General features: G+C 39.8%; 2 protein-coding genes, 1 non-coding gene and 1 pseudogene across 10 annotated transcripts; 3 read left to right on the top strand and 1 right to left on the bottom strand.

Moving 5' to 3' along the window:
- The first annotated feature begins 7,317 nt into the window (after nt 1-7,317).
- Nucleotides 7,318-27,234, top strand: LOC101432899 (zinc finger protein 234-like). 3 transcript variants are annotated; one of them, XM_058280378.2, is made up of 4 exons: nt 7,318-7,365; nt 12,673-12,764; nt 16,726-16,852; nt 22,184-27,234. In XM_058280378.2, the coding sequence occupies exons 2-4, from the start codon at nt 12,750-12,752 to the stop codon at nt 23,902-23,904; spliced, it is 1,863 nt and encodes a 620-aa protein (XP_058136361.1). In that variant the 5' UTR covers nt 7,318-7,365; nt 12,673-12,749; the 3' UTR covers nt 23,905-27,234. The 3 variants fall into 3 exon arrangements, with proteins under 3 accessions (XP_058136361.1, XP_071065410.1, XP_071065411.1); XM_071209309.1 differs by having other exon boundaries at nt 7,327-7,577; XM_071209310.1 differs by having other exon boundaries at nt 7,327-7,388.
- Nucleotides 10,172-10,246, bottom strand: TRNAG-CCC (transfer RNA glycine (anticodon CCC)). The gene has a single exon. It is a non-coding gene; the product is annotated as a tRNA-Gly (tRNA).
- Nucleotides 27,235-34,733: 7,499 nt separating the features above from the next.
- LOC139436877 (zinc finger protein 226-like) lies at nt 34,734-47,270 on the top strand. Of its 6 annotated transcripts, none has more exons than XM_071209299.1 (8): nt 34,972-35,137; nt 35,306-35,388; nt 36,098-36,191; nt 36,808-36,858; nt 39,511-39,555; nt 41,711-41,837; nt 42,751-42,843; nt 45,064-47,270. In XM_071209299.1, the coding sequence occupies exons 5-8, from the start codon at nt 39,541-39,543 to the stop codon at nt 47,253-47,255; spliced, it is 2,427 nt and encodes an 808-aa protein (XP_071065400.1). In that variant the 5' UTR covers nt 34,972-35,137; nt 35,306-35,388; nt 36,098-36,191; nt 36,808-36,858; nt 39,511-39,540; the 3' UTR covers nt 47,256-47,270. The 6 variants fall into 6 exon arrangements, with proteins under 6 accessions (XP_071065403.1, XP_071065401.1, XP_071065405.1 ...); XM_071209298.1 differs by having other exon boundaries at nt 34,990-35,137; nt 36,015-36,191; XM_071209300.1 differs by lacking the exon at nt 36,098-36,191 and having other exon boundaries at nt 34,738-35,137.
- A 3,630-nt stretch (nt 47,271-50,900) lies between these two features.
- On the top strand, nt 50,901-51,877 carry LOC101436334 (N-acylneuraminate-9-phosphatase-like; annotated as a pseudogene).
- The last annotated feature ends 20,212 nt before the right edge of the window (nt 51,878-72,089 follow it).

The following is a 72,089-nucleotide window of genomic DNA, read 5'->3' on the forward strand; positions in this document are numbered from 1 at the left end:
CCTAACCATTTACATTTATCATTCACAAAATGTAAATATTGGTATAGTTTGATTTAGTTCTTCCATTTTATGATTTGTCTTCTGTTTTTCTCATAAGTTTTTTTTTCTCTGTCTCCTTTTTACCTATGATTTATTGGAATGTTTTTTAGTATTCCATTTTAATTCATCTATTTGCTTATTTTTATTTTTATTTTTTTACTATATATCTCCTTACATTCTTTAGTGATTGCTCAGGAATTAGTAGTTGCCTAGGCTTTCACAATCTACTTAGAGCTAATATTGTACCACTCTAAACAAAATATAGAATCTTGGCCACAATAGATGTCACTTTACCCTTTCCCCATTAATATTTACATTTTAGTTGTTATATGTATTGAAAACCACATCAGACAATGATATCATTTTTGCTTTCTATGGACATGCATTAAATTTTTTTGAAGAAGTTTCAGATTACATAAATGTTACATAAAAAATATAGAGGATTTCCATATAACCCACCCTCTCCCCTTTTCACACTTTCCCACATAAACAACAGCTTTCATTAGTGTGGTACATTTGTTACAATTGATGTAACAAAATGTTCACATTTTGAAGCATTGCTACTAACCATGGATTATAGTTTACATTATAGTTTACACTTTGCCTCACACAATTTTATAGATTTTGACAAAATGTATAATTGCCTGTATCCATCATTGCAATGTCATATCCCAAAAATACCCCATTACACGTATTCTTCCCTTTCCTTCCTCTAAGAACCTCTGGTGGCCACTGCCTTTATATCAGTGATATAAGTTCTTCCATTGCTACAGTGATAATAAATCTATAATAAGATAATAATAAGTCTACTTTAGTCCATTGTTCATTCCCCAGTTTTCAAGATTATGGAACAGTGATGCCACTCTGTTTCTGATCGAGAGGGGGCTTAAATCCCATGGGGCAAATGGATGGAACTGTCTTGCTTGCAGTTGTAGATACTGTTTTTTGGATGAGTGTTATCCACCATCATCCTTTTGTTAGCTGTCCTTGGCAAGTTCAGTGAACTGGAGAGTAGGTGTTGCAACTCTGCTGAGATTCATGACTCAACCAGCATATTAGCCCTGCTATTTTTGACACTGTTTACTGTAGCAGTCAATGAGATCCTGCTGAGACATAAATAAACATAACTCTGGCATGATCCCCCAACTTGCTTTGAAATCTCTTAGCCATAAAAACTCATTTGTATTTAATATTTCCCCCTTTTGGTCAAGGTCTTTTTCTAGATGCATCACTAGTTGGCATTTGGTAATAATTCCTCAGTGCCAGTGAGGCTCATCCCTGGGAATCATGTCCCACACTGGGGGGAAGGTAGTGCACTTACATGCTGAGTTTGGCTTAGAGAGAGTCCACAATTGAGCAACAAGGAGGCTTTTAGGAGGTAACTCTTAAGCAATATATAATAATAGACTAAGTTTCAATTTCACAAGAAAAGGCTCACGAATACAATCATCAATATCAAGGGCCTGGTGTAATGCTCTGTCCTCCTTTGCTAGGCACTGCCCATGTGCTCAGGGAATTCTTGTTACCCTGTTAGAAAATGTAACAGGACTCCCCAGGATGGGAATTCAATATTCTTTCAGTTATTGTGTGCATCTCCACCCACCAAGACAATGCCTGAAGAACACTTGAACATATTCATATGCCTTAGAGTCATGCCCCATGTGCACCCCTCCCCACACATCCCCCCATCACTGACACCATGCACCAGTGGTCCTCTCCTGCCACAGTTGTTACTCTTCTGCATACAAAACCTCCCCCAAAATAAAGCAAAAAAATGACCAAATAAAACAAGAAAAATAAGACAATAAAAAATAACAAATAAAATTCAAAAATTAAAAATTAAAATTAATTTTAAAAAATTTTATTCATTGTGTCTTTCTGCACTGTAAGATCTGTTGTCTTTTATGTACAATGATAATTTCTTCTGTATGTTCCCCTAGTCTTATTTTTTTCACTTTATTTTCAAAGATGCTTTAGGTTACAGAAAAGTCATATAGAAAATATAGGGGATTCCCATATACCTAACACCCTCCCCCTCTCCCACTCTCTCCTATTAATAACATTTTACATATGGATGGTACATTTGTTAAAATTGAGGTTAAAATATTGAAGCATTGATGCTACCATGGTCAATGGTTTACTTTACGTTTTGCACCGTACACTTTTACAGGTTTTGCCAAAATTTAAAAAGGCCTGATCCATCATTGCAAGATCATGCAGAACAATTCCAATGCCCTAAAAATACCCTATGTTTCAGCTATTCTATTTTTCCCTTCCCCTCCCCTTGGAATCTATGGTAAATACTAAGTTTCAGTTTTTGAAGAATAAGGTTAATAGTAACATGCAATAATATTGAATGTTTAACATATTGATCTGTTTTCTTTTATTAGGCACTGCCTATGTTCTCAAGAGATTCTTGACTCTCTAAATGAGAATACAGCAGGATTCCCCAGGATGGGAATTTAATATTTTCTTGTTTATTGTATGGGTCTCCACCCAGTAAGATAACAGACTATGACAAGATGGACACTTTCATATTCCAGAGAAGTATGTCCCAGGTGCGCTCTATCCCACATATGCCCCCAGCCCTGAAGCCCTACACTAGTAACCTTCCCCTGCCATATTTGCCAAAAGAACAGTCCCACCATTGTAGTGTTTTAACCACAGACCTGCAAATCTCCAGAGTTCATGTTTCTTCCTCCAAGCCTCCCTCCAGTTCCATGGATAGTCCAACCCAGCCCGTACCCTACATCCCCCTCACATTCCTTCACCATAGAACCCAATCACATCACTGCACCACTATCACCACCATCCACTGCCCAACTACACCCTTCCACCTTATCATAGATTTTGCTCATACTGCGCATTGACTCACCAACTTCTACTCCCTTTTTGTCTCCTGATTAATCTATCTTCCAGATTCTAGCTCTGTGAGTCTGCTCAATTTGCTTAAGTCATATTAATGAGGTCATGTAATATTTGTCCTTCAGTGACTGGCTTACTTCACTCAACATAAGATCTTCGAGATTCATCCGTGTTATACCATGTGTTAATACTGCATTCTTTCTTACAGCTGGGTAATATTCCATTGTACGTATATACCACAAATTGCTTATCCATTCTTCTGTTGATGGACACTTGGTTTAGGGCATGCATATTTTGAGGAACTTAAAAGAGAATGTAGAGGGAAACGGACTTTGGCCCAGTGGTTAGGGCGTCCGTCTACCACATGGGAGGTCCGCGGTTCAAGCCCCGGGCCTCCTTGACCCGTGTGGAGCTGGCCCATGTGCAGTGCTGATGCGCGCAAGGAGTGCCGTGCTACACAGGGGTGTCCCCCGCGTAGGGGAGCCCCACGCGCAAGGAGTGCACCCATAAGGAGAGCCGCCCAGTGCGAAGGAGGGAGCAGCCTGCCGAGGAATGGCACCGCCCACACTTCCCGTGCCGCTGAGGACAACAGAAGCGGACAAAGAAACAAGACGCAGCAAATAGACACAGAGAACAGACAACCGGGGGAGGGGAATTAAATAAAAATAAAATCTTTAAAAAAAAAAAAAAAAAGAGAATGTAGAGTTTTATATATACACAATTTCTGTTAATTTTCATTCCTGAAAATCCAAGCTTCTCCCTCTGGTATCATTTCCCTTCAGTCTGAAGAACTTGTTCAAGCATTTCTTTTAGATCAGATATGCTGGGGATGACTTCTTTTACTTTTCCTTCCTCTGAGAATGTCTTCATTTTGCATTCACACCTGTAAAATATTTTCACTTGACATATAATTCCAGCTTGACAATTTATTCCATCAGAACTTAAAAGGTGATTTCCCCCTTACTTCTGACTGCCATTGTTTCCAATACAACATTTTCAAATGATCAATTATTGCACCCCTGTATTTATGGTTTTTTCTAACTGCTTTCAAGATTTTTTGTTACATCTTCAGCAGTATGATTATGATGCATTTAGGCTTGGTTGTCTTTAAGTTACTCCTGTTTCTGGTATTTTGACCTTTCTGAATCTGTGAATTTCTGTCTTCCATCAAATTTGTGTCATTTTCAATCATTATTTTTAAAAGTACTTTCCTGTCCCTATTCTTTCTTCTTCTCTATAGTATTCTTTTTGTAAAATATTTATTTATTTATTTATTTCTCTCCCCTCCCCCCTGCTCTCTGTGTCCATTCACTCTGTGTTCTTCTGTGTCCACTTGCATTATCCAGTGGCACTGGAAAACTGCATCTCTTTTTTGTTGTGTCATCTTGTTGCATCAGCTCTTCACGTGTGCAGCGCCACTCCTGGGCAGGCTGCACTTTTTTCATGCAGGTTGGCTCTCCTTGTGGGGCGCACTCCTCGCACATGGGGCACCCTTACATGGGGGCACTCCTGTGTGACACAGCACTCCTTGCGCACGGTGGCACTGTGCATGGGCCAGCTTACCACACAGGTCAGGAGGCCCAGGGTATCAAACCCTAGACCCTCATATGGTAGACAGACACCCTATCAGTTGGGCCACAACTGCTTCCCTCCCTATAGTAGTCTGATGTTAGATGTTTGAGACTGACCCACAGGTCCTGAGGTGCTCTTTATTTTTTCTTGTATTTGTCTGTGTTCTTCAGATTAGATATTTTCCATTGACCTATTTTCTAGTTTACTGTCTGCTTTTACTTTTTTTTTTTTTTTTGCTTTTACTTTTTAGAGTCATCAGTTAGTTACTGTTTTCTTTTTTTTCCCCCAGAGATTTTATTTGTAATCAGATGCAGAAAGAGGCTCTAGTGACTTTCCTCTTCATGTCAGAAAAGGAACTTCTTTTTTTTTTTTTTTTAATTTTTTTATTTTTTATTGACTTTGTAATAATATTACATTAAAAATATATATGTGAGGTCCCATTCAACCCCACCCCCCCACCCCCCCTCTCCCCCCCCCCCAACAACACTCGTTCCCATCATCATGACACATCCATTGGATTTGGTAAGTACATCTTTGGGCACCTCTGCACCTCATATACATTGGTTCACATCATGGCCCATACTCTCCTCTATTCCATCAAGTGGGCCCTGTGAGGATTTACAATGTCCGGTGATTACCTCTGAAGCACCATCCAGGGCAGCTCCATGTCCCGAAGACGCCTCCACCTCTCATCTCTTCCTGCCTTTCCCCATACCCTTTGTCCATTATGTCCACTTTTCCCAATCCAATGCCACCTCTTCTATGTGGACATTGGATTGGTTGTGTCCATTGCACCTCTATGTCAAGAGGAGGGTCAGATTCCACCTGGATGCTGGATGCAATCCTCCCATAGAAAAGGAACTTCTAACGACATTCTTAATCATGAAAAATTATTTCTGCAGGGTCAGTGGAAATGTCCCCCCTCTCATTTCTGATTTTATTTGCATCTTTTTTTTTTCATTGTCAGTCCAGCTAAGGATTTGTTGATTTTGTTGATCTCAAAGAACCAACTTTTGGTTTTGTTGATTCTATTTTTTGTTGGTGGTGTCAATTTCATTTATTTTTGCTCTGATCTTTATTATTTCTTTCCTTTGGCTTGATCTGGGATTAGTTTGCTGTTCTTTTTCTAGTTCCTCCAGGTGTGCAGTTAGGTCTTTGATTTTAGTGCTTTTTAAAAATTTTATTTTTATTTATCCCTCCCCCCCCCCATTGTGTTTTTGTGTTCACCGTGCACTCTCTGTGTCTGCTTGTCTTGTCTTCTCTTTTTTCTCTTTAGGAGGCACTAGGAATTGATCCTAGGACCTTTGATGTGGGAGAGAGGCACTCAATCTCTTGAGCCACCTCAGCTCCCTGGCTTGCTGTGACTCTCATTGTCCTTCCTCTATGTCTCTCTTTTTTTAAAAGATTTATTTTTTTATTTATCCCTCCTCCCCATTGTCTGCTCTCTTGTGTCCATTCGCTGTGTGTTCTTCTGTGGCTGCTTGCATTCTTGTCAGGCAGCACAGGAATCTGTCTTTTTTGTTGCATCATCTTGCTGTGTCAGTTCTCCATGTGTGTGACACCACTCCTGGGCAGACGGCACTTTTTGCACAGGGTTGCATTCCTTGGAGGGTGCACTCCTTGCACATAGGGCCCTCCTATGCAGGGGACACCCCTGTGTGGCATTGCACTCCCTGTGTGCGGGAGCACTGCGTGTGGGCCAGCTCACACATGGACCAGAAGGCCCTGGGTTTGAACCCTGAACCTCCTATATGGTAGGCAGATGCTCTATCATTTGAGCCACATCCACTACCCTCTTGTTTTGTCATCTTCTTGTGCCAGCTCTCCATATGGGCCAGATTGCTTTCACCAGGAGACCCCAGGAATTGAACACAGGACCTCCCAGATGGTAGATGGGAGCCCAATCACTTGAGCCACATCTGCTTCCCTCTTCTTTTTTTTTAAGGTAAGTATTGAGGGCTATAAATTTCCCTCAGCACTGCCTTTCCTCTATCCCAAAGGTTTTGATATGTGGGGTTCTCATTTTCATTTGTCTCAAGATATCTACTGATTTCTCTTGCAATGTATTCTCTTATTGATTATATAAGAATGTATAGTTTAATTAGTCATATTTTCCTTCAATTCCTTGAATTAAGAGATTTGCACAGTTATTATTATTGTCTTAAACTCAGTGTCATCAGGATTTTTGGCTTTGGCTGGGCCATCTCTTCCTGTTTTAGTACAGTTTCTAATTTTTTCCTGATGTCTAGGCATCTGATTGGTTGCTTTTCCTTCCAAGCCACTGGGTCCTGGTTTCTTGCTCCTTATTACTCCAGCCAAACCATTCTACCTTGCCCATTCTTTAAATTCCAAAATTTATTCTGATATCATCAGATTATACAAGCCATTCCCATCCTTTTTCTTGTCATCTAGTGCCCCCTAAAACTGTTATTCCCAATTGAGTCTATGAATATTGTGTCTTCTAGCAATGGTCGGATCATAATTTTGGCTTCCAGAAGTCATGCCTAAGGAATATTTTCCACTCAACAATTCAGGGAAAGGTACTGCAACGCCCCCCTCAGTGGAGCAATCCAACCAAGAGGTCGAGACTGTGCACGTTGTTTCCCTTGGACATTACATCCAAGAGCTCCAGATGGTCGCAAGCACTTAAACCTCAGTAGAAAGAAGCTGAGAACTTTATTCCCTTTCCGCCTTCTAGGAAACGTAGAGCAGGAGCTCGATAGGTGCGCGAACGCTTCCGTCTAAACGTCCAACATCGGGAATTCTGGGAATCGTAGTCCAAAAGTTCCGTGGAGCAGCGGCACTTCCGCTCAGACAGGCAGGGCAGGGAATTCTGGGACCTGTGGTCAAGAGCTCGTAATACAAGTACTTCCGCTCCAGGAGGGCGAAGTGAGTGCCCGTCTTTTCCGGGGGTGTGTGAGTCTTTTCCACGTCGCTCACCCTTCCCGAACTTCTTGGCTCTGCTCTTAGGGCCCGCGAGTAACCAGCGGTTGACTTAGGAGAGAAGTCGCGGCGGAGAGCGGCGGTTTGAGGGCGAGTGCCGGGCTTTGCGTTACCGTATGCGCAACCTCGTCACGTTTGGGGCGATTTGCGCCTTTCAGGTTTGGAGAAGGGCTGGAGTCGAACATCGCCGGGTTGAAGGGTCTGCAAGGTTCTCCGCCACTCCATCCCGCCCACCCGAATCCCCCACCTCTTTTTCCAAACGCTCTGCCAAGTGCTCGCGGTATAGCATTGGGCTAGTTACTTATCACTGTGCCTCTGGTCGCTGTTGTGTAAAATACCTTCCTGATAGGGTAAATTAGAACAGGGAGACAGCGTATAAACAAAGTCTTAAAACAGATCCTGTCAAGTGGTGAACGGCAGTTTCTTGTTACTAGTACTGGTTATCTTCCCGAAGAGCACTCGACCTGAAAGCGCTGGACCCGCCTGGGATCAGAACGCCCAGCTGCAGTGGTGCTGGACCCTTTCTTTGATCCCTGCAGAAAGCTGGATCTTCCCTGACTCCTGAACTCTTATGGAAGGAGACGGTTGCCTCCACCTCGTCCACGTGAAGGAGGAGATTTAACTGTGGTTTCTCGGGGACGGTTATACAGTCGCGGTATTTATTTCGCAGCCTCTTTAGTCCCCCAACCCTGACTTCTCAAAGAGGGCTTGCACGGAGTGCCTCCCTGGCTCCCGGCAGCAAAGCCTTATCTAAGTAAGACTTAGCATTCTTCTTTCACGTATATGTTCAAATATGTGGGAGAATGTGTGGGACTTGGCCTCAGGCATGCGTAATGATAATAATTAAACCTTAGTTGTTAAATTCCATTCTGAGGGCTTTAAACAAATTAAGACATTTACACCACACCGCGACTCTGAAGTGGTACTGATATTTTGCCGTATTTTAAAGATGAAGAGCCTGAGAAACATGTAACAAAAATTATTTGCCAGCAATTGCTCAACTAGTAAGGAGCAGAGCTGGACTTGGAACCTAGGCAGTCTGAGTCCGGAGCCCGAGTTCCTCATCTCTTTGTTCTCCCCAGGCCACGGGGATCTGGCTGGTATCAGAAAAAGCAGGTTAGGGCTTTATTGTGGCAGACCTTGAAAACAAGGCTAAAGGGCTTGGACTTTTCTGAGTTTTAAAAACGCTCTGAACTATTATTACGAATAATATTTTGTATTCCCAACAGTATCACTGTGGAGAATTTGAAAAATACAGAAAATATGTAGAAAAAAACTACTCGTTTCCAGGATGTAAGCAACTATTAAGCTTACACTGCATTACTGTTTAGTGGTGCTTTGTGTATATTTTTTATAAACATTTTATAAAATTGGCGTTATACTTTTCATGTTTCCCCTTTATCTTTTTAAACTATGGACATTTCCAAACACCACCAAGAAAGAATAGTCTAGTGAACTGTCATATGATTTTATTGTCGTCCTCATTATCTTTATCATTACTACTGTTATTGCTGTAACTTGTTTCCTGATTTTTTAACTTTCTATTTTCATATAATTTCAAACCTATAGAAAAGTTGCAAAAATAGTAGAAGGAAACCTCATACTATCTTTACCTTGATTCACCAATTGTTTACATTTTGCCTGTTTGCTTTGATTACACTCCTAATCACAGACAAGTTATTTTAGCCTGCTGCAGCAAGAAAGCTGAACCCCACTGAGAATCAGGGGGTGTCTTGGTAGGCGGCGTTCAGGAGGGGCTGGTTAGAGAGTTTTAGCATAGCATTCTGGATAATATTAAATATTATACTAATTAACAGTGGTTAATAGTGTTATTTACTAGATGATAATGATAACATTAGTCCATAATCCATATTTAAACTTGTTCTTTTGCACCAGTAGAGTCCTTTATAATTTTGTCCCTTATTTGTAACAGTTCAGGGTCCAATTTTATGCATTACCTATAGTTATTCTGTTTCTGTAGATTGCCTTAATCTGGAACAATTTCATAGCCTTTCTTTGTGTGTGTGTGTGTATGGTTGTTCTTGTTGGTTCTGAATATAGACAAGTTATTATAGAGAGAGACCTTCATTTGAGGTTTATCATTTTTCATATTTGGATTCAGATTATGCATTATCAGCAAGGGTACCTCAAAAGTAGTGACGTGTCCTGTTTTGTTTTATTTATTTTGAAATAATTGCTGCAAACTTACAGGAAAGTTGCAAAAATAATACAAACCCATACAGAGAACTACAAAGTACCACCATTCCCTTGGATATCCAGATCTACCAGTTTTAACATTTTGCCACCTTTGCTCTGTCATTCCATCTATCTGTTATCTCTCTATTTTCCGAATATTTGAAAGCATTATATTTCTTGAATACATATATTTCCTATGAACAAGAATATTCACTTATGTAATCATCTTAATTGCAGTACTCGAGTTCAAGAAATTTAACGTTGATATAAAACTTACATTCTATACTTCAGTTTTTTTCTTACATCCCAGTCATGTCCTTTTGAGCCCTTTCTCCATTCCAAGATCCCATCTGGTATCATGTATTGCATTTAATTGTCATTATCTCTTTATTTTCTTGTTCTTTTTTAAAATTGTAAAACATTTACTTTTTTTTTTTTAGGAGCTACCAGGGATTGAACCTGGGACCTTGTAAATGGGACAGGTGTTACAACTGCTCCCATTTTTAAAAAATAAGGTGGTTTAACCTCCATTTTATTTTTATTTTTATTTCTTTTTCGGAGGTACTGGGGATTGAACCCAGGATCTCATACATGGGAAGCAGGTGCTCAACCACTGAGCTATACCCACTCCTAGAAACATTTAAACCACATAAACCTTCCCATCCCACCCTCTCCCAAGAACGCCATTCTGTGGGATGAATCACATTCACAGTGTTGCAGTACCCATACCACCATCCATTGCTGTAACTTTCCCATCACCCCAAACAGAAACCATGTACTCACATTACATTAACTCCCCATTACCCCTTCCCCTCCTCCCTGATATTTTGTACTGTATTTCCTGTCTTTATGAGTTGCGTATACTCTGATACTTTCTTTGTGGTTACCATGAGTCTTAAATGTAACATCCTAAATCTGTAACAATCTCATTCACTTTGATAACCAACTTAACCCCAGTAGCATGCATAAACTATGCTCCTATACCTCTGTGTCCCTCCACCTTTATGTAGTTCTTGTCACAAATTACATATTTATGTATTACGAGTCTAAAACCACTGATTTATTATCATTTGCCTTTTAGATTCAATGAGAAGTAAAGTGGCATTACAAATAAATAATTCAACACTACTGCTATTTATATTTATCCATATCATTATCTCTGCCAGGGATCTTTATTTCTTTATGTGGCTTTAGTCAATTGTCTAGTGTCCTTTCCTTTCAACCTGCAGAACTCTCTTGAGCATTTGTTTGTGAGGCTGATCTAATGGTGATGAAATCCCTCAACTCTTGTTTACCTGGGAATGTCTTAATTCCTCCCTCATTTTTGAAAGACAGTTTTGCTGGGCACAGAATTCAGTAGGTCATCCCACTGTCTTCTTGCATCCATGGTTTCCAACAGATCTAGGCACTTAATCTTTTTGAGGCTCCCTTAACAAGGCACCTTGCTTCTCTTATGCAGTTTTTAGAACTGTCTTAATTTGTGGCATTTGACAGTTTGATTATAAAATGATGTTATGAGGGTCTATTTGGGTTTATCTTGTTTGGAGTTCATTGAGCATCTATAATGTATATATTCGTGTCTTTTGTTAAATTGGGGACATTTTCAGTCACTTTCTTTGAATATTCTCTTTGCTCCTTTCTTTCTCTTTCCTTCTCCTGGGACTCCTCAAATCCATATATTGGTATGTTTGATGGTTTCCCATAGGTTGCTTCTTTCTACTCCTCAGACTTGATGATAATTGTCTTCATGTTCACTGATTCTTTCTTCTGCTGTCTTCAGTCTGCTCTTGACCCTCTAGGGAATTGCTCATTTCTGTTACTGTGGTCTTCAGCTTTGTTTGGTTCCTTTTCATAATTTCCATTTCTCTGGTGATATTTTCTTTGTGTTCATTTGTCATTTTCCTAATTTCCTTCAGGTCTTTCCCCATGTTTTCCTTTAGATATTTGAACATATTTAGAACCTTTTTTTTGAGTCCTCATGAATGGCTTCTAATCCCTTAATCTTCTCTTTTTCCTGGGTCGTCATTTCCTGTTTCATTGTATGCTTTGCCATCTTTTGTTGAAACCTGGACATTTTGATATTTTAGTTGTGTTATCAGTGGAATTTAGACTCTGAGTTTTCTGTTCCTTAGGTTTATATCCAGCTAGTGTTATGATAGAGCTTTCCTTGAATCCCAGGAGCTAAGAAAAGAAAAGGAAGAAAATAAAACTTTCTCAGTCTTTGTAGATTGACCTGTGCAAGTGTGCTCCTTCAGGACTTGTCCATACAAGGCATTTGAAGAATAGCTCCAGACCACAGAGTAGGGGCCTCCCTGATCCTTTCTGTACATGTGGCCCTAGGAATTCCCCCATTTACAGGGAAATGAATATTCCCTCTTGCCCAATGACTGTCCGGGGCACTGCACTATATGTCCTACAGCCTGCAGTCCTTTGCCCTTGGCAACATAACTTTACTCCTTTCCCACAGCATTCTGTAGGAGAGCTCAATGAACTGCCTTCTACAAACACTCGGCAAGTTCTGGTACAGCAGATAGACTGGGCCAGAAAAGGCCCACTTGAACACAGTATTGTCTCCTGGTGCCCTGTTGGTTCTTCCTTCTTTCCCTCACGAGGTTAGCACTGAGAAGCCCATGCCCCCAGTACAGATCCCAGGTCCCAGTTCCAGTGGGAGCAGACAAACCCTTATGTATATACTGCATACATGTCTGGCCCAATCTTTCTGCTGCTGTCAAAGTGACACAGCTAAGTGAGAAACCATGCCAGGATTTAAATCCAGCCATATGAGCCCAGAGCTGACTCAGTCTGTACGTTATATTGTCTCAACACCCACTCTACCCAGAATCAGAATCGCCACCTTGGGAGCCAGAAGACAACACTGGTGATGGTGCCAGTGTGTGTTTGGGCAGGAATCAAATATCTGTGGTCTACTCTGCCCAGCAAACCATGTGCATTTATATCCTCTCCCAGGAAGGACCCCTTGGCTAATTCACAATAAATGCCCACATAGGTGAGAGACATCCCTGGCCACCCTTTCATGCCCTTTTTCTGCCTTTCAAGGTATTCTACCAGGAACAGTTCTTCCCAAGATTCTGCATATCTCCAGAGTCTGTACATCTCCAGAAGCAAGAAGGAAAATGACCATGTTCAAGGTGAGTAGGGCTTGTCTTTCTTGCTGCTAAAATCCCATTGGACACACATTTTTATCTTTCTTGGGAAGAACTCAAGGAGTGTTACAGGGATTTGAAGATCTGTGCTTCCTTTGTTCCTTTTTGTTCTATTTGGATCTGTTTTGTGTTTTATTTTACTGTTGTTGTTGTTTTTTATTTCAAAAATAAGACTGGAATGAAAGTTCAGTAACTTCTGACACCAACTATAAAGACTACAAAAACTTCTGTGAGCAATTGTAGTGCAATGAAATCCAGTCCACTTCTGACTCTTAACTACCTGTAGTTAAGCCAGTCTCCACAGGTTAAGGGCAATCCTCTATCAGATTGCCCTTCAGGCACCAGCCACAAAGTGTGGAGGCCAGGTCATCTACACATCCAACCAACTGGCTTCCAATTCAGGCATTCCCACCACTCCCCTTAGGCTCAATAATTTGCCAGAACAATTCACAGAACTCACTGAAAATGCTGTACTTTCACTTATAGCTTTATTATAGTAAAAGGATTCTTGAAGAAGCCAAAAGAAGTGACACATAGGGAAAGATCAGGGAGGGTTTCAAACACAAACTTGCATGTTTTTTCCACCTTGAATCAAAAAGCCTCACCTTCTGGGCACAGCAATGTATCTTATCAACCCTAGAAGCTCCCCTGAGCTTGAGTATCCTGAGTTTATGTGGAATTTCATTGTATAGGCATGATTAATGAAATCAGTGCCCACCTGTTGAGCTCAGTCTTCAGTGCCCCCTCCCATCCCAGAGGTTGGGGAGTCCTGCAGTCAGGGCCTGGCTCCCAGCCCACACCTCTATCACATAGTTGGTCTTTAGATGAGGCTGGCCCTGCCCTGTCTTTTGTTAGCATATTAACTGTCAGCCATGGTCCTTGGGCCCCTCATGAATGACAAAAGGCACTACTGTCACAGGAAACTCCAAAGATTCCTATCTCCCCAAGAACCAGGACAAAGGCCAGGTCTCTGTTTGAGGCCAAATTGATTACTATACAGCATTAGGTAATGAATGCATTTATTGAAAGTTGACATCATATTTCCATTGAATTGGTTTACTTTTATAACTACTTCTCCCTCATAGACATTCAGGTAGTTCAGTAATTTTATTGTTTTAAGTAACAGGAGTGGTATTTTTCTACATAAAGCTCCTCCCCTTCCCACCATCAGTTCTGAAACAAATCTGCCAATTTTTTTTGCCCTCAGTGTACCAGGAACTCAATACTAAGAGGGTACATTTGATGTGTGACTTGCTGTCCGTTTTGTAGATAGAATATCCTGTATGGCATGGAGCAACAGGGCCTAACTGCTGCTACACACACATGTTATTGGATATTTTCATGCAGGTAGAGACAGATTCTGTTTTCCGTATGTGTCAGTCATACCCCATGTATGTTTTATTCACTGATCTACCTATCTATACCTATCTATCTATATTTTAGGAGGCACCAGGGATTGAACCCGGGACCTCATATGTGGGAAGCAGATGCTCAACCAACTGAGCTACACCCACTCCCCTGGTCTATTTTTATTCCTTCATGTATTTGTTTTTATCAAAGTAATGCATAACTTTAGTTTAACATGCCCAAGGATACCAGGCACTTGCATTCTGTCACTGTCACTACACTTACTTCTTGGAACAGGTGAGTGAGGAGGTGCTTGGTCCCACCTTCATTCTAAATGTGACATGAGAAACCTGCTCAGGTCACACAGGAAACCATGGGCCAGGGTATTAGGCATTCTCTTGGACGGAAAGAGAAAGACAAGAGGAGAGAGAGGAAGAGTTCTCCATTTAGGGTCCTGCACCCTACTGTGCTGGTGCTTGGAGGTCTTGAGTACCTGCCTCCTTTTTTTTTTCTTTTTTTTTTTTTTTTAATTTTGCCAGTCTGGTAGGTGAGAAATTGTACCTCATTATTATTATAATTTGCCTGCCCCTGATTTCTAGTAAGGTTGAACATCCTTCCATAGTCTGTTGGCCACTTGGGATTTCTTTTCTGTGACCCATCTCTTTTGTGCCCTTTTGAGTGATAATTTCCATGGGTGGTGCTGCTCCTCACCTGGCTCCCTCCTCAGGGAGCTCATCTTCTCTTCCTGATGTCTCACCTTGAAGGCACCGAGATGCTTAGTGCTCCAGCCAGACCAGTACGGTGATTAGCTCAGTCATTGTATAGAACTTTTACATTTCTCCATAGCAAAAGAGACCTTGCAGTGTGTTACAAATAATAACAACAACAACAACTGGGGTGAAAATATTTACACCATACAGCTAGAAAAAGGCATAAAATCCCTAATAGGAATCTTATAGGTCCATAGGCTAAAGACAAAAATCCATAGGGATGTGAGCAAAGGATGTGAACAGGCAACATAAAAGGAGAACTAGAGAGGGCAATATCAGTGCCCATTTATAATAAAAAAGTGAGAATTATAAAAAATTGTTTTTCCTAATCACATTGACAAAACATTGTGAAAACTAATAACCAGATTTGGACCTGAAAGAGATGCTTATACTCCCTTGAAAGATAAGCAAAGCAGGGGGAAAAATTGAGAAGAAAATCTGCCATTATCTGATCAAAACTTTAAGTGTGCTTATTTTTTGATATTTTTATCTTCTTTTTATAGTCTTTTGAATTTTGTCTTAATCAGCCAGGAGAGTAAAATCCACATAAAATGATGTTCTTTGCAGTATTTGTTAAAATGAGAAGATTGTCTAAAATTAAATGCATTATTTAGAACAGGTTAATATATCATAGGTCTTCAATACCCTGGAATACTATTCAGACATAAAATAGGATGAAATAATAATAATGCTATTTTATAATAGGAATAGTTAATGTTTATTAAACACTCAGTCTGTGCTACCCACTGTTCCAAAGCTTTCTATATATATTTTCCCTTGTTTAATCCTTGATAGAACCCAGTAATGCAAAACCATTATACAGGGAGGAAACTAGGTCTTACGTGAACTCGCCCAGGGTCACAGGGCTGGTAGGGGGCAGACCTGGGATGTGCAGTGAGACACGCTGGCTCCAGACCATGACATGAATGCTGTGATTAACATGTGGGTGCCTTGAGAATGAAGGTGACAAACTACATACCCAGCCAATAGGGATTACCAAAAGTTTGTTAGTTAGGCAGACATTAAAGAAAAGGGCTGGGAAGTGGATTTGGCTCAACTGATAAAGTGTCCATCTACCGTATAGGAGGTCCAGGGTTCAAACCCAGGGCCTCCTGACCCATGTGGTGAGCTGGCCCACACACAGTGCTGATGTACGCAAGGAGTGCCATGCCATGCAGGGGTGTCCCCTGTGTAGGGGAGCCCCACACGCAAGAAGTGCAACCCTGCAAGGAGAGCTGCCCCACGTGAAAAAAGCACAGCCTGTCCAGGAGTGATGCCATGCACACAAGAGAGCTGACACAGCAAGATGACACAAGCAAAAGAGACACTGATTTCCAGTACCACAGACAAGAATGCAAGCGGACACAGAAGAACGTACAGTAGATGGACACAGAGAGCAGACAGCGGGGGATGGGGGAAGGGGAGAGAAATAAATAAAAAATATATCTTTGAAAAAAAGTCATAATACCCAGGGTTGGTGTGTATGAGAGGAGGAGAGTGGGTGTTGTGAAACATTATTGTGACTGAATTGCTAAACATTCTGGACAATTGGGCAATATTCTGAGTCCTAGAGGATTGCTTATGAGAATCCTCACAGGACACCAAGGAAAATATGAGAACTCTTCATTGCTGCCTGTTAGTGATGGGGAGGAGAATCCATGTAAGTTATTGACAGGATAGAAAAAGCAGGGCTGGGAAATCTACAGGTTGACTTGGGTCCTTCAGAGTCCCAAATTATTTCCCACTCATTTTCTCCAGTTTCTCAGTGCTGCCCCTCTTCAAGTGGATGATGGTGGTAGGCCTGAGTTTATATGTGCTTGACGTTTTAGGAAGCAGTGACCTTCCAGGACGTGGCTGTGGTCTTCACCAAGGAGGAGATGGGCCTGCTGGATTCTGCCCAGAGGAAGCTCTACCGAAATGTGATGGTGGAGAACTTCAGGAACCTGCTGTCCACGGGTGAGCACAGGAGCCCTTTAATATGAAATACCAGCCCTCCTGAGTGTCTTTGTGTTTAAGTCTTTGGGGCTATTGAAATGGTTGCCTGAGTTTGGGGACCAGACTTTCTTATTGACAATTTTTAATGAAGTAAATAGGGTAGAAAATTTTAAAGTTTGTTGGGAAGAATGGAACATGTTGCAGCAAAAATCTGGCCAATTGCATGAGTGATGAGAGAGCCAGCAGGAGGAAATTTAATGAAAATGAGGTTAGATATAGAGCATTCAACCTTTGTTTAGTAATAAATATTCATGGGTATATATATGGGTTTTGAAATAAATGTTATTTCTTTAAGTGGGTCATGGAAAAAAAGGTTTGGAAAATGCTACTTTTGATTCATTGATGAGTATGCAATAATTACCCATTTACCAGTAAATTGTACCAATAGCGTGTTTGTTTAAAATATGTGACTGCATGTTCACTGAGCATCAGCCCTTCAGATATGATACAGACCTCTTAGAAGGGGAAAAAAGTGCTTTGGATAATGATGACAGCAACCTGAAGAGAAGGGAATTCAGGAAATTTCCAGGCAGCTCGGGGGTCCTTGTAAATGTAATGTGTCTCTCTGTCTGACCATCACCCCTGTGGCTATTGCCCTGGTCCACATGACCAATCCACCTTCCTGGATTCATGCAACAGCTTCCAGACTGGTTGCCCTGCTACCACTCTTCCCCTCCTACAGTCTATTTGTGAAGCAGCCATAGTGATCCTTTAGATATGTAACTCAAATTGTTATTCCTCTGCCCCAAAACCCATTATGGAATTTATTTTTCCTAAATTTATAAGCCTCTTAAAGTGGCTCATAGAATCCTTCATTGTCTGTTCTTTATCCCCCACTGCCTCTCTGATAACACCTCCCATTTTTTCCCTCTTGCTCAGTCTTTTCCAGCCACATTATCCTCACTGCTGGTTCTAACTCATGTTAAAGGCACTGTATTGGTTTCCTAATGCTGCTATAACAAATGACCAGGAATTTAGTGGATTAAAACAAAACAGATTGATCTTTTATTTCTATAGGTCAGAAGCCCAACATGGGTTGCACTGGGCTGAAATAAAGCTGTCAGCAGGGCTGTTTCTTTCTAGAGGCTGTGGAGAAGAATCCATTTCCTTAACCGTTTCCAGTTTCTAAAGGCTACCCAAATTCCTTAGCTTATGGTCCCCCTTCCTTATCCAAGCCAGCCTTGTTGCATCTCTCTGACCATTGTCCTGAAATCACATTTACCTCGACTTTTACCTCCCTCTTCCCCTTAAAAAAAATTTTTTTTTAATTTTGAAAGAATTTCAAACTTAGAGAACAGTTGCAAAAATAACAAACCCCATTTAGAGGACTCCAACAACCCCCCAATTCCCAAGATACCCAGATTCACCAATTCTATCTTCTGAACATTTAAAAGGATTTTGCACACATCATAATCCTTGAACACATAAAACTTCCATGTATGTTTCTTACGAACAAGGATATTCACTTATGCAATCACCTTAAATTATGAAGTTCAAGATATTTACTTGATATAAAGCTTACATTGTATATTGTATATTCCAGTTTTTCTTTATGTCCCTGTCATGTCCGTGTGAGCCTTTTCCCCTCCATTCTTAGATCCCTTCCTGTGTCATGTATTGCATTTAATTGTTATCGCTTTAGTTTCTCTCTCTTTTCTTCCTCTTCTGCTTTTAAGGACCCTTTTAATTATATTGGGCACACCCAGATGATAGAAGATGTTCTTTCTATTTTTTTCTTTTATTCCTTATTTTTACAACAAACACTCCTTCTTTCCCCCCTCCTATTTCCCCTTCCTCAGTAATCTCTAAGCTGCTTTCTTTGTTTTTGTAAAATATTTATTTATCCCCCCCCCAGTTGTTTGTGGTTGATGTATGCTCTCTGTGTCTGTTTTTGTATGCTTTCTGTGTCTCCTTGTCTTTTTTTAGGAGGCACTGGGAACCAAACCTGGGACCTCCCACATGGGAGGGAGGCGCCCAATCACTTGAGCCACCTCCTATATCTGCTTGTTGTGTCTCATTGTATTTCCTCACTGTGTTTCCTCATTGCATCATCTTGTTGCATCGGCTTGCCACACCAGCCTGTTGCATTAGTTCGCTGTCTTGCTTGTCTTCTTTAGGAGGCACTGGGAACCAAATCTGGGATTTCCCATGTGGTAGGTGGGTGCCCAACTGCTTCAGCCACATCCACTTACCTCTAAGGTGCTTTCTATCCCTGCAAATTTGCTATTTCTAGTTGTCTCTTATAAATGATATCATACTATTTTTGCAAAATGTGACTTATTTCACTGAGTATAATGTTTTCAAGTTACTTCCTTGTTGCAGCACTTCTCTTAACTTCCTTTTTCCTCATGGCTGATAATAATCCATTGTATGTATAGCATACTTTGTTTATCCGTTTATTGATGGACATTTCAGTTGTTTCCACATTTTGGCTATTGTGAATAATGCTGCTTTAAACATTGATGTACAGGTGTCTGTTTGTGACCCTGTTTATACTTCATAGCTCCCACACACATTATTTCCTAAGATCTGTGGTAATAACTGGCTTGCAACCTATTTTCCCTTAAAAGATTTGCTCAGCCACAGCCCAATTCTTTCTTCCAAAGTGCACATGCACAGCTGCCTCCCAGGTTTCCCCTTCCCAGGGCTAGAGGGGGACGACTTAGAGTGAAGGTAACACAAATTTCACAGCTGAATGTTGCCTATATTTCTGGGCATTTCTGTTTCAAAATATGATGTACATGTGTGCTTTAAAAACGTGGATTTCACATAGCATTTCCATTGTTTTCTGAAGATCTGGTGTTTTATTTTGAATTTACAAACTATATAAGCTGGAAAGAACCAGGAAACTGCCCACTCAAAATTGATAAATCCTCAGAAAGACTCTCCCCTCTTCAAAAAAACTATTTTAAAGTGATAGTTTATTAATATAACCATAAACTGCAGTCCATGCCAAGAGGGATACATTGCATTACTTTTTTTTTTTCAAAGATTTTTTTTTAATTTATTGCCCCCTCCCTTGTCTGTTCTCTGTGTCCATTTGCTGCGTGTTCTTTGTCCGCTTCTGTTGTTGTCAGCGGCACGGGAAACTGTCTCTTTTTTGTTACGTCATCTTGCTGTGTCAGCTCTCTGTGTGTGCAGCGCCATTCCTGGGTGGGTTGAAATTTCTTTCGCGCTGGGTGGCTCTCCGTACGGGGCGCACTCCTTGCGCGTGGGGCTCCCCTATGCGGGGGGCACCCCTGTGTTGCAGGGCACTCCTTGCGCACATTAGCATCGCACATGGGCCAGCTGCACATGGGTCAAGGAGGCCCGGGGTTTGAACCGCGGACCTCCCATGTGGTAGATGGACACCCTAACCACTGGGCCAAGTCCAAGTCCGCTTCCCTGCATTACTTATTTATATTTTTTCAAGTTTCCACTATGGGACTTATCTTTCCATTTGAGCAATTTGTTTAAGGACTTGGTAACATCCATAACATAATTATTCAAATGTTTTGAACGTGAACCATAATAAGAAACATATCTTTCATTGTAACCAGTGCAAACAGTCCGTTTGTCTGTATAGATTTGTATGTATGACTATAGGAGATATTTCATGTAATGAAGTTTTCCCTTCTTCTCTTCTGTTTTTTCCTAAATACTTATTCAAAATTTTAAATTTATTACACAGCTGCTGTCTTCAATTTGAAAAACTGCTGTGAAAGGCCAATTTATCTACATCCAAAGTTCTTTTCATATTTGTTTTCAAAGCGATATGCAAAAGACTCAGAGGGAATTGGTGCATACATCCTTCATGCTTACTTTTTTTTTTTATATCAGAGTAGGAAACACTTTATTCTTTAAAAGCAATTGTTTTAAGAAAAAGGAATCAAAACTATACTTGTCGGTAATCACACTGGCCATTATCAGAATAGTACATGCCGTTAAGAAAAACAAATTTTTTTTCTAAGATGCTGCTCACAGGATGAGCCGTATCTATTCTATACCATGAGCAACACGTGTTTGAGTGAGCTTGGACTCTGAAACTTGAACCTTGGCTTGCTCTAAATACTTTTTTTTGCTGTAGCAGTTGATTAAAGAATTTGACTATACTTTTTCAAGGCTTAGAAAGGCTAACCAACTAATCGTGCCAGAGAGCAACAGATCAGCATTGATAATCACCAGAAAGCCCTGCACATAATTTTGTCATAGTTTACATGGATAATACATTGTCTCCATATGTATATATGTGTATGTATACACACACACAGACCCATCCATAAGTCAATCTGGGATTTATATGTTCACTCAACATGAGTTTGTTGAGGACTCACTATGTACCAGTCACTGTTCTAGACAGGGGTTATAAAGTAGGAAGCAGTATAAGGTTCTTGTCCTCATTAATATTAAATTGTGGAGAGAATGGCGTACAATAAGGAAAAAATGGCTTAAATAGCATACCAGATGAATAAATACTAGGTAGAACATATACAGAGTCAAGGAGGATGAATGTTGCCAGAGCTGAAATGCTCAAGCACAGGATTTAATGTTTTACACTGTGTGGTAAAGAGGTGATACACTGATATTTGAGCAGAGTCCTAAAAGAAGTGAGGAGCCACATGCACGCACATATCTGGGAAACATTCCAGGTAGAATAGAAGTTCCTTTCTGTGGTTGGCTTTGAGAATTTGTGCTGTGCCATGATCTTTTCCTTCTCCCAGACCCTGCCTATATTGTAAAGGTTAATTTCTATCTTTCTACTTTCCACCAGCATATCTGAATTACTGTTAGGTTTCAGGACAATTTTTGTTATCACTTCAACTTTCTAAGTACACGATATTTAAGAGATGTAATATAAACCCAAATATGCAAAATGTTAATTATGTTATTATTTTTCCTTATAGTTACTGTTAATTAATATTTTATTATCTATATGTTTTTTATTTGTATATAACTTATTAATTATATAGTTCACTTCAACATTCTCCATTGACTTTGAAATTTAATAGAAATAGTGACAGGTTAACTTTTGTGCCATGTGACATTTGAAAACAACAAGAACTATTGTTTCTAACTTGTATCTCACATTGGAGACGTGGTGTGATCTAATGGATCTCATAAATACTTAGCTGATAAGAGCCTCTTTTTGGATTTTATAGGCATATAAATCAGAAGACATGATACACAATGTTAAAGGCAAACTGATCCTTTCCTGGATCATTAAAGTCTCAGGTGCTGTCCTTAGTGTGAAATCTTGAAAACCCTGACCAAAGTTTTCACTTGCCCACATCTCTGAATTCTCTGTCTTTACAGGAGGCAAGAGCCAAAATGAGATGGAGACTGCCCTACCAGCAGGACCAATTGAAAAGCTTTCCTACTGGCAAATATGGAAACAAATTGCAAGTGACTTAACCAAGTGTCAAGACTCCACGATAAAGAGTCCTCAGTCTCCCAAGCAGGATGATTCACTCTGCCAGGTTGGGACAGGACTATCTATAACTCACACAGGACAGCAATTTTACCAATGTAATGAGTGTCAAAAAACCTTCAGTGATCTCTCCAGCTTTAATCTTCATCAGTGGTTGCACTCAGGAGAGAAGTCACATATATGTAACGAGTGTGGCAGAAGCTTCCGTTATACCTCAGCTCTTCATATTCATCAGAGAGTTCACATGGGAGAGATACGCCATAAGTGTGCTGAGTGTGGTAAGGAGTTCAGTCAGAGTTCACACCTGCAAACTCATCAGAAAGTCCACACTGTGGAGAAACCATACAAGTGTGAGGAATGTGGGAAAGGCTTTGTTCGTAATTCAGGACTTAAAGTTCATTACAAAATCCACAAGGGAGAAAGACCTTATCATTGTGAGGAATGTGGGAGGGCCTTCATTCATGCTTCACATCTTCAGGAACATCAGAGAATCCATGCTGGAGAGAAACCATTCAAGTGTAGCATATGTGGTAAGAGCTTCCGTCGTAGATCAGCACTTAATCGTCATTGCATGGTTCACACGGGAGAGAAGCCGTACAAATGTGAGGAGTGTGGGAAGGGCTTCATTTGTAGCTCAAATCTTTCTCTCCATATGAGCATCCACACAGGAGAGAAACCTTATAAGTGTGGTGAATGCGGTAAAAGTTTCATTCAGTCTTCACATTTTCAGGCCCATCAGAGAACCCACACTGGAGAGAAGCCATACATTTGTAAAGTGTGTGGTAAAGGCTTCATTTACAGTTCATATATTCAGGTTCATCAGAGAGTCCACACTGGAGAGAAGCCTTACAAATGTGAGGAGTGTGGAAAGAGCTTCAGGGTGAAAATTCAATATCAAGTTCATCTGGTAGTCCACACAGGAGAGAAACCATACAAATGTGAGGTGTGTGGGAAGGGCTTCCGTCAGAATTCTTATCTTAAAATCCACCAGAAGGCCCACAGTATAGGGAAACCTTTTACGTGTGAGGAGTGTGGGCAAGGCTTCAATCAGAGTTCACGACTTCAAGTTCACCAGTTGATCCATACTGGTGAGAAACGGTACAAATGTGAAGAGTGTGGAAAAGGCTTCAATCGTAGAGCAGATCTTAAAATCCATTGTCGAATCCACACAGGAGAGAAACCTTATAATTGTGAGGCGTGTGGGAAGGGCTTTAGTCGGCCCTCAAACCTTCTGACCCATCTGAGAAGCCACAGTGGAGAAAAACCATTTAAATGTGAAGAGTGTGGGAAACGCTTCAGTCAGAATTCACTGCTCCAAGCTCATCGAAGAGTGCACACTGTAGAAAAACCATACAAATGTGAGGAGTGTGGGAAGAGCTTCAAGTGGAGCGTGAATCTTGACATACACCAGAGAGTCCACACGGGAGAGAAACCGTACAAATGTGATGTTTGTGGTAACGTCTTCAGTCAGTCTGCACAACTTCGGCATCATCTTAGAGTTCACACAGGAGAGGAACCTTACAAATGTGATATATGTGGTAAAGTCTTTAATTGGAAAACAAGTCTTGTAAACCATCACAGAAAGCATCACAAAAAGGCAAATTGATCCTCATGATAAATTTTATGAAAACAGTGAGAGTGCTAAGAACATCAGAGAATCCTTGCAGGAAAGATGCTCTATAAAATGATGTTTTTAAAAACTCATGTGCAAATTGAATACTTGTAATCCTCAGATCTTGTGGGAGGGAAAACACTTGTTAAAAAAAAGACAGTGTTTCCCCCATAGCTCACCACATCCTGGGGGTCAAGAGACCACAGCCGAGAAGAGAAGCCTTGTAAGTGGGGCAGCAAGTAAGGGCTTCAGTTTGAATCTGACATTTATCAGGTATCACTCAGGTTACCTTATATGGATAATAGTTTTCTATCAGGCCTTTTACAAAGCTAAAATGATGAACATGCCAAGATTGACGTCCCAGAGAGTGTGGCCTCCATGAGGGCAAGAACTCTGCTGCACAATCTTGACACTGACAAGCACTTTGTTGGCGCACTCAGTACTTGTTTATTAAATGAATCAAAAGGAGAAAATGGACAATATTTGAAAATGGTATCCAAGAGAGGAAACCTGCAAAATTGAATTGAATTCAGAAACAAACATCAGCTGCAGAAAACTGTTTGGTATTGGCAGTCTGCAATATTAATACAGTATGTTACCCTATTGCTGTTGGCTCCTGTCCTTCCCCAGCCTCTGTTATCAAGTTGTGTCATATTATTTGGGGCCCTGTCTAGTGTTCCATCTTTTGTAGTTAACCAAAGACAAAAATTTTCTTGGTCAACTTAGGATCGAGCTTTGATTTCAGATCTGCATTTTCCTCCGGAATTTGACATGATTGCCCTCTAATTGCTGTAGCTTTTTGTTATCAAAACTTCTCAGGTATAGAGACTCTGCCATATTTGAAGGACATTAATATTGCATAGTTCCTTGCCCCCTTTACTTCCCCTGACTAATAACAGGAAAGTTCACTGGCATTTGACAGTTTTACCAGATGTGTTTATTATTGGGTCAGGGCTGACATTTACCTGCTTTTCCCTATTGGTGGTTCTAAAAGCATGGCTTTTGGAAAGGAGACTACCAGGATGTATGCTGTACATCTCTTCAATCTGGAAATCAGATCATAGGAATTTATGGTTTTGGGATTAAAACATCAACAAGATGAATTGCCACATCAGTGATATCACTGAATTTTTAAGCATCAAAATAAGTTTATCTGTAAGAATTAGGGTTTTGATATATTCCTATAATGACATGAATCCATTAAAAATGATGGCATATAGCTGTAATGACAGAAAAACATACTGTGGGATTTATTGAATCAGAGTATAGCCTTCATAATGTAATCAAACTCAAGTGTGTGTGTGAGACGGTGTGCGTATGTACATGTGCATGTACAAGGCCATGTGTAAACGAACACCCTTAGTGACTTTCTTTGGAAATGAGCATTTTGTGGGTTTTTCTGTTTCTCTTATCCTCACAGGATGTGGAATCAGTAAGGACAAAGAGGAGGTTTGGAAGCCATTCCTTACATACACCACAGTGATATTTTTTAGTGTGTTTTGTTAAATGCCTTTTGTTAGCCAAGTATATCTAATGGGAGAGACAGGTTTCAACAGTTGATTTCCTGGACCATGTCTTCATAGGACGTTAGATACTGATTAAGGCCCATGGTGTCTCAGGTGTCCCCAAAGCCACCCCTAGGTTCTGGATTTGCTAGCAATACTCACAAGGCATAGTATGTGGTTTTACTCACGACTATGCTTTATTACAATGAAATGATGCATAGTAAAATGAACAAAGGGAAAAGGCACATAGGTTGAAGTCTGTAAGAAACCAAGCACAAGCTTTCAATAGTCCTTTTCCTACGTGCTAAATTTTTACCTCAGCATCGAATTATTACATGTACGATTACCAAGCAAGCTCAATACTCAAGATTTTTACTGGGGGGTGGTCACATAGGCACTTTGCTCAGCGCTTATAAGAAGTCCAGACACCCAAAAGGAAAGCAGGTGTTTAACATAGACATTGTTTTTAATAGTTTAGACACATTGGGCCCCTCTTATCAATCAGGAAATGGTGGGAACTTTCCCAAAATTCCAAGTTCCCAGACACAGTCAAGGGCTAACCTTGCAAGCAGGCCTTTCTAAGGATAGCAGTCTTGGCCTGTTAAGTCTTAACTGTATACATAGCATCAGAATCTAGGGCCTTAAGTTTTTTCCCCCGTGTTAAGCCAGATGACAAATTTAGTCATCTTCTCTCAAAATTATTTGTAACCGAAAAAACTCATTAGATTAAACCAAGATGTTTTGCCTCCCAGAACTGTTCAGACCACAGGTAGGGCTTGTTTCCGCCATCTCCGGTGACCTGAATCTTCAAGATAGTTACAAAATAGTGGTAACAATTGGAGCCTACCTGTTTTGGGAGGAGGTTTGGGTTGGTTATTTCTATTTTGTTGTTATTGTTCACAGCCAAGGGAAGAAAGCTGTCTTATTCGATGTGCTGGGTAATTCACGTCTTCAAACTGCAAGATAAAATCCCTAGCTCTATATCTAGTTTTCCCTCTCTTTGAGAGGCCAGTTTTGTTTTGTTTTGTTTTATTTTTTTGTACTGGGGGTTAAACTCAGGACCTCATGCATGGGAAGCAGGCGCTCAACCTCTTGAGCTGCATCTCCTCCCTGCCATTGTTTTAGTTCCCATTTGTCCCCATGGACTTCTCTGTACAATTCTGGCCCTGTGTGTTAGCCCATTTTAGCTCTAAGCCTAGCTACAGTGTAAAGCTTTGGGGGCATAGTTATATGTTATCATTCTTCTATGCATGAAAAAGGAATGAGCCTTCCCAATGGGATTAAGTGATAACGGTATTGATTGGATATCCATTTAAGGATTAAGTTCACTACCACAAATATCTCCTGTGTGTTTCACACACTGATGTTCAGTATAATCATTCTCCGAACCTCCCTTAATTATCTAGAGACTGGGTGCTTTATTACATATTATATTTATGTGCTTTATTGCATATTATATTTAAATATAAATTCTTGTGTCTTTGGTTTGCCATATTATCCATGTGTGAATGTACTGGAGCCTTTTTTTTTTTTTATTTCAAAGTAAAAGTAACTTTCATATTCTTGTACATACAAAAATAATGCCTGAACATTGAAAATAAGCATGTTAGTACAGAAAATACCAAAGAAGAAAGTAGAGGGCAGTAGGAACTCACCAGTAAGAATATTTTGGTGAACCTGCTTCAGGGTATCTGCATACAGGTAATAGTTGTGTAGAATTTTATTAAATTAGAAACATATATACTATTTTCTAACTTGATTGTTTTCTTATTGAAACAATTGAAGATATTTTTTGTGCTAATAAAATGTACCTCCAACATTTTTAATGCCTGCAAAATATTCATTGTACTGATTATTATATTTTTCTTAACCAGTTTTTGCTGATGAATTTCTATGTGGTGGTCTTTTTTCTTTTTTTTTTTTAATTAGAGCAGTTGCGAATTTATGGAAAAGTAATGCAAAAGCACAAAGTTCCCATGTAACACCCCTTCCCCTCTTACACACTCAGTTTTTCCGGTACCATTTTACATTCATGGTACCTTTGTTAACAATTCATGAAACACTATTATTTTAATTATATTAACTATAGTGCATGGTTTACATTATAATTCACTTTGTGTTGTACACTTCTGTGGTGTTTTTGTTTTTCTTCTGGTAACATATATACAACCTAAAATTCCCTACTTTAACCAATTTCAGATAGTTCCAGGCCCAAGAGTAGGGGCCTCCCTGATCTTTTTGTGCATACCTCTTGTCCTGTGCATCTGCTTGTTGCCCTAGGAATTGCCTCATTTACACAGATATGAATGTTCCCCTTCCCTGGGAAACAGTTTTATCCTGTCCTGAGCATTGCATTGTATATCCTACAGGCAGCATTCCCTTGCCCCCAGTAGAACAACCTGACCTCTATAACATTCCATAGGAGAGCTCGGTGAGCCACCTTCTGTATATAGGACAAGTTCTTGGACATCAAGTCCTTCATGCTCCCAATATGTCCGTGAGGTTTACTTTACTCCCACTGGAACCAAGACCAGATATCCTCAGTGGGAGTGCAATCTGGCTTTGCACCAACGCGATGAGGAGATGGAGAAGGGGCCATGCAGGGCACCATGAGATCCTACTTCTAAGTGGCATTTTCTTGATTTGCCACTCACCCTTACTACTCACCCTCTCCCTCCTCCTCATCCTCCTTGTCCTTCCTACCTTCTTCCAGTTTAATTTGTATGTTTTTAGGAATTTACCCATTTTATATAGGTTATCTAATTTGTTGGCATGCAGTTGATAGTGTCCACTTATAATTCTTTTTATTTCTGTGGTTTTGGTAGTAATGTGCTCCCTTTTATTTATTATTTTAGTTAATGGCATCCTCTCTTTTGTCAGTCTAGCTAAAGGTTTGTTGATTTTACTGATCTTTTCAAGTAAAGGTTTTGTTGATTCCCTCTATTTTTTCTTTCTATAGTTTATTTTTCTCCACTCTAATCTTTGTTATATCCTTCCTCTGCTCACTTTGAATTTAGTTTGCTTTTCTTTTTCAATGTCCTTCAGATGTGACGTTAGATCTGTGATTTAAGATCTTTCCTCTTTTTTAAAATTTCCCTCAGTACTTGTTATGATCAGTTTTTTTGTATCAGTTTGGCTAGGGTGCTGTCCTCAGTTATTCAAACACTACCTTCCCATGAAGGTAATTTTTAGATGTGAGTAAAGTCCATAATCAATTGACTTTTAGTAAGGGAGATTATCCTAGATAATATCTGTATGCCTAATTCAATCAATTTAAAGACTTTGAGAGCAGACCTGCGACATACTTGAAGATAAAGTTCTGCCTGAGGAGAGCAGCTTCAGTTCATGCCTCGGAATTCCAATTTGCCCTTCCTGGTGGCCTACCTATGGATTTTTGGCTTGCCTAGCCAGTCTCCATAATCATGCAAGAAATCTTTTAATATATATCTCCTACTGGTTCTGTTTCTGGTTGAACCTAACTAATAGAGATTTTGATACTGAAAGTGGTTCTAGAGCAATAGAATCTTAGGGGTGAATTTTCTATAGTGGTTCTGGTTTTCCTGGAATTGGTTATCTGATCTTCTTAGATCTAAGTAAAGATGTGACAATAGAGTTATTCAGAATAATGCCATTGGATACTCCTGATCAAATATGTATAAAAAGCAAAGTTCTTGGTAACCATATGTTTGCTACCATAGAATATTTTAGTCAAACCAAGGAGTACAATAGTATTGACCAGTTGCTTATAACTACCCTAGAGAAGGTGGTGAAAGAAAGATGGGTTCATAGTCTTAAATACCAAGCTCAATCAAAATGACCTGAAGCCTTCTATATCTGTCCTAAAACACATCCTGTAGCTGCAAAGCTAAGATGTCTGAAAACCAAACCCAGAGTCTTATTCTGTGACTGTCTGAATTATAAATTGAATTCCCAACCTCATAAGAGTGTTTTCTGTTGAGGACATGGCTTTGGAAGGAGTGTTGGGATGGGACTATGGGCATACCCCAATGAAGCTGAAGCTGGGGGCATCAAACCCTTAATTTTACCAAGTCTTTTTTTGCCAATAGAAGCAGCCCTTCCACTCCTGCTTGAGGAAATTAAACCTCCCTTTTCTGAAGAATCCGTAATGACCTCTGAGATAGTTAGCTGACTGCAAGGCATAGCTGATTCTCCTCAGTACCTCCTCCTACCTGCTGTGTGCTTCTAGACCTATAACTAGAAACAAGACCCAGCAGTTCCCAAAGCTGAGACACAACTGTGATCAAGATGAGGTGAACTATACACCAAAAGAACTGCATGATATTTCCAACTTACACAGACAAATATGGGAGGATAACGTGGAGAAATGTATCTTAAGGGTATGAAATCATGTTGGAAGTAATATAAAATTAGATTGGTCTTGATTTATTGATATGGGTTCACTAAGCAGGGGTTCTGGATTCAGTGTTTTAGCTCAAGGATTTAGAAAGGGCTCTAATACTCCAGTTGGTTGCAATATGGATCCAAAAGTGGCCTACAGTAAATGAAGTTGAAGTGCCAGAGTTGCCTTGGTATATTGTAGACTAAGGTATCCCAAGGCTTAGCAAGATTAGATCTATTATTTTGGATTATCATGTTAGACCTGCTCACCCTTGCTGCAGGGTCAGAGGACATACTTTTCACTATGATTGTAAGAAATTAATTTGTGAGAGGAACCCCAACATCCTTCAAATTCTCAGTAGTGTTCTCTATGGGTCATAAGCTTTCTGAGAACTACTGTTGACCTGGGTTCCTAAATGCAATGGGAATAAAATGATACCAAGGTAGCAGGAGGCAAGTGGTAGCATGTAATTGCCAAAGACAAGATGGGCATATTTACCGTAATGGACAGCAGAGCCAATATAGAAATTAGAATAGTCTGATATATGGCATTCTTTAGTTGATCTTGGTGTCCCTAGAAAATAGACGTGAAATCTGTTAATTTCTTCTTTGATCCATGAAATGAAATAGTTCTATGTCAACTGAACAGAGTTTGACTTGAATTGCCAAAACAAAGAATCAGCCCATCAATCAATTCTCAGACTTGAGTCAGTTTACAGACCCAAAATCTCTTGAATGAAGGGAATCCAGATTCCCTTGAGGATGGACCATGCCATGCTGCCAAAATTTTGCACCATTAATCTTTCTCCCAGACCTTCCCCAAAGGGACCTACAGCCATTTTCCTCTGTGCAATGTGTAAAGAGAAGTAATTAAACTTTAAATTCTATTAGTCAGAACTTAATTACTTGGCCACTGTTTATATATGGGGATCTGGGGAGTGGAGTCTTCAGTGAGATAGACATGTGCTGGTTTGGCTAAACCTTGGCAGTTCTATTGCTAAAGGAAAAAGGAAACAATAGCATTGTTTTGTTTGTTTTAGCAAAATACAGCTGAAGATAATCTAAGGAATAGAAATTTCAGTGACCATACTCAACAAGGAATATAATCTTTTTAAAATTAGTTTGAAATAATCACTAAACAGTCTGCTACAACCTTTTTCATTTGAGCAAAACAAACCCTAGAGATGAAGACTCTGATTTCCACAGTTAGTTCCACAGTTAGCATATGATAATATTCAAATATCCAGATTTCACTGAAACATCACAAAGCATACAAAGAAACAGGATCAAAGACATCACAATCCAATGACATCACAAGAAAAGGAAATTATATGGATCAAAATCCCTTATAAATACAGATGCTAAACATCTCCAAAAATAAAAATAAAACAAATCCAACAGCATATTAAAGTGATTGTAGGGCAGCGGACTTGGCCCAATGGTTAGGGCGTCCGTCTACCACATGGGAGGTCCGCAGTTCAAACCCTGGGCCTCCTTGACCCGTGTGCAGCTGGCCCATGCACAGTGCTGATGTGCGTAAGGAATGCCAGGGGTGCCCCCCGTGGAGGGAAGCCCCACGCACAAGGACTGTACCCTGTAAGGAGAGCCACCCAGCGTGAAAGAAAGTGCAGCCTGCCCAGGAATGGTGCCGCACACACACACAGCCGACACAACAAGTTGACGCGACGAAAAGAAACACAGATTCCTGTGCCGCTGACAACAGAAGTGAACAAAGAAGATGCAGCAAATAGACACAGAGAACAGACAACTGGGGGGGGGGGGGAGAGAAATAAATAAATAAATCTTTAAAAACAAAATAAAGTGATTGTACACCTGGATCAGTGGCATTTGTTCTAGGCATACAAGGCTGGTTCAACATACAAAAGCAATCAATGTATTATTCCACATTAATTGACTGAAGAACAGAAACCTGCATGATCATTGCAATTAATGCAGAAAAGGCCTTTGACAAAATCCAATGCCTTTTCTGTTAAAAAAAAAAAAAAGGCACTCATAAAGCTAGGAATAGAAGATAACCTCCTCAACACGAGAAGGGGCATTTAGGGAAAACACAGCTAACATTATATTCAGTAGCAGATCCTCAAATTTATGTGGAATTTCATGACATCCAGAATAGCCAAAACAATTTTGAAAAACAACAAAGTAGAACAACGTAGAACTCTCATTTTCCAATTTCAGAACTTACTACAGAGTTACACCAAAGTTGAGACTCAGTGATACTGGCGTAAAAATAGACATATAGAACAAATGAACAGAATTAAGGATCCAGAAAAAAATAGCATTCATCTACAGCCATTTTATTTTTAAAAATTTCTTTTGTTTTTCATTTTTAAATTTTTAAAATATTTTAAAATTTTATATGTTTTATTTTGCTGTTTATTTATATTTACAGTCAATTGAGTTTTTTTATAAGGGTGCCAAGTACAAGCAATGGGGTGAAAGAATAGTTTCCTTAACAAATGGTACTGGGACAACTAGATTTCCTCATGCAAAAGAATGAATTTGGATCTCTTCCTACATCAAAAAAAAAAAAAAGGCTCAAAATGGATCAAGGAACTAAATAAAAGAACTAAAACTATACAACTTCTAGAGGAAAACATAAATATTTATGACTCTAGACTTGGCAATGGATTAATAGATATAACACCAAAAGTATAAAGTTTTTTGTATGTGTGGGTTTTTTTTCTTTATCTAAATTAAAAACTTGATTGCATCAGAAGACATTACCAAGAAAATGGAAAGATAACCCACATATTGGGAGAAAATATTTGTAAACCATATAAGTTTAATATCTAAAACTTAGCAACAAAAAGACAAACCACCCAATTAAAAAATGAACAAAGGACTTAATATTTCTCCAAAGAATATATACAAATGCCCAATGAACACATGAAAATATGCTCCCCATCATTAATCATTAGGGAAATGCAAATCAAAACCACAATGTGATACCAGTTCATACCCAGGAGGATGGCTATTATTAAACAAAATAGCAAATATTGGTGAGGAGGTAGAGAAACCCCTCACACACTGCTGGTGGGTGTGTATAATATTTTTGACTTATGAGTTTCAAAAGCACATAAATTAAGAAAAAATTTATTAATTTTGTTACCTCATAATTAAGGATTTCCATTCAATGAAAGGCATAATGGACAAATTTTGAAAACGTCAATTTAGGAAAGGATATTTGCAGTATTTAAACTGATAAGATTTAGAGTAATATTAAGTATTATGTAGTAATAATCAGATTATAAAATGCAAATGAGGAAGAAAGACTTAGCATTCATAACAGAAAGAAGGACAAAGGTATAAAAAGACATTTATATCCATGTTCACTAAGCATTTGAAAAAATGATTAAACTTACAGAAATCAGAGAAATTTAATCAAAACAATAAGATATACATTTAATAGACAGTAATTCTTAGGATAATGAATCATCCAAATGATGGTGAGGGGGGAGTTATTCAAGAAACCTTATGTATACCTCTTAGGTATGCAGTCTGGTGTAGCCATTCTGGAGGGCAATCTGGCTGATGTTAAACTTAAGTGCACTCATATACTATGAAGCAATTTCACTCTTGGGTGTGTATTTCAAAGAAATTGTCATGCAGAAGTATTAACAGACATGTATGAAGATTTTCATTTCATTGGTGTTGGCAATGGGAAGAGCAGTAAGTGAAATGTGGGTGCAGAAAATGGAGTTCCATGAAATATATTAGAGTGATGGATGAATATTAGTATATGGCTGCATGAGGAAAATAAAATCAGAATGAATTTTATGACACAGTATCATTTATATAAATTAAAAACATGTACATAACATCACATTCATTTTACACAAGAATAAACACACAAAGAAACCCATCAAACAAATTAGAGGTATTTGAGGGAGTGGAGGATGCAATGGGAAAAATAAAGTGGATTAATAAATTTTTAAATTTATGTTGTAATATTTTATCCTGATTTATCAAGGATGTCCGTTTACTTATACTGGAAAGAAATTCTGTGTCTGCTCTGTGTGACATGTTGTCTCAAGCCAGGCATACCATAGTTCTTGGAGGATGTTTTCCAGAAAGAGCTTAGAATACGAAAACATAAAAAAGACTCAAAAGTCCTTTCAATTATTGCTCCATTTACTTACAGTTTCCAATGTTGCAGAAAAATGACATGATTTTCATGAAATCAATGACATAAAAAAGGGGACAAGAGCACTTTTATAGAACTAAAGATATTTAATAGTCATAAACCAACAAATTAGATGTACGCATCTTTTTGGATCTGTATCCAAAAATTTTTTATTCTAAGTATCTTTAAAACAATTGGGAAATTATATTAGGAATTGGGTATTAGTTTTTAAGAAAGAAATATTTTTACTTTCTTAGATGGATAAATACATGTTATGATTAGGTTTTTTTAAAAAGTGGCCCTATCGGTAAAAGAGGCATACTAAATTTTTTTCATGTGAGATACCGTATCTGGTACTTGTTTTAAAATGTTCCAGACATTTCATTAATTTCCTGAGATGTATTTTTTTCTAGATTTTTCAGTGTCCCTATTTTAATATACACATTTAAGACTTAACATTTCCTTCTATGTGTGTGTTATATCTCCCTTTCCAATTATGTGTTTGTGTCTTTCTTTTTGTGGTTTGTCACTTTTTGCTCTACAAAATATGAAGCCAAATTATTAGTTTATGATAACTTGAAATTTTAATCATTATGTGTCCCTGTGTATGTCAAGGAATGCTTTTATCCTTAAAATCCACCTTGTCGAATATTAATATTACAATATTTAAAATTATAGAAATAATTTAAGGTCTAGGGTTATAGTGCCTTTCTCCAGAGGGGATTTTCTTTTGGTTCCGGGAAGTGAAACCAGCACGCAGGTAACGGCACTTCCGTCTCAGTGGGCGCGGTTTCTCTGTTTGCCTCTTGGACATCCGGGGAAGTGTAGTCCAAGAGGGCGGTACGGTGCTGTGTTTCCCCGGCTGGCCTTGTGTAACACGCAGTGCCGGGTTCCGTGAAGTCTCACATACTTCCGCTACAATAAGGCGCAGGTGTACACGTTTTCCTCGCAGACGTTCTGAGATGTTTAGGTCTACGAGCTCGTTGAAGCCGCAGGCACTTTCGTTCAAGGGGCATTCTGGGAAGTGTAGTGCAGGAGTTCTGGTGGGCACTTCCGGTGGGCCCAGGAGGACGAAGTAGCAGCCATCTTTTTGCTAGTGATGGTGATTCAGGTCCAGTCCGCGCCACCCTTTCGGACTTCCCGAAGCTGTGCTTCGGCCCATCATCTATCCAGCCTTTCTTTTGGAGAGAAAGAGGAAGAGCAGCTGACCGCGGAGGTTTGAGGGACGAGGGTGGCTGTTTGCGCTCCCCTGGGTGGCGATTGGGATGTTTCCGGGTTAGGGTGGACACCGGTGGTGCATCGCGGGTTTGAAGGTCTATGATCTCTCGGCGTTCCCTAGCAAGTTACTCAACCTCTCTGCCTTCGTTTGCTGTTCTCTAAAAAGGGAGACCCGTGGACCGCTGGTTAAGAACCCCTGCTCTAAAAGCAGTGCATGGAGCAGGAGGGCCACTGGCAGCAGGGCCCCACGTGAGTAGGACTTGACATTTTTCTGCAGAGATATTCACTTAATTTGGAGAACGTATGGGAGATGTTCTTGGGCATGGGTAATGGTAATTATTCTTTAGTTGCTGAATTCCATCAATAAACACATTTCAGCCATACAGGGGCTCTGTAAAGAGGGTAGGTAGTGCTCTTTTGACCTATAATTTTACGTATGAGGAGATCGAGACACAAGTCCGAGAAGTTACTGGACCATGGCCACCCACCCAGTTAGTAAGCGGTGGAGATGGAATTGGAACATCGGCAGTCTGAACCCAGATAATGCGTTCATAACCTCTTATGATATATTCCCCTTGAGCCCGAGGGAACTGGCTGGAATCAGGTCACCAAAGTAGGCTGGGACTTTGAAAGCAATGTTAATGTGTTAGGACAATTCCATGAGGGATTTGAAAAAATATATTCTCAACTGATTCATTTTATTTCAAGTAATATACTTATTATGAAAGCAACATAAAACCATTGTGGAGAATTCAGAAAACACAGAAATGTATAAACCAAAATATTAAACTATTCTTACCCTGAAGATGTAATGATAGCATTTGTTAAAATTTTAATGCATTTTTGTTTAGTTATTTTTGTATATTTTTGTTTAGTGACTGTTTACTTTGGGACTAGTGGAATGCTGCAATGCTACTCAAACTGTGTTTTACAAACCAATGGCTTTGACATCACCTAGGTATAATGCCGGTCCTTCAGTCCCACCCAAGACTTACTGATTTAGAATTTCTGGAGATATGACCTGGAAATCTACATTTTAACAAGATCCGGAGGTGATTTCTGTGCACATTAAAGTTTGAGAAGCTCAGGAAGGGATTTTGCCTAGAAACTCAGGCCAAGAAAACTGATCCAGCTGGTTGTCTCAGATAAAACTGAACTGGATATATCCAGTCCCTTCCTTGGCCACTGAATATTTTCCCACTGAATATCATGAACTGTCAGGTCTCCTTGCAAATTCCTGATATGAGCAAAAGTTACCTGGCAAGTGTATTGTCAAATGGCAGGAATTTTAACGTGTGAGGGAATATTTCTCCCAGGCTATGGGAAGTAGATTCATTGCCCTCTTTTTGTATTGAAGGATTATAGCCAGAAGTGGGAGGATCAAGTAGTAGTTGGCTGATATTCAGTGTTAGATTCTGTTCCATTGTCATTATTGTTATTACTCTTACTAATAACATGATTCTTTCCAGATTTCTTAACTTTTAATTATAACTTGGAACTTACAGAAAAGTTGCAAAAAATAGAATAAGGAATTTTCATATTCCCTTGACCAGGACTTACTAATTTTTTACATTTTGCCTATTTGCTCTGTTGATAACCATTAGCCAGATACCACCAGGAATATATGTGTAATCTAAGATGGGTTTTGTTTTTGTTTTTGTTTTTTAGCTTGCTGCAGCAAGGAAGCTCACACAGCACAGGGAATTATGGGATGTTTCGGTAAGAGGCAATTAGGAGAGGCTGGTTATTGGGTTTTGGCTTGTGTTAGCTTGGTTGGGGAAAGTTTTAGATAGTGGTGGTTTGTTCTGGTTTCTATGATGTCAAGCAGAAACAATTCATGACTGGATATAGTAATTTTTATCTAGGAGGTAGGAGAAACAAAGTTATACTGGAGTTGTCATTGGTAAGGAAACAGTTTCTGGTGTTTGCTGGGTGAGACAGTCAATTTGGTTATTTTTGTCATTGTAGAAAGTCTTTGTTATATAATGATGGAGTGGGCTTGCTTTTCCTTATTCTCCATGAGCACTGAGTGACCCTGTCTCATTCTGGTTGATCAGTTGAAAACACCAAGTTCTAACTGCTGTCACTATTAGCTGTCAGAGCTAGGATTTTTTCTTTCCCAACTTTATCATACCCATATCTTTTTTTTTTCTGAACCATTTGAGGGTAGGCTGGAGACATGGTACCCCTTTGTCCTTAAATACTTAAGTGTATGTATTCTCAGAACAAGAACATTCTTTTACATAATCACAGTACAGTGATCAAATAAAAGCAATTACATGGATAATATACTGTTGGTTTACTCCATAGTCCGTATTTTTGTTTATTCAACTTTTCCCAATAAAATCTTAATACAATTTTTCTTGCAGTCCAGTTATATGCTGTGCACTTAAATTTTCATGTTTCTTTAGTTCAGTTTAATTAGAATGACTCCTCAGCCTTTATTTTTCTTTTTTGCTTTGACATTTTTGAAAGCAAATTATTTTGTAGAATGTTTAACTTTTTTTTGGGTTATCTGATGTTTGTTCATGAATATATTCAGGTTATCAACAGGGATACCATACACATTTATAAGGCATCCTTTGCTGTGCTTCATATGAGGCTAATGATGTTGGTCTGTCCCAACATTGATGATTGAAACTTTGTTCTCTTAGTTAAGATGATGTCAGCCAGATATACCACCTATTCTTCCTTTCGTAATTGTTAAGTATCTTGTGGGGAAATACTTTGAGACTATGTGGTATCTTTTTCTCTATCAACCTTTCACTAGTTTTTAGCATTGTTTGCTGATTTCCTAGCTTCCATTCTACTTCTATTAGTTTGCATTCTAATGTTGGGGGAGCTTTCTTGTCTCACCCAATTACTGATTTATAAAAATACGAACTCAGTATTCTGCTTTGTTTATTCAACTTAGGTATATTGACTATAAAACTTTGTTTTTAATTGCAGAACCTTAGGTTTTATTGATTTTTCTTTACTTTATTCATGTGTGTCAAAAGGGGCCTTCCTGTTTAAAAAAAAAAGTAGCTTCATGCATTTTTATATCTTTTATAAAAAGTTGTTTGTGTCAATTGAAATTTTGTTGAGGTAGCAAATTGTTAGGGAAGGTAGCCCGCTGAATGTATACAGGGAAGGTGGCTTCTTCCAGCCAGGCCAGGGGGTGGCTACGTATGTTTGAAGGACACAGGCTGTGGAATTTGTGGCTTGGGAAAGCTGTATGTTTTCTTTGAGCTGTCCTCTCCAGTCTTTGTCAAAGGGAGAGTGACTATGGCCCAGCCCTGTAGTTCACCAGGCCTGCGTAGATCTCAGTCCATTTACCATCAGAGGGAAGGCCTTTCCTAGGAAATAGCCAGAACATACTTCTGGATCCTGAGCAGCTCTCACTTGTCTTTGCCTCCTTTACCTTGTGATATCACCATTCCCAATTGAAATCATGGCAGGTCCAGAAACTGATGCCCAGTTCCAGTTCACTGATATTAAAAAATACTCCAGCTCTTATACTCTTACAAGTAGCATCAATTGTGTACTGGTATATATGAAGGTATTGCTTTGATTGTCCTATACTTGAAGTTAAGATTTAAAGATGTTCCAGGTATGAAAACAACCTAAATCGATTCTAAACTGTGTGTACTTCATCCATTAAGTTCTCATGTCTGGAAAAGCTAATGTCAACTCATCATCTGATATTCAGTTTGTGCAATAAATCATGAACCTGGAAAAAAGTTATTAAAGACAGCAACCAGAGATTTTTCAGAAATTGTAAGAGATTTTCACACAACAGAGCAACAGCCTCTGAATGCTAGATATCTTACAATATTCTGGTAGAAATCACATTTTTAAATATAATTTCAAACTACAGAAAATCATTGTTCTCCTGCAGTTGCAAAGAAATAAGAAAGCCTCTCAATGTTCTAAGAGCTTCTACCTTGCAACTGTCCTTTTATTCTCTCCCCCTATGCTAATAATAGGATGAAGGCACAGAGATGTTAATCATTTGTTCAAGATGACAAAGCTAGTAAGTAGCCTTGTCAGGATTTTAGCCTACATATATTGATTCCAGAGGCTACTCAGAATTATATCATCTCAATACACACTATACCTAGAATAAGAGTTACTACCTTGGGAGTTAAAAGGTACACTGGTGATTAGGCACTGTGTGTGGTTAGGCAGGTTGTTCACAGAAACACTTCTGAAAGGGATTAAGGAGTATCTGGTGCTTATGCCATGCTCTGCTCAATCAAGCCAGTTGTAGCTGCAGGCACTGAGGAAGGGGCACCTTTGCTAATTCATAAGGAGTGGCCACATGGGTTAGCGACATACTTGACTAGTTTCCATTGACTTCTTTCTCCTTTTTCATTTCTGCCTTCCTAGGACCCGGTTCCCTAGAAGGAGGAAGAAAAAATGACGACATTCAAGGTGATGAGGGCTTGCCTTTCTTTCTGTTTAAGTGCTCTTTTGGTACTTAGAATTTGAACACAAGTTTTTCTCTTTCTTTCTTTTTTTTTTTTTTTAAAGATTGATTGATTGATTGATTTCTCTCCCCTCCCACCCCGGTTGTCTGTTCTCTGTGTCTATTTGTGCATCTTCTTTGTCTGCTTCTGTTGTCGTCAGCGGCACGGGAATCTGTGTTGTTTCTTTTCGTTTTGTCATCTAGTTGTGTCAGCTCTCCATATGGGTGGTGCCATTCCTGGACAGGCTGCACTTTCTTTTGCGCTGGGTGGCTCTCCTTACAGGGCGCACTCCTTGAGTGTGGTGCTCCCCTATGTGGGGGACACCCCTGCGTGGCAGCGCCCTCCTTGCACACATCAGCATTGCGCATGGGCAGCTCCACACTGGTCAAGGAGGCCTGGGGTTTGAACCGTGGACCTCTGTGTGGTAGACGGACTCCCTAACCACTGGGCCAAGTCCGCTGCCAAGTTTTTCTCTTTCAAGGAGGGTCAAAGAATTTAAGGATCTGTTGAGTTTGCCAGGTCCTCAGTTTAACTGATTTGGGTTTTAGTTTTATTTCATTTTTTTCCCACAGCTAAAAGTAGAAAATTATTAAAAATAAAGAACTTACACTTTACTACTTCCCACCTTATACATTTACTGCTTTTTTTCCTGTAATCTGAACATATATATTTGTATTCATAATATAGATGTGACTTTAAATTGTGCTTTTTTCACTTAATACTAAATAGCATTCACTTTTAATTGCTATATTATATTCCCAACAAGTATATGTACCAGTTTTCTAAATTATTCTTTCTTCACAAACATTTCGTTAGAAGTTGTCACACTAAAAGAGCTAGCTAGGTTCTCTCTCCCCCATGCCTGATTCATACCCTGTGTATTTCATTTACTGGTCTGTTTTTTTCCTTCATGATTTTTTGTTAGTTTTTAAAAAATTAATGTAATTGATGACTTTAGTTGAAAAAAGTCTAGTGGCACTGTAGAGGACCTGCCAGGGACTTGCAATCTGTCACTGCATTTACTCCTCAGAGCAGCCGTGTGATGAGGTTGAATTGAAAGGTTCTTTATATAGATAGGTTTGGCAGGGACAAGTGACACCAGAGATGTATGGAAAAAAAGGTTATGAGTGATAACAGTCCTAGAACAGGAGTGGTACATCTCACAGGGCCACACAGGGAAACATGGCAGGAGCGTGGCCTTAATCAAGCAGGCAGGGACCAAAAAGTGCCCAGTGGGGTTGGGGGCTATAGCAATTGATCGAGCATGCATGGGGATTGGAAGCTTGTATTTACATTTTCGGGCACACAAACTCAGGTAGCATGTGGGGAGGAGAGGGAGAAGCTGTTTATCTTGCATCAGCAGGTGTTAAGGGTAGTCACTGAGGGATCTGCCCACTGGGTCTAAGATGCTGAGGTACCATGACAATGCAAAGCCCCTTCCTTATGTTATTGCTAACCTTCGAGATGCCAAGCCTACATGACGGTATGAAAAAGCCCCTGTATTATTTGGATTCACTGTGGAGGTTCTTGGTGTCATCTTCATTTGAAACATAAAGAGAAGTGCTTGTTAAATATGAGAAACCTGCTCATGTTAACTCAGAAGATCAGGGGTCTGGAGTCATAGTATTATATTTGAGAGAAAGGAGGAAAGGTGAGTTTTTCATTCAGAGACCTGGTGTGCCCTTTTGGTTTCTTTCCACATATAGCACTACTCTTCATCCGATTCTTCCCCACATTGGGAAGGGAGGTGCTAGCAAACATTGGGATTAAAGTGCTAACCATTTCTGCTAAATGTTTCTGGGGCAACTGGCCATAAAAATTAAAAAGTAAAACATTGTCATTCTGAATGCAATAATTAGAGTTCTAGAGGGTTTACTTAAAGAATACTCACCAAGGGTACCAAGTAAATATACAAAGCTTTCTTTTTCATAGCAGCCTTTTTGGTGAGACTGAGGAAATTTAGTTTATGGTATTGGCAGAATAGAAAGAGAAATCTACAAATTTACTCCTGACCTGAAGAATCCAGAGAAACTTCCCACACATGTTCTCCACCTTCTCGTTGCTGTCCCTCTTCCAGTGGATATGGTTTATAAGACTGAGGTTGTATGTGTTTGTTGTAGGAAGCGGTAACATTCAAGGATGTGGCTGTGGCCTTCACTGAGGAGGAGCTGGGGCTGCTGGACTCTGCCCAGAGGAAGCTGTACCGAGATGTGATGGTGGAGAACTTCAGGAACGTGCTCTCAGTGGGTGAGGACAGCCTCCTTCTGGAGTGTCTTTGTGTCCTTGGGGTTTTAAGACTTTGGGGTTCTTTCAGTGGTTCTCTTGATTTTTGGGACTTGACTCTAATTCTTAGGAGATGAAGAGACAGAATATTTCTCTTCTTTCTCAATGGACAATTCATAATTTGTAAAAGAACTTTAAATGACAGTATACTGCTATACCTTGTCTGTTTTTTTACAGATTCCACTCCTGACCCATTAGTACATTATAAAACCAGTTTATTGAGTTCCACCAGCAGTTTTTAATGAGATAAAATAAGGAGAAAATATCAGTGCTCCTTGGGCAGAACAACACAGTGCAATAGAAACTCTGGCTACATTGTGTATGAGTGGGATGTGGTGCCAGTGGGACCATATACATACATACATAACATGTATATATATATATATATATATATATTTTTTTTTTTTTCCTTTCCCTCCCCTTTTGGAGGTACCAGAACTGGGGATTGAACCCAGGACCTTGCACGTAGGAAGCCAGCACTCAACCACTGAACCACATTGGCTTCCCCGCACTGACCCTTCTGCCCATTTGCTTGCATTTGTTTTTTGTTTTTAGGAGCACCAGAAACAGAATCCAGGACCTCCTATGTGGGAAGCAGGTGTTAAACTGCTCAAGCCACATCTGCTCCCCCAGTGGGACAATATTTTAATGAAAATAAACATTGCTTAGAAATAGGTCGTTCAGCCTTTGCTTTAGTAATACATATTTATGCATGGGTATGGGTCTTAAATGGCATTTCTTCAAATAGATTGTGATATAAAGAAATTTTGAAGAGCACTGCTTTTGGTGTCTTAGAGATTATCTAGTTAGAACCCAAATTTCCAGTAAATTTTACCTATAGTGCATTCATTTTAAACATGTCATTGCATATTCCCAGGACATCAACCTTTGAAACAAGATATATTGCATATAGAAAGAGAAGAGAAGCTTTGGATGATGAAGGCAGCAACTCAAACAGGGAGAAATTCAGGTAAGAACCAAGCAGTTGTGAGTTCTCATAGGTATTTGTCCATCTGTTCTGCTTCTCACCACCGCTTTTGCCATGATGTGGTCTAAAATGCCACATCTCTTTCCTGGATTATTCCAACAGCTTTCATACTAGTGGCCCTGCTTGTGTTCTTTCTATAGTCTGTTCTCCAAGTAGCAACCAAAGTGATCCTTTGGAAATGCAAATCAAATTACATTAGTCCTCTGCTCAAAATCATCTTAAAATGGTTTATTTTACTTATAGTAAAAACCTCTTGTCGTGCAGATGTAGCTCAGTAGTTGAGCATGTTTTCATATATACGAGGTTCCGGGTTCAATCCATGGTACCTCCTAAAAAATAAAAAGGTAAAACATTTAAAATGAGTTATAAAGTTCTGTACAGTCTGCTTTTCAACCCACTCTGCCTCCTGGAAGACATCTCCTATCCTTTCCCTCCTGTTTCTTAGACATGTCAAGGATGCTTCTGCCTCAGAGCCCTTTACTTGCTCTTCTCTGGGCCTGGAATATTATAATCCTCCTGGCCTCTCCTGTACTTCATTGAGGTCTCTGTTCAGTTTTTATATAATGAGAGATGTCTCCTCTGAGCACCCTATTTAAAATACCATTCTCCCTTTACCCTCTGCCTTATATTTTATACAAGCTTTGGTCATCACCTCACGTACGTTTGTTTGCTTGTGTATCACCTATCTTTCCTTACATGGAGTGTCATCTCCAGGTCTGGAGGAATTTGTTATTACAGTTTCCTCATTGCTTAAAATAGTTTTGGTATTTGGCAGGGCCTCTGAATATTTGTTGCATAAATGAGTGAGTTAGTTATTGGATAAGGAGATCTCACTCTCTTCCATGGTGATAGCTGATAATCGATGGACAAATCAGAGTGAATAAAGGATATTGCAAAATATTTTTTGTCCTCAGATGAATTCCTAACCTAATTCTAATTTCTTAGGTGCCATGGTATGTGTCTGTATTTGCCTGTCTGCACAAGTCCACCCACATCTCGGTGAACTTGTGGCATTTTAATTGTAACTAAACTGAATAACATGCTTTTCCTATGGCTTTCCTCAAGCCATTAGTAGTAGAGCATACTCAGGGAGGAAATTTTTTAATGAGGATTCTCATATTCACTTCTTTTATTTCCTAAGGTCTCTCTGAGAATAATCAGCTTGTGAGTTAGTCTTTCCCTTGAAAGATTTTTTGAGCCATGTTACATTTGTGTCTCCTGAATAAAAAATAGGTCTTATATCATTACCACATATTTTATGTGTGTGTAGATTTTTATGTATGATTTTATAAAGCATTTCATGTAATAACACCTTTATTTCCTGTAATGATAGATTCTATTCTATATCTTTTAAATATCACAAGCTAATAAATGTATTTCACTGCTCATAATGGGTTGCATTAATCTATTTGGAAAACAGTTTTGTTAAAGATCAGTATATCTACATCCAAAAATTTTCCACACCATTTTTCAGAGACTGCATTCTTCCCTATCTAAATTTTGATTGCTTAAAAACATAAAAATATATTAGAAAATAATATAAAAACCTCAGAAGGAACCACTGCATAGCTTTTCATGCTTTCCTTTCACTCCAAGTGATTCTTAGCACCTTTGATTTTCTTCATTAGCATTAATCTTGGTGTTACCTCTGCTTCTGGTATAGGGTTTCAGCTTCCCAGCAAAACTGCAATTTTCTAGTTCTTTTCCTATTTCAGATAACATGTCAAAGCTTTTTTGCTTCTATGACTTTGCTCAAACTTAAACTAAGATTTAGAATCACAGAGAAACCCAAAATCAAACTGGGATTTATCTGCATATTTATGCTGATCAGCTACTGACCTCTATATTTTAATTACAAATTGCTGAGCACTACAAAATGCTTGTCCTTATTTGTACTGTATTGTGGTAGGAAGGACATAAAAATTTAAAAATTGTTTATATGGTATGTCAGATGGCAGTAATTGTGTTTCTAAATGGATTTCCTAAATGCTTTTTGGTTGGGAGCTTAAAGGACCACCTTTTGGTTTTTATCAGTGTGCAAACTAGAGAACTCCATATATGATAAAAAATAAAAGTAAGGAAAAAAAGATAAACTGAACCATTCTGGAATTCATTCATGGTTCACACTGCCCTGTGAAATCTTGAAATCTGAACAGATCTTTCACTTGTCCACCCACATATCTGGATTCTTTGTCCTTTTAGGAGAGAAGAATCGAATGGAACTGGAAACTGTTCAAGATAGAGGATTGCATGAAGAACTTTCTTACTCGCAAATATGGCAACAAATTGCAAGTGACTTAACCAGATATGAAGACTCCATGATAAATAATTCTCAGCTCCACAAACAAGGTCATTGCTCCTGTGAGGTTAAGGCAGGACTCTCTATTCAAATTTCTGAAGATGAGAACTATATACTACATCATAAAGAGGATAGTCCCAATGATTCTGAAAATCCAAAGTCCCCGACTTCGAGAGCTCAGGATTCTTGGATGAAAACTTACATGACTGAGTCACAGACTCATCAGAGCAGATATCAACAAATTTCCATGACAAGTAAACTGTGTCAGTGTAAACAGGGTGTTGTTGACAGCCTCACTTGGATTTCACATCACCACTATGATCATAGAGTACACAGAAGTAAAAAATCTTCTAGCCACAATAAACATGGAAAGGACAGCATGAAGATTTCAACATTTCATCAGCATAGTATGATTCAGACAGGACAGAAATCTTACCAGTGTAATGAGTGTAAAAAAAGTTTCAGTGATTTCTCCAGCTTTGATCTTCATCAGCGATTACATTCAGGAGAGAAGTCTCATACATGTAGCAAGTGTGGAAAAAGCTTCTGTCATAGCTCAGCTCTTTGTATTCATCAGAGAATTCACCTGGGAGAGAAATGCTCTAAGTGTGATGAGTGTGATAAGGAGTTCAGTCAGAGCTCACATCTGCAAACTCATCAAAAAGTCCACAATGGGGAGAAACCATACAAATGTGATAAATGTGGGAAAGCCTTCAGTCGTAAATCAGCACTTAATGTTCATTGTAAGGTCCACACAGGAGAGAAACCTTATAATTGTGTGGAGTGTGGAAGGGCTTTCAGTCAGGCTTCTCATCTTCAGGACCATCAGAGGGTACACACTGGGGAAAAACCATTCAAGTGTGATGCATGTGGTAAGAGCTTCAGTCGGAATTCACACCTTCAATCCCATCAGAGAGTCCATACTGGGGAAAAACCATACAAATGTGAGGAGTGTGGAAAGGGCTTCATTTGTAGTTCAAATCTTTACATTCATCAGAGAGTCCACACAGGTGAAAAACCCTATAAATGTGAGGAATGTGGTAAAGGTTTCAGTCGACCTTCAAGTCTTCAGGCCCATCAGGGAGTCCATACTGGAGAGAAATCATACATATGTAATGTATGTGGTAAAGGCTTTACTCTGAGTTCAAATCTTCAAGCGCATCAGAGAGTCCACACTGGAGAAAAACCATACAAGTGTGAGAAATGTGGGAAGAGCTTCAGGAGAAATTCTCATTATCAAGTTCACCTGGTAGTCCACACAGGAGCAAAACCATACAAATGTGAGGTGTGTGGGAAGGGTTTTAGTCAAAGTTCATATCTTCAGATCCATCAGAAGGCCCACAATGTAGAGAAACCTTTTAAGTGTGAGGAGTGTGGACAAGGATTCAATCAGAATTCTCGACTTCAAATTCACCAGCTGATCCATACTGGTGAGAAACCATACAAATGTGAAGAGTGTGGAAAGGGCTTTAGTCGTAGAGCAGATCTCAAAATTCATTGTAGAATCCACACAGGAGAGAAACCCTATAATTGTGAGGAATGTGGGAAGGTCTTCAGGCAGGCCTCGAATCTTTTGGCCCATCAGAGAGTCCACAGTGGAGAAAAACCTTTCAAATGTGAAGAGTGTGGAAAGAGTTTTGGTCGTAGTTCTCACCTTCAGGCCCATCAAAGAGTACACACTGGAGAAAAGCCATACAAATGTGAAGAGTGTGGAAAGGGCTTCAAGTGGAGCTTGAATCTTGACATGCATCAGAGAGTCCATACAGGAGAAAAGCCATACAAGTGTGGGGAGTGTGGCAAGTGCTTCAGTCAGGCCTCAAGTCTTCAACTACATCAGAGTATCCACACTGGGGAAAAACCATACAAATGTGATATGTGTGGCAAAGTCTTTAGTCGGTCTTCACAATTGCACTCTCATCAGAGAGTTCACACAGGAGAAAAACCTTATAAATGTGAGATATGTGGTAAGAACTTCAGTTGGAGATCAAATCTTACAATTCATCACAGAATCCACACTGGTGATAAGTCCTATAAAAGTGATAGGAGTGGTAAGGACATCAGAGAGTCCACACAGGGAAAAAGTGATATAAAATGATTTTTTTAAAAGAAACTCGTGTGATGTGAATTCTTCCCATTATTAGGTCTCCTAAGAGAAAATCGTTTGTTTCTGTAAAGTCAGTTTCATCCATAGGTCAACATATCCCAGTAGTCAAGGGCTTAAGTAGATGGGAAGCTTACTGAAGTCCCACTTGATTTGGATACGTGGACAAGGTCCGGATCTGGTGAACATACTAAGTCTGGCTTGAATCAACATTAGAGTTGTGGCCTGTCTCCCAAATGATGACTTGCTATTTTCCATTTCCAGTCTGCCTTGAAGAGGAGACCAGGTCCCAGAATGAAATAACATAAACCATCCTAGCCTAGCCCAGAGTAACCATATTTTATGGTGTCTCTGCATTGGGGAAATGGAAATAACGAAAATATGGGGTGATTACTGGACACTAGAGCTGAATATATAATGGATGTTTTGCTCAGGTCCATATGGTGGTCTGAATGGATCCCTGAACCTATCCTATTGTTATTTCCTAAATTCCACAAAGCATAGATATACTTAACTCCAGAATTCCCACACTGGCTTCCTGACCCATGGAATGTGGGTTATTGGTAAGAATGGACAAGTGAAAATCACTTATTTTGTACCAAAATAGTAAATCAAAGACAACAATCCTGGAGGGGTTGCAGAGATTAGTGCCACTTGGATCCTGAAGGTTGCATGGTCATGATTTTGGTCACATCCCCATTTACTCATTTGACCTGTGCAGAAGACATTAACCTTGGAGATTGTAAACTTAATTTGGAGTTGACTTCAGTTACAGCTTCAGATGTGGTTTCATTGCTGGAGCAAATCTGTTCATTTGCTGGTACCTGATACACAGATTGAATTAATAAGTGCTTTTTTCTTTTTACCTACTAGTAAAGACCATCCAAAGCAGTTTAGTTTCACCAATAAGGATATTAATACATATTTTTTTTATGGTCCCAGTTCAAAGCTATATCAACTGTCCTATATTTCATGATTTAGCCCAGCTATTGGCACTGGCCAAATCTGGCTGCCACCTGTTTTTTGTTTTTTTTTTTAAATGAAGTTTTAATGAAATAGAGCCAGAATCATTCTTTACTATTATCTATGGCTGATTTCATGCTATAGTGACCAAATTGAGTAGCTGTGACAGAGACTGTCTGCAAACCCAGAAATAATTAACTGCCTAGCTCTTTCCAGAAATAATAATCTGACCCTTGATCTATTCTTTAGGAATCTTAATTGCCCCTGCATTCCCAGGATATCACATTGGCCTAATACATTGTTGAAATAATGCTGATGGTACTTTCTAATCAGGAATAAGTGATTACAACTAAACACAGTTGCACATATGCATGAGAGAGGAAAGGTACTAGACAAAAAAATTCAGGGGATGGCCATCATTAAAATTCTAGAGGTCCAGTGGTCAGGGGCATATCACAGTAACCAAGGTAAAGAGCAGATACCTACATCTGGTCCTCCCAATTCATTAGGAAAGAGAGACAATGTCTAGTGGCCTTTGTGGTTTGAAGGGAGCATGTACTTAATTGGGGCATGCTACTCAAAAGCATTAGCTAAATAACCTCAAGTTTACCATTTGGGTGGGACATAGAGCAAGAGATTTTTTTTTTTTTTAATTTTTTATTGATTTTGTAAAAATATTACATTAAAAAAAAAATTATATGAGGTCCCATTCAACCCCACCACTCCCCCCCCAGCAACACTCACTCCCTTCATCATGACACATCCATTGCATTTGGTAAGTACATCTCTGGGCATCTCTGCACCTCATGGTCAATGGTCCGCATCATGGCCCATACTCTCCCACATTCTATCCAGTGGTCCCTGGGAGAATTTACAATGTCCGGCGATTGCCCCTGAAGCAGCATCTAGGGCAACTCCAAGTCCCAAAGGCACCTCCACATCTCATCGCTTCCTGCCATTCCCCATATCCATCAGCCACCATGTCCACTTTTCCCATTCCAATGCCACCTTTTCTCTGTGGGCCTTGGATTGGTTGTGTCTGTTGCACCTCTATGTCAGGAGGAGGCTCAGATTCCACATAGATACTGGATGCAATCCTCCTGCTTTCAATTGTAGGCACTCTAGGCTCCATGGTGTGGTGGTAGTCCTTCAACTCCATCTTAGCTGAGTGAGGTGAGTCCAATAAATCAGATTGTAGGAGCTGGAGTCTGTTGACACTCAGGGCCTGGCTATCCTATTGTCAGTCCAGAGATTCAAATCCCCTAAATATATCTTAAACCCCAACACCAACTACAATTCCAGTAAAGTAGGATGAAAGTCTTATGAAAAGAGATCCCATCTGAGTCCAGTTCCATCACGTAGAAACACCAGCTCCAAAGAAGGGCCATCTGACGTGGCAGTGAACCCCGTCTGCCATGACCATAGAACCCATGGGTCTCTTTAGCCCTCAAAGGAACCAACACCTGGGGATTGCATCCACTCTATCTGTCTCCCAGACTCTGTAGAGCAAGAGATTTTGCAGCCAGGCCAGACTGCTGTGCCAAACCCTCTGCTGCTTGCTCTATATGGCACAGCATACTTCGGAGTAGATGAAGTGTCTGTGACAGGGATGCTACATAGAGTCTTTGGTAGGCCCCAATGGGTGAATCACAAGAGATCTTTAGGAATCTGAAGCAAAGTTACACCATTCTCTACAGATGACATTATTTCTTTTGAGAAACAGTTTCTAGTTTTACTGGGCTCTAGTTAAAACTAAATACCTGGCTATGTGCCAGGAAGTTACCATGCACTCAGGTCATAACTTTGGTCATAACAGCAGAACTTCATTAACAAGTGGAAGTGATATCTGTGAGATTGGGCTCAAACACAAGTCACAAGTAAGTTGCATGGGCAAGTTGCTCAGATTCCCAGAGTTCCAACTCCTGCTGCAGTAACTCCTGTCTCTCAACCCATACCTGTGAACCCCTGGGGAGTTCACTGTGATTAGTTGACCAGGGAGGAAATTTTTTGACCCAGTTTACAGATAGTTTTGTATGATATGCTAACATCACCCAAAATTGAACAACTGAAGCACTACAGCATCATGCTGTGGTGGTCCTGAAGGACCAATGGTGAGAGGAAATCTCATTTGTTTGAATTCTGAGTCTCAGTTCTTTTGCCTAGAATTAACAATGCCAGAGATTTGATAGTTGGTGTGGGTGGTTAGGGGTTTCAAAGTGGTATGACGAGAAATTGGTGACAAGGCAGTTAGGCATTGAGATGTATGAATGGACCACTCAGAATGGGCAGAGTATGAAATTATTTGTGACTCCTGTGAATGGTCAGTAATGTGCAACCTCATCCAAGGAGGATCATAATAATCAGGTGATCAAGATGTGAATGGCCTTCAGGCTCCTTCCCAAGCCAACCTGTCCTTTTCCAATGGACTCATGAACAAAGTGGTCATGATGGAAGAGAAGGAGCTTATAAATGCGTTCAGCATCATGGAATTCCATTCAGTAAGTCCTATCTAGCTGCAGTCCTCTCTGCATGACTAATCTGCCAAAAGCAGAGGCCAGGGATAGGCACCATTCCCCAGAGAATACCAGCCAGACAACTGGTACAAATTTTTTTTCTTAAATTTTTATTTTGAAATAATTTCAAACTTAAAAGACAGTTGCAAACATAATGCAAAACCGGGATGGGGCTGAGCAGGTTGCAAGCCATTTTCTTTGACCTGGGCAACATGCTCATCAACACAACTGGGGAAAGTCGGGAGGGCACGTTGGAGATATCCTAGGAAATGGACAAGAACTTTCTCACAGAAGAATGCAATGCTCATAGATGTGGCCTATTCAAAGTGACATTCCAGTTTTCCTAAATCATTCTGAAGGGAGCATGGAGGAAGGAGAAAACTACTAGCCATTGCCCTGGGCATGGAGAGAAGGTGATAAAGCTTTTACAATCAAAATACTTTACAAAGAAGAGGCTGAAATCATCTGTGATAAAGGTCATGTTAAACTCAGCAATGAATGCTTTGATCCCTCCAAGACATGCATTACTGACCTAAGGACTTAGCATTGGGGAGAAGTGATCCAGGAAACAAAGGATGATGCAGCCAATAGGAATTTGGCTGAAGAATGTTATTTCCTGTGGAAATCTACACACTTAGCAGCAAATGACACTAGCAGAAGATGTCAATGCCATGTGCACTGAACTTCGAAAGGCGGCCCTCGTACTTCTGTTAACGAATGGAGACAGATAGACCCAGAGGAAGAAGACTGAGACTTGTACCTGTCAGTCAGCCCTATGTTGATGCTATTGTAGGTGGAGAGCAGAAAAAGGAGAAACCTGCACCTTCCTTATTTTATTACTGCTGTGGTCTCAGTGTTCAGCCTTGCGACTGTGTAATGGTAGGTGACAGTCTAGAAACTGATCCACAAGGAGGCCTCAATGCAGGGCTGAGAGCAACAGTCTGGATAAATGAAAACAGGATAGTGCCACAGAAGTCATTCCCCATGCCCCACTATTTAGTTTCTTCTGTGTTAGAGTTACCTTCTATCTTACAAAGTATAGACTGCAAAATCAGTATGTCAGCCTAAAGTACCTAAAAGAATTTTGGTACTTCAAATTACAGGATTTGAAATTAGAAAAGTTAGGTTATTCCATATACTGTGGCCCAATTCTGAGAATAATTTTACTTTGTAAAATTGTGATTTGATGGCCATTATTGTGGGGGTCCTCCAAACCCTGCTTTTAAGTTTTGACAACCAACCATTGACTGGTATTTATGTCTGAAAATCCAGACTGCATTAATATAAGTTACTCTTATTAATGTAGTTCAGAAAACTTGAAATATTCTTTGTTTCTCTATGACTTGAGATTTTTAAAATTTAGCATCTTGGCTCCATGAAGATACCAAGTAGGATAGCTTACAGAGGGATGCACAAGTGTAGGCTTTAGTATTCTGTCTTAAAAATAGTTTGTTTTTTTAAATGGATATTCTAAAATACATTTAATAGAGAGTTATCAGAGCAATTGGATCAGTTAATAGGAAGTAAGTCCAAAGGTACATGCAAGTCAATATATTTCATCATTAAATTATTCTGTATATTTTTATAAACCATATTTTTGCCTACTTTGAATGTATTCTTCCATATTGACTCTATTTTTCTGCATGTCCTTTTCATTGTGTGTCTTTTTTTTTTTTCATGGTGAGTACATGACAAATATTATAGATTCCTCTAGTAAAATAAGCTGTTAAAATTAACAACTTATTAATTTTGGAAAACTTAACAGCTTTTCCATGACATTTTGACATCTTTACAGGATAAGCCTCCTGGTAATCTTAACCTCTTAGGGAAGAATTTTACTTTCTTTTCCCAGTTACAGAGTGGGGTTGAAGGAGACTAAACTGTCTTGCTGGCATAAGTACAAGCCACATGACACCAGAAGTCATTTTCCTTCTGTGGGTCCCTAAGAACAGATTTGCCTCAGTACAGCCTAACTGTGCAGCCTCCCAGGCTGTCCTCTGATGAGTGAAGATTTTCACCCATATGATGAAATCTAATAGAAAACTATGAACCATTTCCTGGGTGCCATTTTAATACTTGAGTAGTCTTCTTAGAGTTTCCATTTGAATTAAATCTCATGTTTTTCACATTTTCAGAAATACATCAGTGTTTTACAAATTGCTATATCCAATTCAGGGTTCACTTTGAGCGCAATAATAATGGCTCCATAGCAGGGCATCTTGCAACCAGGAAGTGTTCCTTTCTCTCCAGGCCATTAGGGTAGGCAGTCTCCTGATTCATCAGTGAAGCTTGGAGTAAAGTGGTTAATCAAGGAAAAAAACACTACATAATTTTGGTGTGGGTTTTTTTTTTTTTTTTTGGTAGATTTTTAAAAATATTTGCATAAGAAACCACCAGTATAAGATATTTAACTGTGTGTTGGAATATGTAATAGCTACTACTCCTTCAAGAAAGATACTCAGAGAATGACATTCTAGATTATCCCAATCTGTGAACCGATTTCTTTAGCCAGTCATTTTCTGTCTACTACCCAGACAGGCTTCTCTGACATTATGTGAATGCCTGTTAGGTTTACTTCTCACTCTTGATTTTTTAAAATGTGATTGTGTGCTTACTTATGCCAGGGTACTGTTGTTGTGAAGCTGAACATTTGCACAGGGTACAGGTGCACCCACATGACTTTGATTGTATTTTAGTTATTTAAAAAGTGTCCAGGGGAGTGGATGTGACTCAAGCAATTGGGAGCCCACCTCCCACATGGGAGGTCCCAGCATTTGGTTTTTGGAGCCTCCTGAGGAAGACAAGCAGACAGATGAGGGAGCCCTCTGGGGGCGGGGAGAATAATTTTTTTTTAAGTGTCATTTGGAGGGTTTTGACCAAAAAAAAAATTATGTGCACAGTTTCTCTAATAGATTGATGTTTGATGCTAAGGGATTGACTTTTTAGCAATCCCACAGGATGGGCGTAAGAGACTTCACATTCATTATAATAAGCAGTAAAGTCTTAGATGGACTTAGATCTTGACGGCAAATCTCAACAAAATAGCTCTGGGATATTATGTGAGCAGTTCTTTAGCAAAAGTGACCTAGGGGGAAAAATGAAATAATTGAATTGCCTTGTCATCACAGTTTATATTCTATACAATGCGGTAATACAATTTTACATTCCATTTGTATCCTTTCTTAAGGAAAAGTTTTATGGTTTTCTACCTTCTGAGTGGGATATTACAGAATATAATGGTTTTATTAACATTTATTTTAGAATATTTAAAATTGAAAAAATAATATAGCGATTAAAAAAATACAGAACCCTTACAGAGAATTCCAACATACCCCCCATACAGATACCCAGGTCCACCAATTTAAAAAATTTTGCCACATTTGCTGTAGCATTCTATCAATCTATGTCTGTCTATCTTCTATCATCTATCTTCTGTCTGTGTATGTATTAATTTTCTAAACATTTGAGAGTAGGTTATATCCATCATGCTTCTTTTTTTTTTTTTTAAAGATTTATTTATTTATTTATTTCCCCTTCCCCACCCACCCCGGTTGTCTGTTCTCTGTGTCTATTTGCTGTGTCTTCTTCTTTGTCTGCTTCTGTTGTCAGTGGCACGGGAATCTGTGTTTCTTTTTGTTGCATCATCTTGTGTGTCAGCTCCCCGTGTGTGCAGCACCATTCCTGGGCAGGCTGCACTTTCTTTTGTGCAGGGCGGCTCTCCTTACGGGGTGCACTCCTTGTGCATGGGACTCCCCTACATGGGGACACCCCTGTGTGGCAGGGCATTCCTTGCGCACATCAGCACTGCGCATGGGCCAGCTTCACACAGGTCAAGGAGGCCCGGGGTTTGAACCGCGGACCTCCCATGTGGTAGACGGACGCCCTAACCACTGGCCAAGTCCGCTTCCCCATCATGCTTCTTTAACACATACTTCTTCCATATACATTTCCTAAGAACAAGAATATTCAATTGTATAACCATCTTAAATACAGTTATAACTTCAAGACATTTAACATTGATATGAAGCTTTTGGCCTATATCCAATTTTTTTTTTTATGTCTCAATAATGTCCTTTTGGGCATTTTCTTCTCCATGATTATTAGATCCAGTACAGGATCATGTATTACATTTAAGTATCATTGTTTCTTTGGTTGCTCTTTTTAAAAAAAAATCATGGAAACATCTACGCAACATAAACTTTCCCATCTGAACCACCCTAAAGCATACCATTCAGTGGGATTAATCATATTCATAGTTCATGCTATCTTTGCCACTACCCATCACAAAACTTCCCCATCTTCCCAAACAGAAACCTTACACTCATTGTGCATCAACTCTCCATTTTCCCTTCCCTTCCCTCTGTCCCTTGTAACCTATACTCCACTTTCTGTCTCAAAGCATTTGCATACGTTTAGCTATTTCATATAAGTGAAATCATATAATATCTGTCCCTTCAAGTCTGGCTTATTTCAGTCAGCATGATGCCTTCAAGGTACTGGCATGTATCAGGCCTTCATTCCTGTATGAGTCAGCCAAAGGGGTGCTAATGCAAAATACCAGAAATTGGTTGGTTTCTGTAAAGGGTATTTATTTGGGGCAGGAGCTTACAGATACTAGGCCATAAGCATAAGTTATTTCCCTCACCAAAGTCTATTTTGATATGTTGGAGCAAGATGGCTGCTGACATCTGAGAGGATTCAGGCTTCCTGGGTTTCTCTGGGCTCAGCTTCTCTGTTTTCTCCACAAAGTCAGCTGTAGACTATGAGGCTCTCTAGGCTTTGCCTCTCTCCACAAGGTCAGCTGTAGATTATCAAGTGAAGGGCTCCATCTGTCTCTGTGGGGTTTCTGCCTTGTCTAAGGAGCTGTCTCTATTCCTCTGTGTTCTTCTCCTGGCTCAGGCCCTCTCTTCCTGGGGCTTGCTTCTCTTTCCTCTGTGTACTGACTTCTGGGGCTCCAACTTAAGACTTCAGCATCAAACTCCAACATCAAATCTCCAACATCAGAAACCCTCCAACTCTGTCTTTTGCCATGCCTTTTATCTGCAAGTCGGTGGGTGGGGACTACTGACATGGCCCAATCAAAGCCCTAATCATAACATAATTACACCCAGGTACAGACCAGATTACAAACATAATCTATTATCTATTTTTGGAATTCATAACAATATCAAACTGCTACAACTCCTTTTTAAGGCTAGGTGATATTCCATTGCATGTATGTACTACATTCTATTTATTAATTTATCTGCCAAGGAATATTGGGGTTGCTTCCACCTTTTGGTCCCCAGTCAAGAATTTGAATACACCAGACCACTTCCTTCCTGGAAGAAACAGCACTTTGTTTTCACTGGAAAAGACACTTGGTTTCCTTATGAATTTGTCTTCCCTGTTCCAGTGCTTCTGCTAAAAGCACCATCTGTGGACTTTGCAGAATGCTTTATTCTCTATCATGGTATTCCACCCAGCATTGCTGGATGGAATTTAAAATCTGATTTTAAAATCTGAAGTGTGTCAATTAGGCATTTGCTCACAGTACTCGCTAGGCTTACCATGTTCTCTGACACTCTTTTTTTCCCTAAGTTTTATTTGTTTACACCCCAGTTTATTTTGATGTCTCTCCAAATGAATGAGATTACAGTATCTCAAAGTACACAGAAACTACTTAGATAGTCCCAAAATTAAACACTGATAAAATACCTAACATTATTTAAGGACTTTGACATAATAAACTATTTTTTCCCATCTAAGCCAATATATATTTGACATCTGGGTTACATATGCATATAGAAACAAATCCATTTGTCAAAGTGAGCAAAAGATAAAACAGCATTCAGTATCCTTTCTGGATATAATTAAATTTTCATTGGCAAAGTGTCCAAATGGGAACCAAAAAAGTGACTTACTTATGAAATAGAATAGATAAATATAAAAATTAAGAATAACCAATGATGCTAAAAATTGATTCCATACATCATTCTCTCTTTTCTATCCTTTTAACATACAAGTGTGCACTATGGATGTGTGTGAATTAGAATACTTCCAATCAAGACTGTGAACTCCTATGACTAGGGATATGGAATTCAGTAAAATGCCCTGGGGTAGAGATAGTTTAGGTGAATGGAGGACATCTATCCATCAAGTTATCCCTTTCAACTTACTGCAGAGGTAGATTACTTAAAAGTTTCAGTGGGCTCAGGTATTGTCCTGGACCTTATAGTGATGTTTTATTTCATTATTTATTAAGATCGAAATTAAGCATATTAGAATGCTAGCTATCACTGGATTAGTATCTTAAGGCTAAACACAGGAAAGAAATTACTGTGTTACAGGACACACAAAAAACATTATATTTTGTGGTTATACTATTTGTCCCATTATTTCTGTAATTGGAGCCAAATAAGAGGTCCAACTGGTTTAAAAATGTTTAATGTACCCCATACTGTCTGAATCAAAGATTTTAAAAATAATTCTGCCAAACACAACAGTGATTTCCATCACAATTATTTAAGATGAGAAATATTGTCAATTAAAAAAAAACCCAATTGTAGCCTCAAGCTATGAGTCATTATACTTTAATACCCTGATTGAAAAATTTGGAACATCTTTGTAAAGGTGTTAATTACTGTTGACCTTCATCAACAAATGGATGCTGCTTTACTGTGACTTCTCCAAAAATGCTTTTCAGCCCCTAACACACTGCTGGTACATAGCCCAAAGTTGGAGTCATTCCCATAAAAGGGATCTTCAATAATTAAGATGTTTTTGTGGATCTTATCTTCCAAGTAGTTCGATTTTAGCTTTGCAGTTTTTTACTTGATTACCTTTGTTATTCAGATATCTCAGATTGTCTTCATCCATACATAGTATATAATCAAATGTGGCAAAGTCTTCTGTGGTAACCTGCGGGGCAACATGATTCATAGGAATACCATACTTCTCCATGCAATTTTGCCTTCGATAATCAGGAGGGTTTTCTATCACATACTTGGATGTAGTAGCATTGGCTATCCTCCAATTATCTGAAATATTTTGATCAGTTATAAGTTTTCTGAAAACTCCTTCTGCAGTGGGTGACCTACAAATGTTACCCAGACATACAAACAGCATTGACTTGGATGTCCACTCTGCCATCTTCTCAGGTTCAAGGAATGGCGCAGAGTGAATGGCTGGAATATGAGATTCTCTGACACTCTTTTTTTTTTTTTTTTTTTATTCAACCTCACCCCCCCGCCCCCCCCTTTCCCCCCCCCCAACAACACTCGTTCCCATCATCATGACACATCCATTGGATTTGGTAAGTACATCTTTGGGCACCTCTGCACCTCATAGACAATGGTTCACATCATGGCCCATACTCTCCTCCATTCCATCCAGTGGGCCCTGTGAGGATTTACAATGTCCGGTGATTACCTCTGAAGCACCATCTGACACTCTTAACAGTTCTGTTTCAGTAGCTGAATGTACCTAGATCCCCAGAATCCCTGCAATCTCTGTTTTGTCATTGCATATTTGTGCAAAGACTAGTTCCTAATATTAAATTCCCTTATCTCCAAATTTATATTGAGATTCCTGATTGAATCCTGACTGCCATTGAATCCTTCTTGCTCCTTTGAGTCACTACCCTTTGCTCTCAAATGTAATCATTTTCCTGACTTCTGTCATCGCATACATTTAATCATATAATTTGTATTCATTTGTTTCACTTCTTTTGCTAAAATTTTGTTTGTGAGATTCAACTGTGTTGTTGTTTATAGCAATAATTTACTTATTTTGTCACTGTAGAATAAAGGTAGGCAAACTGCATCTTGTAGGCTAGATGTATATGTTTTGGGGTGTGCGTATGTATTTTTCTGCTTTTCTGGAAGTGGAATTCCTCATAGAGGATGCATATATTTAACTTAAGCAGATCCTATATTAGTCAGCCAAAGGGGTGCTGATGAAAAGTACCAGATATCTGCTGGATTTTATAAATGGAATTTATTTTGGGTAAACGCTTACAGTAAACAAGGCCAGAAAGTGTAAATTACTTCCCTTACCAAAGTCTGTAGCCACATGTTGGTGCAAGATGGCCACTGACATCTGCAAGGGTCCAGTCTTCCTCTTCAGGCTCTGGGTCCTGTCTTCTTCTGGTCTCAGCTGTAAGCTGGTATAAGGCTCATCTCTCTCCCTGGGGCTTGTTTCTTTCCGGGCTCAGCTGCTCTGGTCTCTCCACAAGGTCAGTTGTAGACTATCAGGCTCTCTCTCTTCCTGGGTCCTCTGCTGTGTCTGTGGAGCCATCTCTGTTCTTCTGTGTGTTTACTTCCTGGGGCTCCAGCATCAAAACTCCAGCTGTCTCCTCTACCATGTCATTTTCTCTGTGAGTCCCTGCCCACCTTCACATCTTACAAATGTGGCCCAATCAAAGCTCTAATCATAATTTAATCAAGTAAAAGTGAAACCTCTAAAGTTAATACAGTCTAATACACCCAGAGGAACAGATCAGTTTACAAACAGTAACTATTTTTGGAATTCATAAACAATATCAAATTGCTACACTGGCAAACATTTTCCAAAGTGACTGAATCAATTTATACTCTCACAAGCAAAGTAATAGTTTCATTTGCTCCATATTCTTGTCAACACTTGGCATCATCAGATTTTAAACATTTTAATTACATTTTTAAAATGTACTCATTCTGGTATGTGTGTAGTGGTGTCTCATTGAGGTTTCAATTCAAACTACTCCAATAACTAATGAAGGTGAGCAAATTGAGCCCTTACCCAAAGATTTATTTGTCCATTTGTTCATCCTCCTCTATTGAGTGATTGTTCTAGTGATTTGCACATTTTTTGACTGGGTTGTCTGACTTATTCTTGTATTAGAAGGACCCAGCCACACTTCTTAAAAGACTCTTTCCTCCATTGTACTTCGGTGTCACCTTTGTCGTATATCAAGTGACTAGATGTGTGAATGTTTCTGAATTTTCTATTATCTTCCATTAATCTATTCATAGTTCCTTGCATATTTTTTTTTTAAAGATTTATTTATTTAATTCCCCCCCCCCCCCCGGTTGTCTGTTCTTGGTGTCTATTTGCTGCGTCTTGTTTCTTTGTCCGCTTCTGTTGTCGTCAGCAGCACGGGAAGTGTGGGCGGCGCCATTCCTGGGCAGGCTGCTCTTTCTTTTCACGCTGGGCGGCTTTCCTCATGGGCGCACTCCTTGCGCGTGGGGCTCCCCCACACTGGGGACACCCTTGCGTGGCACGGCACTCCTTGCGCGCATCAGCACTGCGCATGGCCAGCTCCACACGATTCCTTGCATATATATCACATGGTTTTGATTATTGTAAATTCATAAAAATTCTTGAGATAGTATAAATCCACATCTTTCTATTTTCTTTTAGATTGCCTTGGATATTCATGATTGTTACTTTCCTTAAAAACTTTAGAATCAGCTTGTCAGTTTCCCTAAAAAATAATTGCTGCAAATTTTTGTTGGGATTAAAAAAAAAAAAAAAAGATTTATTTATTTATTTATTTATCTCCCTTCCCGCCCCGCCCCGGTTGTCTGTTCTCTGTGTCTGTTTGCTGTGGCTTCTTTGTCCGCTTCTGTTGTTGTCAGCAGCATGGAAATCTGTGTTTCTTTTTGTTGCGTCAACTTGTTGTGTCAGCTCTCCGTATGTGCAGTGCCATTCCTGGGCAGGCTGCACTTTCTTTCGTGCTGGGCAGCTCTCCTTACAGGGCGCACTCCTTGCAGAGCACACTCCTTGTGCATGGGACTCCCCTACACGGGGGACACCCCTGCATGGCACGGCACTCCTTGTGCACGCACCAGCACTGCGCATGGGCCAACTCCACACGGGCCAAGGAGGCCCGGGGTTTGAACCACAGACCTCCCATGTGGTAGGTGGACGCCCTAACCACTGGGCCAAGTCCACTGCCAAGGGATTTTTATTAAATATATAGATTATTCAGGGGAGCATTGATATTTTTAAAATATTGAGTTTTCTAATATATTAACAGTATAGATACATGAAGAAAAATACATGTCATATGTATAGTATGCCATTAATCTTGAACACACTCAAAATTCCAGCATCTAGATCAAGAGATAAAACACACCCAGCGCCTGTGGCAGCCATGAGATGTGGTTCACAATTATCCTAATGTGATTGACCAAAGACTGCAGCTGCTGTCCAGTGCTGTGTTTGTGACAAACTCAAACTTTCTAAAGGACTCTTACCAATGAATGCAGCAAGGATCCTAACATGGGCCCGTTCCTGGGAGACATGGGACTCCTCTGTCAGGAGATTGTCTCTAGGACTCCCCCAAGGGCCTTGCCTAACTTTTCTTAGACTACATGGAAGTCTAGGATGATTACACCCAATCTTCCTTCCTTTGTCCTTCATTCAGTGACAGACTTACACCATGGCCTGTGAGTTCTGCCAGCCTCTCTAGGCCCCTCCCTAATTTCTCTCACAATCCTTTTCCCCTAATAAATTCTTGCCTTTTCCTCTGCTTCTCAGAGGGCCTGCACTAGCACAACACCCTATAAGCTCCCCTCATGCCATATTCCAGTCATGACCCTTCCCCTAAAGTAGCCACTGTCCTGACTTGTAGTAGCATAGATTTACTCTGCCTACTTTTCTTTTAATTTTGTCTTCCTATCTTTACCTGTTTTTATACTTCATGTAAAGGGAAATTATAAAATGTGTATTATTTTGTGTTGGTTTCATTTGCTCAACATCATTTTGGTGGCACTCAGTCATACTGTGGGGATAAATATAATGACAAATTTAACTTTTTATCCATTTGTTGATGGTACTGTGTTGTTTCCTGTTCTCAACTATTGAAAGTAGTGCTGGGAGAGGTGGGGACTGTAGTAAGAGCTATTGCTGAGACCCTGACTATCAGCTGTGTTGGGGAAGCTGCCCCAGAACAAGGAGTGCTCAAATTAAGGCTTTAAAAGTATTTATTGGGAAGTGGATGTGGCTCAGGCAATAGAGCTCCTGCCTACCACATGGGTAGTCCCAGGTTCAGTTCCCAGGGCCTCCTGGGGAAGGTGAGCTGGTGCAATGAGCAGGTGTGGAGAGCTGACACAGCAAGATGACACAGCAAAGAAACACCAAGAGGAAAGACAATGAGAGACACAACAAACCAGGGAGCTGAAGTGACTCAAGCAATTGAGAGTCTCTCACCCACATTGGAGGTCCCAGGATTGTTTTCTGGTGCCCCAAGAAGACAAGCAGACACAGAGAACAGACAGCAGCTGCAAACAATGGGAGGGAGAATAAAAAAATAAATCTTTTTTTTTAAAAAGTATTTATTGAGGACTTCCAGGAAGATGGCAGATTAGAAAGACACAGGATTCTCTCCTCTCCCAGAAAAATAGCTAGAGATCAGGCAGAAATGGTCTGGGAAAAAATGTTTCAGGGTCTAGGACACCAGGGTAGGACTGAACACTGCCCAGAAGAGAGAGGGGCACAGGAAAAGAATCTTGACTGAAAGATAGTGAGTGGAAGCTGCATCTATAGGAACTGGCACTCTAACCCTACCCTATGAGCCAAATATTTTGAATTCTCTGGTCTCGGACCCACAGAAGAGGCTGCAGGGACTCACTCTCCAGGAAAGGGGAGAGAGGGACACAGCCTAGGGCTGACTCAGCTTTTGGTGCACAGATTGGGTCTGCTGTGTGCCTGGGGGAGCTGAGCCATTGTTTGCCCTGGGAGCCAGCAAGGGGCTAAAGAGATCCACCCCTCTAAATTACTCTTTTTATTTTTTATTTTTACTTTATTATTTTATTTTTATTTCCCCCCTTGCAGCTTGCTTGTTGTCTGCTCTCTGTGTCCATTCGCTGCGTGCTCTTCCATGTTTTTTTTACTTGTCTCCCTTTTTTTGTTGTGTCACCTTGCGAGTTGGCTCTCTGCGGTGCTTGTGAGTTGGCACTTGGCAGCGTGCGAGCGAGCCTGCCTTCACAAGGAGGCCTGGGACGCAAACCCAGAGCCTCCCATATGATAGACGGGAGCCCACCTGATTGAGCCACAGCCACTTCCCCTTAAATTACCCTCTTTTGCTGACCAGGTCTGGTTGTTGAGGATGCAGAGGGGAGTGGAATTTTTTCCTACCCAGGAAAAGAGAGTGGGCTGACAGCAAAGGCTGTCCTCTGAAGAAGTTTGAATGGCGAGGCTCTTAGCCTCCAAACGTGATCCTCAGTCCCACTGATCTGGTCTGTGTTGCTGCAAATTCACCCGGCAGGCTTTCAACTGAGAGGGTTGTCAACGAGCGCCATCTGCTGGCCGAATAAGAAAGTGCATGTAAGGAAATTAGAAATAAATGAGCAGAGCAGGTGTAGCTCAGTGGTTGAAAACCTGCTTCATATGTATGAGGCCCCGGGGTCCAATCCTTGGTAACTCCCATAAAGAAAAAGTAAGTAAATAAGAGAAGCTTTTTCAAACCTTTACATCCTCCCTTCTCACGGCCCATGGAAGCGGGTCTGCAAGACATTACTGGGTCCAGGGCCCAGATTTGAGCAACTAACAGGGACAGTCCTAAAGACCTAGAAGAGGTTGAACCAAGAATCAAAGAATGGCAGCAACGCAAACTTCTGCCACCAAATCCCTACAAAAGAGAGAGAAATTGAACATCAGAATAAACTCACCATCCTAATCAGATGCCTAGACATCAGCAAAATATTACAAACCATGCTAAGAAGATGGAAGAAATGGCCCAAGCAAAGGAATATATCAAAGCCTTAAGTGAGACTCAGGATTTGAGACAAGTGATCAATGACATTGATACAAATTCCCAAAAACAAATTAAAAGTTGATCGACAAAGTTGAGTTGAAAGAAAATATGGCCAAAGAGGTAAGGGACATCAAAAAGACACTGAGTGTGCTGGTCAGGGCTGGGGTGAGCAGGCAGGCAGTTGGGGTGTACCATGCAGGCATGGATGCCAGGGCTGGCACCTAGGTAAGTTGTGTGTGGACTGTAGCTGTGTCAGCCTATGATGCTGTCTCGTACCAACCTGGCTACTGGAATCCCCAGTAGTAAAGTGAAAAAACTCAAGGCTCTCCAGCAAAGATGATGGCTACATTGACCTTCAGTTTAAGAAGAGCCCTCCTAAGATTCCTTTTAAGGTCATTGCATTTGCCACCAATGCTGTTGCTATTTTTGTTATTTTCATTTATTTCTCTCCCCTCCCCCTCCATTCTCTGCTCTGTGTCCATTTGCTGTGTGTTCTTCTGTGACTGCTATCTTTATCAGTGGCACCAGGAATCTGTGTTTCTTTTTGTTGCATCATCTTGTTGTGTCAGCTCTCCATGTGTGCAGTGCCATTCTTGGGCAGGCTGCACTTTCTTTTGCACTGGGTGGCTCTCCTTATGGGGTGCACTTCTTGTGCGTGGGGCTCCCCTATGCGGGGGACACCCCTGCGTGGCACAGCACTCCTTGCGCACATCAGCACTGTGCATGGGCCAGCTCCACACAGGTCAAGGAGGCCCAGGGTTTGAACCGTGGACCTCCATGTGGTAGGTGGATGCCCTATCCATTGGGCCAAGTCTGCTTCCCTTTTGCTATTTTTGATTGACGCCTTTCTCATCATCATAGGCTCCTTCCTGCTGGGGGGTGGCAGACCGGGCTGTTCCCATCCTGACCATTGGCATCCTGGTGCTCTTGCCCAGCTTTTACAACTGCATATCACCTACTATGCCTACAAAGGCTACTGGGGTTACTCCTACAATGACATCCCAGACTTTGGTCACTAGCACCCACCTCAGTCCAGAGAAGAGCACACATGGGACTGAGCCCAGCTTTGAGACCTTGGACAGAAACTATGGCTAACCAAGGGCTAAGGAATTCTGCAGTAAGTAGATGTTTAACAAAACTATGCGAGATTTTATGGGTCCATCCCAAAGATGTTCACTGGGCTTCCATTAGCCAATGAGGGCATGCTTTATTTTCTGTCTCCTGGCCCTGGCAATAGCTCCTGACAAGTTTTTCCACTTGAATTGTATCATGGAGGAATAGCAATGTTAATTGTATAGGGAAGCAGGAATCTATTCTGCAATGGAAAGTGTTGCCACCACCACTCTTTTTAGAGTTGAATGTTTCATTTAAGTAGTCCTGTCAAATTGTTCTTGTGACAAATGGAAAAATGCAGTATGTATAATTTCTTATGACTAATGAATTTATTTTGAAAATATCCAAGGATCTTATTATCTCTTACACTTTTTTCTAACTTTGTGTTCTAGGGAAGACCTTGGTAAAATCAAATATTAATGTGGGTGCATCTTCAGTATATTTACTTCCTTTCTTATTGGCAGCAGCTGGGATATTTTAAAACCTCACAGCAGTTTTTAAAAATATAAACACTTTTCCTTCACCATTCCTTGGCTGGCTCTGATACGTTCACTGATAGGGTGGCCAGCATATGATTTGGGTCATTCTGTCCTTTTCTGGATCAGGATGTTCTTTACAACCCATTATTGGCATCTTGTATTATTATGGCATTCTGCTGAAGATGGAAAGGCTGGGCCAAGATCATTAATGGGTTAGACTGGCTTAGTGTGATTCTGTTTCCTTGCTTGGAAAAAAGCGACTTGTATTCTAAAGGAATTAAAATGGCAAAATAAAAAAAACTGAAAAAAGAAAACACTGAGGGAGCAGATGTGGCTCAAGTGGTTGAGTGCCAGCTTCCCACATGGGAGGTCCCAGGTTAGATTCCCAGTACCTCCTAAAAACAAAGACAAACAACAAGCAAACAAAAAGCCAACTCATGGGAGCCAATGTGACTCAGTGGTTAAGTGCCAGCTTTCTACTTATGAGGTCCCAGGCTCTATCCCCAGGCAAGGTACCTCAAAAAAATTTTAAAAATTTAAAAAAAGAAAGAAAGAAAGAGAAAGAAAGAAAGAAAAAGCACACACTGAGTGAGCACAAAGAAGAATTTGAAAACTTGAATAGAAAAATATCAGAGTTCATGGGAATGAAAGATACAATTGATGTGATCAGTAACACATCAGAGGCATACAACAGAAGTTGACTAGAACAGAGAGAGAAGAGAACTGAAAAAATAGAGCAGGTGCTTAGGGAGTTGAGTGATAACATGAAGCGCAATAACATTTATTATGGGCATTCCAGATGGAGAAGAGAAGGGAAAAATGACTCTACAAGTAATACAAATGGTGAAGAAACACATGAAAAAAGGTTCAACATCACTAGTGATTAGGGAAGTACAATTCAAAGCTACAATGAGATATCATTTCACACCTATTAGAATGGCCACTATTAAAAAGACAGAAAACTACAAGTGTTGAAGAGGATGTAGAGAGACAGGAAAGCTTGTTCACTGTTGGTGGGAATGTAGACTTGTATAGCCACGGCCACAATGGAGGACTGTTTGGTAGTTCCTAAAGAAGTTGACGGGATCCAGGAATACCACTGCTGGGTATGTACCCAGAAGAACTGAGAGGAGTGACATGAACAGACATCTGCACACCTATGTTCACAGCAGTGTTATTCACAATTGTCAAAAAATGGAAACAACCTAGGTGTCCGTCAACCAATTAATGGATAAAAGAACTATGATGTGTACACATGATGGAATATTATATAGCTGTAAGAGAAAAGGAAGTAATGAAGCCTATGACAACATGGATGAATCTGGAGGACATTATGTTGAGTGAAGGAAGCCAGACACAAAAGGGTAAATACTTTATGGTTATGAACTAAATATATTATGTAAATTCATGGAGTTAATAACTAGAATGTATGTCACCAGAAAATAGAATGAGGTTAGAGAATAGAAAGCTGAGGGTTACTCTGTGCAGAATTGGTAAAAATGGTATGTGTTAACCTTTGGAAATGAACAGGAATGGTGAAAGCACATCATAGTGTTTATAACTACTAGTGCTATTTATATGGGTATGACAGTGGTTGAAAGAGAAAGTCTAAGGTCAAGTATATAACTAAAAAGAAAGATTAAAAAACATAATAAGGGACTGTATAACATAGTGAAACCTCATGTGAAATATTAATATGGGTAACATTGCATAATAAGACTATTTTTCTTTGGAACTGAAAAAATGCTTTATATATTAATGTTATAAGATGTTATTATCAGGCAAAAAAAAGTGCCCCATGCCATTATTATAAGTGAAAGAAACCAGACACAAAGTACTATATATTGTATGATTCCATTTATATAAAATGTAAATATAAATATATTTATAAATAGATTAATATAAATAATATAAATTATATTAGTGATTATGTAGGGCTGGGGAAGGAATGCTAAAGGGGTGTGGAGTTTTTCTTTTGGGGTATTGAAATTGTTCTAAAACTTTTTCTGGTGATGAATGTACAACATTGTGATTATATTAAAAGCTATTGATTTATACACTTTGGATAGATAGTATGGCATGTGACTATATCTCAATAAAACTGCTTAATAAATTTTAAAAACCTGCAAGAATAGTCAGAAATAGCAGCTATGTATAGCAGGGGAAGCACAGAGAGATTGAGAGGTGAAAAAATTTTTGTTTATTTTTTGTTTATTATTATTATTGAAATAATGAAAATGCTCTAGTAATGATTGAAGTGATGAATACACAACTATGTCATTATACCAAATACCATTGATTATACACTTTGGATGAATTGAATGCTTTATTAATTTCTTTTAAGTAGTCCTCATGTCAAATTGTTCTTGTGACAAATGGATGCAAAAATTAACATCAATTTTATTGATTTGTTTAAAAAAAGATGGAATTAGATTAGTGGTTATGTAGGCCTGGGGAAGGATAGAGGGACTGAGAGGTGCTGCTAAGGGGTGTGGAGTTTTTCTTTTTGGAGTAATGAAATTGTTCTAAGATTTTTTTGTGGTGGTGAATGCACAACACTGTGATTATAGTAAAAACCACTGATTGTATACTTTGGATAGATTGTATGGTATGTGAATATATCTCAATAAAACTGCTTTAAAAAATAGTGCTGGCAAACTCACCGAAGCAGAAAGTAGATTAGAGTTTATAGGAAGTGAATGGTGGGGGAATGAAGAGTCTTGCTTAAATGGTAAAGATCTTCTGTTTTGGGTATTGAAAATTTTTATTAATGGAAGATGTGGTGGTAGCACAACACGTAAAAATAATTAATGCCACTGAATGGTACACTTAAAAATGATTAAAATGGCAATTTTTGTGCTATGCATATGTTCTATAATTTTAGTAATCACCAATAAAAGAAAAAAAAAGAGTAGGGCCAGTATGAAGATAAAAGGACATGTCTTTTACTGAACATATGGATCTATACCTAATGGGAATATATCTAAGTGTGAACCCAAGAGATTATAGGAGCAGATGTAGCTGACGTAGTTGAGCACCTGCTTCCCATGTATGGGGGCTTGGGTTTGATCCCCAGTACCTCCTGAAAACAAGAGGTTATAGGATGTGAATATGTTACACTTTAGTAGTTGTTAAAAAATGGTATACCAAATTGATTGTATCAGATTACACTCTTACTTGCAGGACACAAGAATTTGCATCTTTGCCAAGCTTTTTTTAATTCATTCTTTTTTATTTTAACTTTTCCAGTTGGAATGTAGTGAAATGTCATAATAGTTTTACTTGCATTTCTTTGATGAGTAAAGAAGTAGAGTACCTTTTCATATGATTATTGGGTGTTTTGATATGCTCATTTCTTTTTTATTTATAGCAGTTTAATTGAGATATATCCTCATTGCTCATTTCTGAACTGTCCAAGTCTTTTACCATTTATAGCTGGTTGTCTGAGTTTTTCTTGTTAATTTAAGAGTTTTTATATTTTTGAAATATTTGGCATATGAGTCTTTTATCAGATATATGGTTAACAAATTATCCAACTTTGGGGAATAATTATTTACTCTCTTACTGGAGCCTTGATGAAAGAAGTTCTAAATTTTAAAGTAGTTCAATTTATCAAAAACATTTTTTTAGTTAGTGCTTTTTTGTTATTGCTTCAGAAATTATTTACTATTCCAAGGCAACAAACATATTCCCATGTTTTTTCCCTAAAAGCTTCATTGTTTTACTTTTCGACGTTACATCTGCAGTGTCACCTTTAATCTGGATTCTACTCTCTTCCCTATTTATCTATCCTTAAACAAATACCTCACTGTCTTAGATATTGTAGCTTTGTTCTAAAATTTAATATCAAATAATGTAAATCCACTAGTTTATTCTTTTTTGACATTATCTTGACTATTCTTAGCCCTTTACTTTTCCACAATTTTATAAGGAGGGTGTCAATTTCTAGAAAAAAATACTAGTATTTTTATTTTTATTCAGTTGGTATTGATATTTTAGACCACTTTAAGGAAAAGTATTGAATGTTTACAATATTGAATTTTCCATCTATTAATATCACTATTTTTAGTATATGTGCTGCTGAAGCAAGCACCTACTATTTTTTTTTTAGTTTTTTAAAATTTATTGAAGTATCTCACTCATACATAAACATACATAAACAATGAGTGTCTAGTAATGTTGTGAACTTACAAAACAAACATGTATAATATCATACAGGACTCTCATAACTCACCCTACCACCAATACCTTGCATTATTGTTAAACCTTTTAACTAATGATTAAAGAGCATTATCAAAATACAACTACCTGTGGGAAGCTGCCTCTGGCACAGGTGCTGTATTGGCCATCTTGTTGCTAAGCGCTATTTTTAGATACTAACCCGGGTTAAGTTTCCTTTCCCCACCCTATCTGAAGCAATTAAGTTTCTATTCTTACATCACTCCCCGGGGCTCCAATTAGGCATTCCCTAAAGAGCATGAAAGTCTTTCCAGGGACATTGCCAAATAACCATCTGCAGGTGCGTGTGGCACGAGAATCAAAATCTAGTTAACCAATCAGTTACTGACACATGTGTTGTCAGTATGTACCACCTCATTCATCCCTGGCTATAAGAACCCCTGACTGACCCTCAATAAATGAGGCTTGATCAGAATCTTGTCTTGCCTCCATTCTTTGTGTCTCTTGTCCCTTTTTCATTCCCACTCCCTCCCTCAGGTCTCGGTTTGACTGATCCGCGGGTCGGGTCGAGTGGTGCCCGGATAGGGACCTGAGTACAAGGGATCCAGTGAGGAACGCCGATCAAGGAACTGGCCAGTTCGCAAGAAAAGAGAACGTAAGAAGAGAGAATCAGGAGGACGCCGCGAGGGAACCTGCCTCACAGTTGAGGCCTCGGTAAGTGATCCGCGATCATGGGACAAGAAATGAGCCAGCATGAGACATTTGTAGAAGGTCTCCAAGAGGCATTAAAGACACAAGGAGTAAAGGTGGAAACTGATGATGAATCTTCTAATATAGAATCGGGTGAATCTGAGGAGGAGATGGTAAAGTCTCGACCTCCGCCATACGTTCCCTGTCCCTCAGCCCCACCTATAATTATGCCGATAGTTGACCAAAGGAAGGAGTTATTAGAAAAAATAGAGAAACTAAAAGAACAAATCCAGTTAGAGGAAGAGCACCAAGAACTTATATCCCAATTAGAAAAGCTGAAAACAGGAAAAGCAAAAAGTGAAACTAAAAATATAGAGCCCCGTGCCAAGCCACCCACGGGAGGAGCGGTGTTAAGGAACCCCCAGGCTTCTAATCCTTTAACTACCTTAAGTGAACCCGAGGTTTTTCCTGTAACTGAAACCACAGATGACCAGAATCAGGCCTGGAGACACCATAGTAGCTTTGACTTTAAACTCATTAAGGAAATTAAAACCGCTCCCTACACCCTAGCTATTGTAGAATCCATTGCTGAAAATTGGCTCACCCCCATCGACTGGCACACTATTGCCCGTGCTACTTTGTCTGGAGGGGATTATTTGTTATGGAAATCAGAGTATGTTGAGCTTTGCAAAGATACTGCCAGGCCCAATGCCCAAGTGGGCAATGGGTGGATCCTAGATATGCTAATAGGAGAAGGAAATTATGCTTCCAATGAAACCCAAATGCAATATGATGCAGGCTTATTTGCGCAAATTCAAGCTGCAGGCACTAGAGCCTGGAGAAAATTACCTACCAAAGGAGATCTTAGTTCCTCCCTCACTAGCATAAAACAAGGACCGGATGAGCCTTTTGCAGACTTCGCACATCGGCTCATAACCGCTGCGGGAGGATATTTGGAAATGCAGAGGCAGGCACTGAATTTGTAAAACAATTAGCATATGAAAATGCAAACGCCGCTTTCCAAGCTGCAATCCGTCCGTATAGAAAAAAGACAGATTTGTCTGGCTATATTAGATTGTGCTCAGACATAGGAGCTGTATATCAACAGGGTCTAGCAATGGCAGCAGCCCCACAAGGGTTTACAGTTAAACAGTATCTGGCCCAGCAAAATAAAGGGAAATGCTTCACCTGTGGTGAAGAGGGCCACTTTGCTAAAAACTGCAAGGGTCATAAGCTTAGACCAAAAGGGACACTCTGCAGCCGAGCGCTTCTGGCACTCTAATCCCGGCACTAATCATGCCACAGTTCTGTGGAAAGACCCAATGGATAATACTTAGCATGGACCCGATCCCATCCTAATATGGGGCAGAGGATCAGTTTGCATCTATTCAAAAGAACTAGATGCAGCCCGGTGGCTGCCGGAATGATTGGTTAAATAAATGGATAATAACAATCTATCCAGGGTAGAGGACTCTCCCTGAGATGAATATTGTTTTCTTGCAGGAAAGTAACCAATGCTAAAACCAATGCAGCTGTGCGGCCCCCCTGGAATCCTTCTATGCAGCTTCGTCACCATCGTTGGAGCCCTTCTGTTATACGCCGGCCAGACCTGCGTGACTATGTGCTGTGCAGCCACAAAATGCAGGAGCGGCTGCTGCCCGCCCTGCAGAGTGCCATCACGCGCTTCTACGGTGACAGCCCCTTGTGGAATGGGTTGAATGGACTGTTACCCTATATACTCCCCCTCTTGGGACCTCTGCTTGGCTTACTAATACTTCTATCGCTAGGACCTATTCTCTTCAACAAGATTATGGCCTTTTTAAAGCAACAACTGAATGCCGTAAAAATGCAGCCCATCCAGGTCCATTATCATAGACTGGACATGGCCGACTATGACGAGGGGTCTAACTACTACTTGCAAATGGATCCAGCCAGTAGGCCTGATCCCAGACCATGAATATCTCGTCAGTATCTTCTGAGGCGCTGGACTGGTTAATGATGGGCAACTGGGCAAGGCATTCTCACAATAGCAACCGCCTAAGACAGGGACGTGGCCTTTTGCTGCCACGATTCTCAATGATGGGTAAGGTTTAATGCGGTCGTCTGTTTGCCAGCCCTGACCTAAGACAGGCACAGTCCCCCCAGAACGGGCTGTCTTGTCAGTCTTCCT

This window comes from Dasypus novemcinctus, chromosome 18 (assembly GCF_030445035.2).
Source record: "Dasypus novemcinctus isolate mDasNov1 chromosome 18, mDasNov1.1.hap2, whole genome shotgun sequence".
Lineage (NCBI taxonomy): Eukaryota > Metazoa > Chordata > Mammalia > Cingulata > Dasypodidae > Dasypus > Dasypus novemcinctus.

What these genes read in the sequence shown, in the direction of transcription:
- LOC101432899 (XM_058280378.2), top strand. An exon ending in CAGGAACCTGCTGTCCACGG is followed by an intron (nt 16,853 to 22,183) that starts GTGAGCACAGGA and finishes CTGTCTTTACAG; the next exon opens with GAGGCAAGAGCCAAAATGAG.
- LOC139436877 (XM_071209302.1), top strand. An exon ending in CAGGAACGTGCTCTCAGTGG is followed by an intron (nt 41,838 to 42,750) that starts GTGAGGACAGCC and finishes GCATATTCCCAG; the next exon opens with GACATCAACCTTTGAAACAA. An exon ending in TCAAACAGGGAGAAATTCAG is followed by an intron (nt 42,844 to 45,063) that starts GTAAGAACCAAG and finishes TTGTCCTTTTAG; the next exon opens with GAGAGAAGAATCGAATGGAA.